Below are 72089 nucleotides of genomic sequence, written 5' to 3' on the forward strand. Positions count from 1 at the left end.
ACCTATTTATACCAAGGTGGAAGCCTCTCCTTTCCTTTCCTCCACCAATGTAGGATGGAATTTTTCTTCTTTCATTTCCTTACTTTTTCCTTTTATTTATTTTGTAGTTTGTTATACTTAGTCGGTGGTAGTCTGATTTAGGGGTAATAAGCCGTTGAAATTGAATTTGGGGGTTTGGGTTTTAAATGAGTGTCGTACACTGCTTTTTTTCAATTGGATGTGCAAATATGTAAAGGCAAATAGATCATATCATTTGTTGTTGTGATACACTCAGATTAGAGCATCCATTGTGTTTGAATTGTTGAATTGGATATTTATTTAGGGTTTCGCATGGAAGCCCCTTTCGTGTATAATCTAATGCTGCATAAAATCGGAAGATAAAGGATGACGCTGGTGTTGGTTGAGAGCCGACAATGGTGATTAGTGGTGGTGGGGAGTTGGTGCCAGGCGGTCGTGGCTTAAAGGGGACAAAGAGTTTCAGATTGTGTGTTTAGAGAGAGAGAGAGAGAGAGAAAGTGTGTGTGTGTGTTAAAATGTTTTAATTGTTAAAATGTTTTTAAATAAATAGATAAAAGGACCAAATTACCCTCATGTGCAAGGCACATGACCATATATAACAAGAAAAATTAACTCAGTTAGTGCCAAAGGACGTAAGTTGAAAGGGATTTGATACATGAACTATGTCTTCTGCTATTAGTTTCGATAAAGGACGTCTACTGAAAATCCGATCAAACATAAATGACGTCTTTTTCCATTTTGTCTATTGTAAATATATTTTTTTGGATTTTAGTTTATTTATTGTAAGAAGTTAATAATATACTTGAACCTATTTTGATTAGACAAAATGGCAAAACATGTCCTTTATGTTTGCACGTTTTTTCATTAGACGTCCTTTGGCAAACTTAATGACACAAGACGTATTTCATGTTTCAAATTATGGTCACGTTACGTCCTTTGGTACTAACCCAGTTAAATTTTCTTGTTAAAATTAGTCATGTGCAAAGCATATGAGGGTAAATTCGTCTTTTACTCTTTCAGGGACTATTAGTGTGAAATCACAACATAACTGGTCAGATGGTGGGATATTAATAGTAAGACCTGAACCGAACAAAATCTTTCTATTAATAATGTCAATAGGATTTTCTTGAATCAAAGCAAGAGCAATTCCATTTCTTGATTTGGGTTCAGATTCATATTCATATTCAAATTTCTCAAATGGGTTGTTGATTTCTTCAAAGATCTTTTTGGGTTTGACGGGGCTTTGTCTAAATCCAAATGGGTTGTTAAGAACTGATGTTGGTGATGATTCTACATCAAGATTTTTTGAACCATTCAAGAATCTTGGAGAACCAAAAAAAGATGAAATATTATAACCTGCAAATATTTCTCTCTCTGTACGCATCACCATCACCAACCACCGTCACCATTTCCGACCTCCATTTTATCTGAATACCGCCGCCGTCGTCGTCTAATCACTCTCTCTTTTTTACTCTGAGCAAACAAATATCCAGATCCCACAATTTCTTGTTCTAATACCTTGTTTCAGGGTTTGGAAACCCTAATTTGGGAATTGGTTATTGAAATTTGGGGTTTTTAGCATTTGTTATGGAGTGAGTCGGAGAGAAAGGTGTCGGCAGTTTCAGTGATTGATGGAGAGATTGAGGGGGCGGTGATGTGCGCCGGCGGCGACGTGGTGGCGGCAGGTGGTGGGTGAAGTTGGGTTTGAAGAAATACGAAGGGGATGGTAATCGTGGTAGATGTGGAGTGGTGGGTGGCGGCGGTTTGCAACAGGTGGTGGTGGTTTTGGATTTTGGAGAAGAAAGAAGATGGTGGCGTGGTCAGCCAGCGGTGATGGTGGTGGTCAGGTGACTGAATTTAATGGTTGTCAGAGATGAAGTTTTCTAGCGGGGCCGAATTTGGTGGTGATAAGCGGTGGTGGTGGTGTTGTGGTAGGTGGTGGTCGGGGGAGTGGTGGTTAACATGAAGAAGAAATGGAGATGATGATGAAGATTGGTGGGATGAGAGAGGGAGAGAGAGATGAGTATTTTTTTAAAAGGCCAAATCTTTAGTCTAGTTACACAAACTGTCCTTAAAGGGGGTAAAATAACCACACTGTCCTCATGTGCAAAATACATGACCATATTTAACGGAAAAATTTAACTTGGTTAGTACCAAAGGACATAACGTGAACAAAATTTGAAACATGAAATACGTCTTTTGTCTTTAAGTTTGCCAAAGGACGTCTAATGAAAAAGCGTGCAAACATAAAGGACCTGTTTTGCCATTTTGTCTTTTGATTATTTATGTTGGGCTATGTTCATTTTTTAATGAAACGTTGAATTAATTATCTACTTAATTTTTATATTTATTTGTTTATGTTCATTTGTTATAATTTTGATATTATTTTGTTAAAATTTTCATTTTAGTTAAACTTAAAAGAAAAAATAATCGTGTAACTAAATTCATATTGGGAAGTTAAATTAGATTTGATTACAGGGTTTGTTTTACATTTTATGTTTCTAGTATCTATATATTTTTTTTGTATTTTAATTTAATTTATTATACGAAAATTAATAATATACTTAGGGTTTGCTGATGAAAGGGTTTAACAAATAAATAAGATGTTATAACATGTTTAAAAGTTATATGGGTTTGATGAGACCCATGATCCGTTTATTTTTTTTACTATAAAATTGTTTCATAATTATAAATAATATATTTTTATAAAAAAATCGGATATTAATTTTTATTGTATCCCTATTTTACAGAATTTTCATATCAAATATTTGGTGGGATTAATTTTTAATATAATGAGATGTTATAACCCGTTTAATGACTATCTAGGTTTGGTGAGACTCATCCCCTTGAATTCGGATTAAATGCATGTTAGCGAACACTGACGATGTGTTAACATAACATAGGGTTGACAATGCGTTATGTTGTTAACATATTGTAGCAACGATGCGTTAATGTTTAAAGCAGGGGTTCCACGATGCGTTAGTTGATAACGCATCGCTGCTACCCTATGTTAGCAACATAAACGCATCGTCAACCCTATGTTATGTCAGCAAGTCCCCGATGATGCGTTTATGTTGCTAACATAACATAGGGTCGACGATGCGTTTATGTTGCTAACATAGGGTAGCAGCGATGCGTTATCAACTAACGCATCGTGGAACCCCTGCTTTAAACATTAACGCATTGCTGTTACCCTATGTTAGCAACATAAAGTATTGTCAACCTTATGTTATGTTAACACATCGTCGGTGTTCGCTAACATGTCGCTGGCAACGAGATATCAAAGAGACAAAGTTGGAAACTTGAATTTGAGTGGACAAACTTAGAACCACATTCTATAAACGGACTATTTTAAGAAATTTCCCCATATTATATATTACTCTTAGTGCGATAAGAGTACGATTTGTGATTTGAACTTTTGCTACAAGGCTGTCATGTCATCATCTAAAAGTTATACGTCATCTAGAAGCCAGGCATATGCGACAAGAATATGCTCCCTAGAACTTTCATGATATAAGAATATTATTATATTAATAATATATTATTTAATACAATTTATTTTATTTTTTTAACGACACTGGATATACCCTAATACCCGAGTTAGTTTTCTTTGTACAGGATCTTAACCCATACTGGTTTTGAGTGACATTTCAGACGTGACTCGTCCAGAAACACCATCAAGAAAGAAAACCACTATTATGGAAAAACCCGAAGTTAATATCTAAAGCCTTAACCATCATACATATGTTATTGTATTAGAAAACCAACTACGATACAGCTATTCTATATTTATTATACTTTTGAACCCTGGCGAAACTCCCATATATGATTTTTCTAGTGGATACATGTTATAAATTAAAAGTGCTGATGAAAGCTAAAACAATCATATACTTGGCAAGGCTATGTGTAGTGGGAGACAAATGGCGATGAGGGTGACCACATCATTCCACCCTTAAAATAAAAAACACTCTTTGCTGATTGGGCGACACATGTCACAAAACGCCCTATTTTGTAACCCCCTACTACACATAGCCTAACTATTTATATAAAAGTTAACTACATCTTGTCTTATCTTACTATACTAATAAACAAAAATAATGATGCTTAGTTATCCTAACCACATTCAATCCTATCATAAATCTTCTAGTCTCATTTCTCCTTAACTCATGATATCCATGGGCCATGGGTGAAAATAGTTTGACCCATGAGTTACCACATTTTCAATATATTTGAAGATATCATGCACACATAAATAACAATTTAAAACAATTTAGAATCTAAAATATAATTATGCTTAATGTGTACCTTAGTTTTTATTAAAGAAGTTAACATTTTTAAACATTAAGAATTCGTGAATTCAGTTTGAATTATACAAAGCTTCTCACTTCATATATATATGTATAAAGTTTTAGTTATGCTATTTAATTTAAATTTTCAACCATGTGATTATTTAATTTTAAATCTTTAATTTAATATTCTAAACATATTCATTTAAAAAGAAAAGTTTTAAACATTAAAACCATGAGTAAAAAAACTGGAGTTCTACAATTTATGTTTTTTGATGAAAAGTTATACATCCGAGTTGGAAAACGTCAATTCTTTTTTTTTTTTACTTCATAAACACATATCACATAATCAATTTCAACAAAAGAAATATAATCACATACAGAAACAACTTTTCATAGTAGCTACTTTCGTATGACATGTATCAATCATTCTATATGTACTTATAATATTTTGATTTTATTATTGTTGTGAATCCGTTTGGATATGATTTTACTGTTTCTTCGAACTCATAGTGGTATTGAAACTCATAGTATTATTTAATTTGTGTTTATGTTTTCCATATGAATGTAAAATTGAGATTCTAGCATTTTTATTATTTGTAATACATATTTTATTTTTTTTACCTTTAATTTTGCGTCTATATTTAAAATAATAAACTTTATTACTTTTTTCATTTGACAAATCTCATGCAATACACGGGTTCAAAAGTTATTATTTAATAAAAAAAAAGTTAACATTTGGTTTAATAGACGGGTTAATTAGTATACATAAATATTTGATTTTTTCTCTCATTTTCATTTATGCATATTATATAAAAATGAGAAATGAAACAAAAGAATACATAATTTCATATAGTTAAAATATTCATTCATTATATATTTATATATATATTTCTTCATTATTTAGTTATAGTTACAACTTAAAAAAAATACATTACTTGTAAGTTGTAATTTATTATTTTATATAGTTATCACTTAGTTTTGTTTTGTATTCTTTAGCATAATAGTAATAAAATTAAGTTGTTATTTTAAATTAAAACTAGAATCATTTACGAGTGAAACCGAGACAAGACAATGCCAAACTAGAGCTAGGAAAGCTTACAAACCGAACAAGCCGAATCAAAATTCGTTTTCAAGGAGCCAACATCAAGCAAGATATAGGGCAGACGGATTGGGCCCTAGACGAGACTGATACCACTCGTTACCATCCTGCAATGGCTGATACCGAGGCAAAAATCAACTCGATCACTTTGTCTATGCTAAGCAGTTAATGCGGAAAAATATCGGATATCGGTCAAGTACCGATATATGAGATATCGTTTTTCACGGTGATATATCGGTTATATATATATATAACACATTAAAACATTCATAATATTAATACTTAATAGTAACATCAAAACTTCAAAAGTGAATATACACGTATCAATACTGAATACTAATTAATATGCTTAGAAAGTTATATATGTTATGTTTTAGATTAAAAGGCGTGGTGACTAGGCTTATTGTGCACGAGAATCATACATACACCATATTTAGGATTTTAGGTGAGCAGGGTTGGGTGTTCATATTTAAGATTTTAGGGATTAATAACTAATATAATATATATGGGCTTTAAAAGCACGCATAACAGGCCCAACCGATATATCGGTGAGATGGCCGAGGCACATAAAGTAAAATATCGCCGATATATCGGTACTTATCGGCCATAATATCGGCTCCGATATTAAAAGCGATATTTTGGACCGATATGCTGTTGGTGGGCCGAGAACCGATATATCATTGATATAGCATCGATATATCGTTGATATTGATAGCTTAGTGTCTATGTCACCATCCCAACCTTGATAGATGGAGAAATATGTGGAAAGAAGAACATTTTGGGATTAAGTTTGAAAACAATAAGTATCACAAAAATCATTTTTATTTTAACTTTTTAAAATGATAAAAAATTAGTCTTTTAAAAGCCTTAAATCTGACTTTTTGTAAAAGCTAATAAGTCAATAAGTTGTTTTCAAACTCAATCCCAAACATGCTCGACAAATAATGGCGCGGTAGAAAGCTGGCTTGTCGCTCACGTGAAGGAGTATAATAATAATAATAATAATAATAATAGATAACGGTGGTGCAAATAGAATTGGTTTAGAGTCATGTACTGCAAGCACACGACTCAATATCTTCCAAAATTCATGTTCCACATAACCTGAATATTTCAGTACAATTGCGTATACAAAACCACAATCAAATTAGGTTAATACTTCAGACTCTTTCATTTTCTTTATTATTATTATTATCCATGGAGCAAAGATGGTGGATAATATTGCTTATTACAGTTTCTCTATTTGTTGTTGGTTCAACTGCTAGAGGTAACAACAACAATTCTAAGACTTAATTTTACCCTAAAGTTTATTACTTTATATCAAATTCAAGCTTTTTATGGACACAGGGTTTAAAATCAAGCATAAGGTTGACTCACCTCTGTACAATCACACACTCACCACAATTATGGTGGAATATGCTTCTGCAGTAAGCTCTGTTTATTAATTGCACTCGATATATATATCGGTTATCAGTCCCTTGGTAAAATATTGGTCCCGATATTATCGGCGATATTGACCAATATTACCAATTTTCCCGATATAAGTTTTTTAAGTCTTGTCAGTTTTTAGTGTTTAATGTTAATGTTTTAAGTCTTATCAGTTCCTACTTGCTACAATTGTTCGTGTTTTGTAAGTTGCAAAAGGTTAATTTGTTAATGATGGGAGAATATACTGAATTGTTACTGTTAAATTTTAAAATTACCGATATCTCAAATATCGGACCTTGACCGATATTTAATATTTTTCCGCGTTAACTGCATAGTTAATTATATACTATAAAAGGAATTAGTGTACATAATAAGTTGATAAGATATTACTGTGGGATATTGCAGGTTTACATTTCGGATTTAACGGATCTTTTTACATGGACCTGTTCAAGATGTGATGGTCTAACCAAGGTATTTGTTGGTGTATAATTTATTTCGCATAGCAATCTTTCGGCCCATAAGTCTCAAAGCTTCGTGTTTAATAGGATCGGTTTTGCTATTCAAAAGGGGGTTGCCTGTTTACATGTCACTTTATTGTAAATGTTTGAAGTTTATGGTAAAAGCACGTTGAACTTATGTAACAGCTGCACAATGTGTTCGATTTTTAAGAATATAAAATGAAATTACAAGTACAAAACAATTTTAAAAATAATGCTAATGTTTGGTGTTTTATTGAATCAGGGATTTGAAGTTATAGAGCTCATTGTTGATGTTCAGAACTGCTTGCAGGTGCATCTGGTTTGTACTGCTTTAGTGGCATTAACTTGATAACTTGATGTTGATTGTATACTATATTGCAGGCATTTGTTGGGGTTGCAGATGATCTTGATGCTATTGTTATTGCATTCAGAGGCACTCAAGAAACCAGGTATTGGTTTTGAATATCGATAATGATTAACTGTTGCTCATTTATATGTCGGTTTATGTTTGAGTAACTTATTTATGATCATAGTATAATGAACTGGATTGCGGATCTGTTCTGGAAGCAGCTTGACTTTGACTATCCCGGTTGCACAGACGGCAAGGTGCTTGTTGCAACGATTTTGCTTATTGTGTTTGCACATGCGATATTATTATTATAATTTCATCTTTGGTTTCGTTGTTTCAGGTCCATCATGGGTTTTTTAGTGCTTACAGTAATACAGCCATGCGTTCGGGAATTCTTGATGGTGTTAAAAGAGCAAAAGACGCATATGGAAACCTTAAAATTATGGTGACTGGACATTCAATGGGTGGGGCAATGGCGGTTTTTTGTGGATTGGATCTTGCGGTAACTATCATTATTATTCCGCCCCTTAATTTATTCTGTATCTTTTGAATCTATATTAACGGATTGTTTATGCTTCTACAGTTTATGTATGGATCAAATAACGTTCAAGTTACAACCTTTGGACAGCCTAGAATCGGGAATGCTGCTTTTGCATCATATTATAGTAAAGTTGTACCAAATACGTTTAGAGTGACACATGCGAACGATCTAGTCCCGCATTTGCCTCCTTATTATCATTATTTCCCACATAAGACATATCATCACTTTCCAAGAGAAGTAATCGTGTTTGACTTTCTACACTTTTAGCCTTTTCTATACATACATTTCAAATATGTTATTTTCTTTCCATTTGCAGGTATGGGTTTATAACATTGGATTAGGGTTTCTTACGTATCCCGTTGAGATCATCTGTGATGGTTCTGGTGAAGACCCTGAATGTAGCAGGTAGGTCAAACAACTTAATTATATATATATGTAATGATGAAATTTTAACTGCCCGTTGAATATTTTCAGATCGGTGTCGGGAAACAGTATTTCAGATCATTTGACTTACTTTGGTGTTGAAATGGGGTGTGATGTACCAAGCAAATGCAGCATTATTATGACCCCTGATCTTGCTTCTTATGGAGAAGTAGATAATAATGGTAATTTTGCCTTGAAGAAGGAACCAAAAGTGAGCGCTCAGTGAATCAACTTGTCTCACGATTGTGTATGTATGCGTTTAAGGTTTAGGGTTTAGCGTAAAATTGTATAATGTATAATGTATAGTTCTTGTGTCGCTTATTATTTCCACATGTTCGAAATTTTTTTGTTGTATCATAATCGAAGGCATGCAAAATGCATGACTGGGCTCCAAATTTCTTTATTAACAATCACTTTATAATCAATGGTTGCAAGCTTGAGACTTGTTATTCACAGGGTGTGTTTTTCATTGTTTACATCAACATTATGTTGATGTCAAATTTACTTCAACATCAAGTCATCAACACTAGGAATAAATCAATAGCTTACAAAAGAGTCTGTTCGAAAGCAATCATCTGTGGTGTCTATTAGTAAAAAAATAAAATACAATTGTCTACGTAACATGAAAGAAACTCAAAATTGTGTACAAATTAATTACCTTTTGTATTCAACCGACTCGTTAAATATTCATGTTCCCATGCGTAAAATGAATATTTAAATCAAAATAAAATCAGGAGAAATTCCTAAAATACATATTCTCCTTATTGGACTGTATGAAAGGTGTTCTTCCATATCTTCTTTGAATTTACCAACTTTTATAAGATACAGGCTCCTTCTTACCTGCACATAAAGAAAACAATCAGTTAAAAAAAACCATGGATTATCCGCATAACCTACAACGTCTAGTGGAAAACAACCGGCACCTGGAAGCAAGTGCAGCACGAATCCATGAATCATAAACTCCATATTCTCTCACTCTGCACATAAGCAACAACATTTCAGTTAATCATTAAAAAAATCTATCAAGATCATGAACATAAACATGATGATGACTTACGAGTATGGATCATTAGGATCAATGTCTTGAAATATGTTGACATAGAAACGAAAACCATCCGGGCTCACATCTCTACATAGAAAACCTTGAGAAAAAACAATATAAAAAAAAATACTGTTAGATATTGTATATTATATGTCACTAAAGTTTAATCAAAATATATACCTTTACTCTCAGCAGCAAGCAGATGCTCTTTGGCCATAGCTGGAGCAATTCCAAGTGTTCTTGCAGCATCAGTGGCACTAACCCCGGCTTTTAATGCATCAGGCTTTTGTACTAATGATCTTATCCTAGATAACACCTACATTTGCAGCATATAATTCTAGTAAATCCTATGTTTATGTCACGTCACACATAAAAAGGTTTTGAAATTTCAGTACCTCTTCGTCACTGTGAGACTTATTTTGTATGACCATAACACCACTTTCAAACTTCTTAAGCATTACAGGACTGCAATTAAGCCGACAAACGAACATATATTAGTAATCTAATTCAAGAAAATGAAGAAATGCAAGACCGTATGCATACACGTTAAATTTCTCCCATAGTGAACATGCGCGCAACAAATCATCAGGTGAAATTAGTTCTGTTCCTCGAGCCCGATTAAACAGACAGTATACATCTATCAGATTCATTATCCCACCAGCTCTCTCTAATGGAACTTTCACAAAATCGGCCAACTAAATTTATAACAAAAAAGGATTAAAACTTTCTCAAATTTGAATTCATTAATACAAAACTAGCAGCTGGGAGTAAAACCTGACGGGACAACTCTTGGTGATATAACGCGCCGGCTGATTCTTTAGTGACAGGGGAGACAATACCGACACTTAACAACCAATCCTGCATTTCTTCTTTAGAACCCATTTCTTCATCATTTGCAGCATTAGCTTGAGAAGATGATCCAGACAGAAGCTTTTGCCTCATTTTCTCGGCTAATGCCACCATATCTTTAGCTTTATTCTAAACAACAAATACTATTATTAAATAATTTACATTTCAATGAACCCTAAACATATAATTGTACACATACCATTAAAGCATTTAAATCTTGAAATGCGTCCTGCAAGCTCTTATCAGTACTCTCCCACATCTCCTGCTCCTTTCTCAAAATTCCCGAAACCCCAACAACCGGCATTTTGATTGCCAGTCCGGTATCAACATTACTCGACCCACCGCCATCACCCAACTCAACCCGACCCGATCCACCTTCCCCAGAACCCGAAACCGAACCCTCCCACGCTCTCCCCCTCCACGCCTCCCAAAACTTCCCCACAAACGAATCCGGATCCGATTTCCCACGAAAAACCAATGTAATTACCGTTGATTTAGAACCCCTCTCTTGCACTTTTCCATCAGGCGTAATTGATACCTGGATTCAATTACAATCACGTAATTTTTAGGGTCGGTTAGAAATTCTGTCTCGTCTTGTACTGTAAACGAACCAAATGTTCAGCCAACAGTTCAAGAAGTTTAATTTTGTTCGTTTAGTTAAATAAACGAACATGAACATAGGCTGCGTTCGTTCATTTGTGCTCGTAAATGTTGGTAATGTGTTCATTTACGTTCGTTTGCTTATGTCTCGTCAGTTAAAGGTTTGTTTTATGTTTTCATAATCTTTTATTTGTAATAACTAATAACCAACCTAACAATTAAATTTTATAATTTTATTACTTAATGTTCAGTTTGTTTCGTAAATGGTTTTGTTTTATAAAGTCTTGCTTTAACTAACAGCAAATCTTACTAGCCGGGCTTGTTTAAATAATAAAAATGTAAGCTTTATAAAAAAAATAATAATAATCTTGATACCTGAAACCTAACCCTAGGGCTGGCGAACATGCCCTTAATTGACTTCTTGGAGTGAAAGATATGGGTCACGGCGGCGAGTGGGACAGCCGCCGGAGATGACGTGGCATAAGGGGTGGCTGATTCTGGGTTAGGGAGCCAGATGAGACGGTGGGTGGTGAGAACGATGAGACCGGATTTGAGAATTGGGAGATTTGGGTTATCTTCGTTGACCAGGTCAACGGAGGGTTGTAAGGAGGATTCGACTTCGCCGGGGCGGAGGACTGGACGGCCGCTGGTGGTGGTTTCCGCCGTTAGTAGCCACGCTCCGGCCATTGTTCGGATCACTGGTGTTTGTTTGTTTGAGTGGGAGATTTATATTAATGTTGACTGATAAAAGTTTGGATGAATGTACAAAATAGGTTTTTACTATGTAGTGACATGTTTTAGATATTAGATAAACTCATTCTTTTTCCTTAATAGGTTTTTATGCTCTTAATGGATTGTTTAAAGGGAATTAAGATGCAGGTATAAATGGTTTATAGAAGTATTTTTAGTTTGTCGAGCAAAAAAAGTTTTGGAATGCCTTTTTGGTTGATTACGGAAAGTATTTTTCATTTGTTTATCACAAATCACTTTCCGTGTATTTGAACTGCTTTTATTTTAAAATGTCAGCTATAAGTAATAGTATGACTAGAAATTAGGGATGTGCGCGGTTCGGTTCGATTAATTTCGGTTAATAACCGATATCAAACATTGGATAAAATTTTGCTTAAAAACACATGAAATGAATGCTTAAATACATGACATGAAGGTATAACTACATGAAATGAATGAATACATATATATTGAGATATTAGTACATAAAATAGAGATATACATAGATGAAAAATGATAGTACTAAACTATTAATACGTATAATACATGAAATTGAGGAAAAAATGCATAAAATGAAGAGTTCGGTTATTTTCGGTCATTTCAGTTTTCTGTTCGGTTGATTAACAATTCGGCTATCGCTCACCCCTACTGGAAACTGGATCATGTGATTGAATCGAAAATCAATGTATATATTTTCAAAAGATTATATAACAACATTATCAGTTTGATACTTTAAACCCTATATACAACTATTTAAGGTTTTATACTTAAATTATAAAAAAAAAAAAAGGTATTGTTGCATATTATTTTGAGCTTGTCATGTGTTTATATAGTTAAATATAAATTAGTTATCTATGACTGATCCAGTTATGAACATGTTAGCAAGTCGTTTTATAGTCATCAAGTATTGCTTTTATTTATGTCTTGGAAATTACTTATGCTGTTTAGTAAAATTGGTTAATAGTTGAGTTGAGCAATAACATGTTATGTATATTTGGAGACTATATGAGAAAACTCCGACCATAGTTGAGACATAAAGAGCAACAAAAGCCAAAATATATTTTAACTATGGTATTACACGCGTTTGTGTTGTACACTTGTATCTTACCATGATTCGGATGATACATGAATGAATTGGTGATACACAAGCAGAGGTAAACTGTCACATATAACACATATTTACGTATGCATTAATTGTTGTTACACGGGCAAAAGTAGATGCGCAACTTTGGATCCGCATATTGCCATTGCTATAGACAAGATTTTTGGGAATTCCGTTGGGATTGTTGAAACATAAATCCGCTATGGAGCTGTTGAATGTCATTACGCCTCAAAGAGATGTTACCAATAATCTCCACAGGAACAAACTCCGTTCTTGAAATGATGAAACCGATGCAAGTCACGTACAATAATCTCTCGGTTTTCAACAAGTGATATAAACTTAGTCGCTGTATGACAATCACCACACACTCGAAGGTTCTTTCTAATATGTATAGTTGTTCCTGGACGCGAATTCAAAAGCCCATAAGCAATAGCGAGTTTCTCACTATGAGTACTCACCATTTGTTCTTGCAGATCATCTTCTGCATCATGCATCAAATCACTAGCAGGCACGTAACCGACACCTTTAATCTTATCAACCAATTTTTCAAGAAAATCATAAATCTTGCTAGAATCATAATGCCATGAGCTTCCAGAATAAAAGGTATGAACTTTATTTTCTAACTCAACTGAACTATAACCAGGTGTTTTCTTTATCCCTCTTTCTTCCATTTTACCCCTGATTTCACTCACTTTATCCCACATCGAAGCCGTCGCGTATATACTAGCTAAAAGTACATAATACCCACCATCATTCAGGTTCAACTCAAACAATCTACCTGCAGCCATTTCTGCAAGTTCAACATTTTTATGAATCTTGCAAGCACCCAACATTGCACCATAAACATTGACCCCGGGTTCAACGGGCATGTTCTGAATGAAATCCCAAGCCCTGGTTAGCTTACCTGACCTACCTAACAAGTCAACCATGGCCCCATAGTGATCCATTGTCGGCTCGTTCTCATACTCGTTTTTCATTTTGGAAAAATAATCAAACCCCTCTTCCACAAAACCCGAGTGGCTACAGGCTGAGATGATGCATAAAAATGTTATCTTGTTTGGTTTTATGTCTCCAGCTTCCATTTCTTTAAACAGTTTTATAGCTTCCGTTCCATACCCGTGGGTCCCGTACCCGTCAATCATAGCATTCCATGTTGTTACGTGTCGGTCATCCATTAAATCAAATAGCTTTCGAGCGGTAGTAATCGCTCCACATTTGGCATACATGTCTACAAGCGCGGTTTTCACAAATACGTTTTTATCCAAATAAGTTCTTGCGACGACCCCGTGGACCCACTTTGCTTGGCGTAATACTGAGAACTCAGTTACGCCTGCAATGATGCTTACCATGGTGAATGAATCAGGCTCGATGTGTTTTATTTTCATGAGACGGAAATGATTCAAAGCGTTGACTATTTGACCATTTTGCGCGTATCCAAGTATCATCGCGTTCCATGAGACGAGTGTTTTCTCTCTCATGTTTTTAAATATTTCAGCAGCAATGTCAACACACTTACACTTACAGTACATGGAGATTAAAGAGTTCATGACCGAAACATCACGATTTAGACCTAATTCATTGACCAATGAATGAATGAATTGCCCGCGTGTAAGATCACCCGAATCAGCACACGCGTGTAGAGCTGCCATAATGGTCACACCGGTTGGCTTAACTCCACCGTCCAACATTTTCTCAAAAAGAGATATGGCTTCAGCATAATTACCATTTTCTGTATAACCACCGATCATTATATTCCACGGGACCACGTTTTTACTACTCATCTTGTCAAATATCACACGCCCCATGCTTAAACACCCGCATTTCGTATACATGTCAACTAACGCAGTGGCAACATTTGCGTGACGGTCATACCCTGACTTCAAAACATATCCATGAACCGACTTCCCAACTTTAAAATAACCAAGATTACCGATAGCAGGCAAAATGGAGATAACTGTGACGGGATCCGGTCTTAATCCTTCACTTACCATCTGTGAAACTAACTCCATCGATCTCCCCGCAAAGCCATTCTGAGCACGTCTCTCTCAGGCAATTTAACAAACACCTTATATGCATCATCAATTAATCGACATTTCGCATACATATTAACCACACATGTCATAGCATACACATCCCCTTGATGCCCATTAACAATCATCATCGCGTGCACCTCTTTCCCTTTGCTAACAAGCGAACTCTCACCACAAGCCTTCAAAAGATAAGTAAAGTTATACACCACCGGCTGCACACCGTCGTCCATCATACGACAAAAGAACGAAAACCCATCAAAAATATAAGAATTCTGAGCATACCCTTTAAGCATTGTGTGATAAAGAGCATCGTTTTTATGTTCAATTGGTTCGAATACACGGGCGGCTTCGGTTAAGCTGTTGTACTTGCAGAACAAGCTAACGAGCTTGGTTTGAAAGAGGTGTTCTTGATAAAGACCGTTTTTGATTATTTGTGGGATGATTTGGTGAAGCTTTTGGATTGAATTGCAGAGTTCTAAGAGGATTGCTGCTGGGTGTTTGTAAATGTGAGCTGGGATGTGGGTTCTTTGAGCTAGTGTGTGTTGGATGCGAGAAGATGGCATTGGTTTGTTGTTGGTTTCTTGCCTGATTTGAAACGAAGCAGACACTGAAGTAGTCATTTTTATTGTTGTGCGAGAGTGGATGATATTATGGCCAATCTCAAAAGGATCATGTTTTCAAGATGGATGATTTTTAAAGGGGCTTGTGCTTTTGAAAAAAGAACTCGAAACAAGTCTACAGCTTAACTTATAAGTTGTTTTTTCAAGCTCAGCTCACAAGTGGTGGCGCTCCTGGCACCCTAGCACCATTTCATTAGCTAAACCATTATGAGGATTTTGTTGAGGGGCGTTAAGGGGGATAGAGCCCCTTTGGGTGCTAATGTATTAACATGCGTGAGGGCTTAAAGAGTGGGAATTCATCAATTTTTCAATAATAACATTCACATATACAATATTGTTATCTCTAAATTTTATTTTATATAGTTGCTCAGTTTAATCATTACACAAAAAGTTGGAAAAAAAACGACAGTGCATATGTTGCGGTAACGTGTCAGTTATTTATCCATATTTAGTCAAATTATTACTTTAGTTTAAAATTTTGGGGGTATCAGGTTCAAATCAAACAAGAGTATTTTATTAAAAGGGGGAGAACACCTATTCTATAATCGAACTAGATACAAAGAAGTTGGTAAGTGACTAACTATCATAGCCTTTTGAAAAAGCTACCGTTGCCACGAAGCTAATATCGTTCACCAAAAAGATTTAAAATATACAAATAGTTATAAAATGAATTCACCAAAGGTATAACATGTGAACAATCAAATTAAAAATCATTACAAAAAACTAAGAAAATAAACATTTGTTAACAAGGATCCATTCATTAATTTATAGATAATCAAAGTAACTATTTACTACTAATATTTAAGGGGTGTTTGGGATTCCTTATTTTACTTCCTTATAACTTTTCATTAAGTTAATAAGTTACAAAAGTGTAACTTATGAAACTTTTCCTCTCACAATATAAGTAATCCCAAACACCTTATTACTTTTCAAAAAGTTAATAAGTTATAAGTTAATAGAAATAAGCAATCCCAAACACCCCTTTAGTTTTTACATAAATAACATTAAACCATAGTTTATTTATTTCGTGAAACGTGGAGGAAATAATTCTCCAGAAGATTTTCGAAGTTTAAACAATACATCCCGCCTCTCTATACATACATATACATAAACATATACATACAGTCTCTATATATACACACAAACGTACGTACTATGTATCTCTCACTCACACACCACTACACCAGCACACATTGCTAGCTACTACCAGCAAGTCTATATGGTTCTCGCAAGATGTATCTCTAGGGCTCCATTATTCTTTCCAGACTAGTCCATTCTTCACCAAATGCAGTGTCAGTGACCTCATACATTGATTCCAATTTTATTATTCGATTTGTTTAGATGAATGAATAACAAACAAACAAACCCTAAGTTGCTGCCTTGGAGATAATAAAACCTCTGTTTTCGGTAGACACTATTTGTATTCTCACGCTCCTTCGTTATTATTATTATTAACGACAATCTGTCTGTTTTGTTTTGTACTTAATTCATTATTTAATTAAGTGCTATATCAACATTCAACAGTAGAATTATTTTGTTTTATTTTATATGTGGCCCTAAGGTTGGTTTGTTTGTTCTATTCAGATTCTGGTTTTAGCAAGTTTCTATTATAAATGGATTTATTATGCTAGTGAAACTGTTGTTCTTTTATCTGTTAATTCTGTTTGATAATTTGACCTAATTTTATTTTATTTAGGTTTCTGAGATCTACCTTATGTGGATCCGAAACGGTTTTAAGTTTATAATTATAATTATAATTATAATCCACCGAGGTTACTCAATTGACCCTTTTAAGGATCATAAAATCGAACATTTCGTTTTGATTTCGCCTTTGATTCTAAACAAAATGTGTTAGTGGAAGTGCCACTGCCAATACACTTTTATACACAGAAAGAAGAGTTCTGTGTTGATATATAAAATGGTTCATTACTTTGTTTGATCTGTTTATATAATTGGCTTTTAACTTTTGGTTTCAAGAGTTCGATGCAACAAATAGAAAATTGAAGCAATTAGACATCAACTGGTAAATAAAGTTGTGAATTTGAGATAGGAACAGTAATGATGGATTTTTCATATTTGATTATTGGTTGATGATTTTTGCTGTATTACAATAATAATGTCTTAGCTATATTGTGGAATGAGTTTATAGTTTATATGCGTTGTACGTACTTAGGGGAATTATAGACCGGTAACCATTTTATGCATTACCTTACACATTTTGGATTTTTTTACCAGTTTTAACTTTTATGCCATATACTTACACCGAACATGACGGAAACTTACTGTCACTGCTCATTTTGACATTAGTTTGTTCAAATGTTTTACATTTTCGATCACATAACAAGTGGACCATAATCGTGTGCCACAATAAGTATGATTATAGTTGCTTAGTAACATAAATGTGAATGTTTTAGGTGCAGATTTCATGGAAAACAATTCAATCTGAAATCAGGTACCACCGATCTTCTTCAAGGCAAAGGGACATGGATAGTGAAAATGTACTTGCATCTAACCACCAAGTGCCAACTGGACGAGTTACTAGAGCTTGTGCAAAAGCATTAAGGGCATCGGGGGGTCTGCCACCACTACCTCATGCGGTGAAACCAGATCATAAGCAGACCCTTCAACCAAAAGCCAAAAGAACATCATCAGATAACAAGTCTTCTACTGATGCTGCCCCCATTGTCCGAACCAAGAGAAGGGCCGTTCTTAAGGATGTCACCAACAATCCCTTTGATTCTAGCAAAAAGGATGCCATTGCAAAAAAAGTAAAGGTACATATTTGTATAAGTTAGTTTATTAAAAATAGAACATGTTATTTGTCTATGCAATATCAAACAATGACAATTGGTCACAATGTACACCACGCCGTTTAAGTTTTTTCTTTTGATTTCTTGATAATGTTGTTTGTTGTCAGGCTAGCAAGCAGGTCGAAAGATGTACTGCCAAGAAGAATGACAGCGTGGCACTATCTATTTGGATCGACCCTCAGATTCATAAGCAAAAGGAAAAAGCTGCAGAAAATGATAAAGCAATTCAACCACATATACACAATTTGTTGTTTCATAATGCAGGAGAAAGCAATATTACCAGCAAAGTGGAAGCTTCAAATGATCAGTCCATTATTGACATAGATCTGAAGCACAAGGGTCCTCAGATGTGTAACTTATATGTTGCAGAAATATATGACAATTTACGCACTGCAGAGGTCTGAATTGCTGTTGACTTCCCTTCACCGGTTAATACCTTCGTTGTCTATGAGTTTTTATATATTTCTAAAAACTAACCAAACTTCACTAGTTGCAAGGTTTTACTTTTAATAATATATATATATATATATATATATATATATATATATATATATTTTGGGGTGAAAATATCAGTTTCTGTTACACTTTCTTTACTTAAATGTGACATTATGTTTATTATATTTTTATAGTTATATGCCTATGTGTGTGTCTGGGTGTGTATTTAGAAGACCTAGACACCAAGAGAAACTCCATGAATCTTATTAGCCAGTCCAACTACTTGAAATGATACAATATATGTTCACTTATGCACATTATGTTCTTTTTTTGTTTTCTGTAAAGGAAATCTTGTCTTCTCTCTAACTTATTTTAAGGTACTTGGTTTTTTCACAGCTTAAGTGGAGGCATTTGGTTGATTATATGAAAACAGTGCAGCTGGAGATCACACAAGAAATGCGGGGCATTCTTATTGATTGGCTTGTGGAGGTTAGCTCTGCTTTTATATAATTAGTTCCTGGAGGTTGCACATGAATGTATGATCAAATTGTTTTTTTATATTGAATACAGGTCTGTGAGGAATATGGGCTAGCTTCAGAAACATTCTATCTTACAGTTGCTCTCATTGATCTATATCTCTCTAAGAAATGTATCTCAAAACGAAGACTCCAATTGCTTGGTATAACATGCATGCTCCTTGCCTCGTGAGTTCTCTTCTTTTTCCTTTATCAAGACACATAAACCTTCTAGAGGTTACTTAAACAGTCCATATTTTTTTTACTTGCTTGTGAAAAATTGTCCACTGATAATTAAACTATGTCTAATCAAATTTATTTTGTTTTAGGAAGTACGAAGAAATCTGCGCTCCACATGTTGAAGATTTTTGTCTCATCACTGACAGCACCTACACAAGAGCAGATGTATGTTTAGTTCATAAAATCCACATAATAATTTGAATTTTAGTGACTGAGATTTTACTTAACAGGTACTGGAGATGGAGCATCAAATACTTGATGCATTGAGCTTTCAGCTTTCTGTTCCAACTGCCAAAAAGTTCTTGAGGTTGTAATCCGTATCGATAACATATCAACACCTTTTTTTAAATGCTAAATGTTTCTATTTCATTTTTCAGGAGATTCCTTTTGGCAGCACAAAGTTCTTATAAGGTAAATTAACATAATGTTAAAAACTTTCATTGAACAGACTTATGAAACTGAAACAATTGATTGAACCCATCAAGTTTTAATATGCAGGCTCCAATCATAGAACTTGAATTTCTGGCCAACTATTTAACTGAGTTAACTCAAACTGAGTACGGTTTCTTAAAGTTCCTACCGTCCCTCATAGCAGCCTCAGCAGTATACCTGGCCAAATGGACACTAGATCAGGATGAAGATCCATGGGTCAGTGTTTATTTGCAATATATATATATATACAAGTTATTATATTCATAAAATGATCCGAAGGAATGCTAATAATACAGTAGTCAAAAAAGTCAACTTGATCATTCAATCTTCTTGCAGAATGCTACATTGGAACATTATACTAGTTACAAGGCAGCAGAACTAAAAGTTGCAGTTGAGGCCCTTCAAGATCTGCAACTTAACAATGCAAGCCCACTTCATGCTATACGCCAAAAGTACAAGCAACAGAAGGTAAATGCCTTGTCACATAACTTGATTCATTTAATTGGATTGGATGTGATTGGGTTATGTTCTGATGAATCTTACTTGTGACAGTACAAGAGTGTTGCAACATTAACCTCCAAGAAGCCTGTGACACCGCTGTCCTAGTGTTCGTGTTGCTGATGCTTTGAGTTTTGACATACAATGAGATAATTATCCGCTGGGGTCATTCATTTTTCGGAGCTTCTGTATTTTCTGTTTTTGTTGATTTATTTTTTTCTCCTTGTTCTTTATTCCATGTTGTAAGTGGTAAGTAACCACATGTTGTTACAAGTTTTGATACTTGTAGTTGTTTCCATAATGTCACAACTGTTATGAAAAGCAAGATTTTCTGAAATGGTTTAAGTACACACATTTGATGCAAATATTGCTTCTTTAATACTATTAATCTTTGTACTATATGTATTGAAATTCCATTGTACCATATGAACCATCTGTGTAATATATTTTAAAATATATTATTTTGTTTTTTTAACCATACAAACTGAAGCATTTGATGCTAAAGGTCAATGTCCAAAACTCTGTTGCGGATACTGAAAGGTGCCGTGAACGAGACTGAAGAAACCTGCTAGAATGGTGACAGGCGCAGGCGAACTCGTGCCAGAAGTAAATGGGGCTTGGGGAGTGGGCAATGGTAAAAATTTACACTGTAATTGTAAAACTTAAAACACATTGTATAATTTTATCTTTGTGTTCACTAATCACTAGTATCAAATAATAATTTTACTTATTAGTTAAAATAACATACTAAAACTAACTGTTTTAAAAATTGCAAATACTTACAACTAAGTAATCCCGGCGCGTCGCGCTGGGCAGATGGTGTGGTCAGTAAAAAAACAAATTCGTCAACGCTTAAATACAACAAATTAGTATATTTAAAAAAAGCCGCGCGTTGCGGTGACGAACTTAAACAAATTTGGTTGGTACTATGTTACAGCACCGAAGCTAAACCAAAAAATAATAAACTTGTTACAAGTTAAATTTATAATAAACTTGTTTTATTAATGCTTTAAATTTATGTTTATCAAAACATTGTCTGATGTCCCAATAATAACACAAATGGAAAAAAAACTGGAAAAAATATTTTTTGCCCCTTGTTGAGAACTGGTGGCACAATAATGACTAATGGTAATTTTTTTTGAAGAAGCACTATTTTGCCTCTTGCTAAGAATTGAATCCGGGCAAATCATGGAAACACCAACTTTAAAACAACATCAAGCCAACGGACCAAAGCTGAATTATATGTTTTAGTTGCACAAGTATCTTATATATATGAAAGTTTTGGAACTTATATCAACTTTGTGACACCAACTTTCTCTTTTACTCTATATAGATAATTATAAACCTTCTAATTCCTCCATGTCGACAAGGTAAACATCTTCATTTAAAATAATTAACTTATAACAGGCCGCACATTTTAAAGATCACAAGAGTGTTTTCGTTCTATATTCATAAGTTAATTAAGGTAATATTTATCTCTTCTTTAGAGTTACTCTGGTATCAAAATAACACTCATATGATCTACAAAGTTCCAAGCTTGTAGGAATCTCTAAATTATAAGACTACCAGTCGTAAAGTTTAGGGGATGTTTGGGGTTCCTTATTTGACCTCCTTATAACTTTTTAATAAGTTATGAAAGTGTAACTTATTAATTTTTTCCTCTCACATCAAAAACAATCCCAAACAACTTATTCTTCTTCACAAAAAGTTAATAAATTATAAGTTAGTGAAAATAAGTAATCCCAAACCCCCCCTTAATCTGTTGGAAAAATGGACCGGTCCGATTAATTAATGCAGTCGATCGAGCTATGACTCGTAAGAGTTACACCATGGGCAACAAACTAAAACCCACTTAACGAGTTTAACTGGTAATTACAAACGATATGTGAAACGAATCATGGATATATAATTATACAGTATAATTATATATATGATCGTTAACGGGTTTATATTATTATTAATACATGTTATTAATAATATACTAGGATTAGGATCCCATGCTTCGCGCGGGGATCGTTAAATTGACCAAAAAACATAAGTAAAACATTAAACCATAAACTCGTTACAGGTCGACGTGAAGTCAGTACGTATCAAGTTACGACTTCGAAACTAAACAAAAGAAATAAACTGTCAATGCCAAAATACAATAAATTATCATATGTAGAACCAAAAAAACCGGCACGTTACAGCTGCGAACCAACACAAATTCGGTTAGTATCAGCGGCGCCAACACAAATTCGTAAACATGAATTAGTAAGCCAAAATAGATATTTCAAAGGTATGGTGTTAAAAGTTGAAACACGGATATAAAACCATGCGACGATAGAATATTTTTAAATCATGAAAAAAGTTACGGTTATTGTGAAGACGAACTATAATATAAAACAAAGTATAAGAAAATCGTTTAATCGACAAATAAAACATGTAAAGCCGACCCTTGTTCAAATTTAGTGCTTAAAAATATAGTTTGTTAAATATTTTAATTAGTTGAAAAGAAAAAGTTAAATGAAAGAAATAAAAACCATTATTGTACTTATGGAATTATGGCTAGTGGGCATTATAATTAATTAATAAAATACTTAAAAATTGAATAGTGAAAGGAATAGTAAGTTTGTGAGGAAGATTTAATCTTCCTTTTAATATATATAATAATATATTGTTTATTTTAAATAATAAAGTTATTGCGGGTACTAAACAAGAGACCGGTGCATGACCCGGTTGATAACCAACATGCATGCCTTATTTGCCATTTGCCGCGCATGCATAACTCAATCGCCACTTGTAGCACATGCATTCTTCTTTGCCACTTGTCACGCATGTATGATTCAATCGCCACTTGTTGCACATGCATTCTTCTTCGTCACTTGTCACACATGCATTCTTCATCGCCACTTGTCGTGCATGCATGCTTCACCGTCACTTGGCAAACAAGCATTCATATCCATACTTTATAAATAGAGCATGTTCATGTGAAGTTAGGGGTGATTTGCGTAACTCTTGCACAAAATAAATACCCCTCAACACCCGCAACCATTGCCGCCATCGGACACCGCAGTTTCCGCTCTAGTCGGCCATCGCCGGCCACTGTAAAACCGTTGCCACCTCGCATCGCCGCCACTGCAACCCCGTAATCGTGTTCGGCTCGTCACCTAGCATAAGTTCGTTGAACACGAAGTCTCGATCGGTTAGTCATTAACCAAGCTATATCTTTCTCATCAGTAGTTAGATTAAATAATTATTGTGCTCGCATCGTATGTAACCGTGATCTTGTTAGGCTTCATTTTGTGTTGATTATTCGTATATTTTCGACTGCATATATTAATTAATATAATTAATTACTATCTAACTTATTGTCAAACCAGTTTTAATAATACATAAATATTGACTGATTATCACTAAAACCTAACATAATTTGGTTCGTTTGTTGAATATTGTAGCCTTTTAGGGTCATTTTATTCATACACCCCTTCTAGAAACTCACACACCCTTTATACGATCGTATAGGACCTATACGATCGTATGGAATAAAAAAACAAAAAAAGTATACCTGCAGGCGCAGTGTACGGAGTTTGACCGGGAGTCATGCGATAGTATGAACTCCCATACGATCGTATGGAAACAAAAAAACAAAACAAAAATTGAATGACTTAACCGTGCATGTTAAAACTTAAAACCAAACGTGATATACATGGATAAGACTTGTATTATTTTTGGGATATTTCTTTCTAATGTATTAGAGATGCTTGTTTGAAGTTTAGTTATGATGTTATTTGATATTTCTTTTGCTTCTTTGTATCTTGTTATTCTATTTATTTATCATATCAAGAAAGTTACACCAAGAATGTTGTGTATGAATTGGTATAGTATTCATCTAGCAAATTGGGTTTATGCTACATATTTTTTCCTCTAAATATACGTGTCTCGCACCGAACGAACAAGACAAACAACTTGTTATACATTATAAAACTTTATATTGATATGCCATATTGAATTTGCAAATATAATATATATGTTCGTAACAAATATATAAAACTTCTTTAAAAAGTTGCAAATTGTTAAAAAAAATTAAAAAAACAAGTCATACGATCGTATAGTATCCATACTATCGTATGGAATGTTCCTGCACATCAGACAAAGCCTGCGAGAATCTGACAAAAGCTGAAGTCCTATACGATCATATAGGACCCATACGATCGTATGTGTTCCAAGGGTGTGTGAATAAGTTAAAGGGTGTGTGAATAACCAAAGCATTTTATAATCCATTTTTATATGTTTCTAAACATTTGCATATTTGAGAAGTTGACAGAATGACATTCGGTCAATGATTTTCGCGTAAATTGTCATATTATAATAACCTCAGTTAGATTACCGACCATTACTACTTATATATAACGTTCAAATACAAGCAACCAAACGCTATATATAGGTGTTAATCAATTATAATAAGTACGCAAATTGAAACATCTTAAACACAAGCAATCAAGCAAACTAATCTCTAAGAAACTTATCATTAGGTATAGTTAAAAAACTTATCATTTGGTGCAGTCAAAACTAATGTTACCAAGTTTGAATACACGCTTTTAAGGTACTGATATTGTGTGGTGGATATGGATCTCTTTGTCATGATGAATTACTTGAGCTAATTATATTCAAACTGAAAAAGACACGTTACAAAAATTTTCAACTTTGAAATATTCAAGTTTATATACGTGTTATATGTCACTATCCGAACTTGAAATAGTTGTTCACATACAGCAGTATTCTTGCCATGGCACTCGTCACATGATCCACGCGCGTTCAAGATATGCTTATGTATGACAATTAAACGGAAAGTACTTGGCATTGTATGTTTATATATATATATGTATAAAATACGTACCTACCTAAGGGTACCAATTTTGGCGGTATGATGTGATCACGACATCTTATGACGCTTATAATTTCAATAAGCAACTTAGTAATTTAGTGAATTATGTGACTAATTAATGTAGGATTTGATAATATTGAATTTAATATGAAGTCATTTAGATCATTTATTCATTTATTTGAAATGTTGTAAATGAAGATGGAAACTGATTTATGTTCAATGGGATCTCATGGGATCTCCGGGACTTACAACGAATTGAAGCTCCAACTAACAAACCCGCAAACATACTGACCTACCGATGAATCCATATAATTAGCACCCTTAATCACATAAATGAAACTTCAATGAATAATAGAATAAACACTATCTAGGATTATACTTCAGAAGGTTTCTACTTCCAGAATCTTTGATGAAATGGCAGCTGCAAGCTTTGAAGTGAAATTAGGGTCTTGACTTAGATAAGTAGCCATTTGTTCCACTAAACCTTCATCAAGTTTTAGGGAGTTGAACATTCTTTCACTTGTACCTGAAATATCAAATTCATGGGCTAAAGCATATGTTGCCTCTTGCATAGTGCTTCTATGGTTGTGTTCTCCTTCATAGGTTACAACTACAACACCATCATCATCCATACTTCTTTGCACCTGAGAACAATGTTGTGTGTAGAGTGAGTCTCTGATAAAGAGCTTATCAAACCGACTCCTACCATGACTAGTTAGACATGGAAAACGGGACAGAAAGGGACCCAAATATAAAATGACGTAATGTGGCAAAACATTGTTTTGGCTCAACCGTCGTCCAAATTCCATAAAATAGGCCTGCGATTTCGCATTTAAAATTTTCCCTGATTAGTGATTTTCGATTCTTTCATTTTTTTTAGTGTGAAACACATAAATCAACGATTCCCTTAATTGAAGCATTTCGGTATGTCTTTAATTTCATAATTTCTCTGATAGTTTGTAATTTCAGAAATTTGGTAATCTTTTCAAAGAAATTCCCTATGAAAAGAACTCTCATGTAAGTTTTCGTCATTTCGTAATATATCAATTCCTTCGCGACTTCTCTTTGTTTATCTTTTGTATGTGTTTCTACTCTCGTCATAGAGACGTTACCTTCTTCTTCACGGGGCAGGTCGGTGCCCAAGAGCACTTATAGTAAGCTCTAGGTGATGGGTTATCTCTTGTCACCTTTTGTCCATATTTTCTCCATTGATATCCATCCTTCACTACCTTCAAAATCAACAACACAACCCTTTGAACTCATGCTTCACATAAAAGAGTGTTTGTTTAATATTTGCGAGTGTTCAAGAAAAAGAGAAGATTGCGTACCAGGCTTTTATCGGACGGGTCTATGCGCACATAAACTATTTTAGTTTCCGACCTTGCTAGTTCCTCGTTCAGCCTCTTCCACGAGCTTTGTTGAACTGTGTCTTCGAATTTTCTTTTCCTAGGACTCCACTCTAACTCTTCTTTGTCTTGCATTAGTTTCTTGACTTGAGTTTTTAGAGAGTAGTACTTGCCATATGCACTAATAAGCTTCTCCTTTAGCTTTGTATTTTCATTACTCAAATCTCCAACTGAAGGATCGTCAGCCTGCAGCTCATACATACACCATACCTTAATATAATTACCAAACAAACACTCCTCATTCATGTAATTAACCACAAACCTCATTTTCGAACAACTGATCGTCGTCATCGTCATTGTCGTCATCATGGCTAAAACTAACTTCCTTGACCTTAATCACAAGAAGAAAAAAAAGTTAAACTTCAAATGCATATATATGTATGTATATGTATGAATGCATGCATTGATTAATTAGGTAATTAGTATAATGATGTACTTACTGGAGGGCCCTCAGTTGGGTAAAAAAGACTAAGATTAAGATCTATGGTGGTTGCCATTTGTGTTGGCTTGAAGGACATTCAAATGATTGAAGAAAAAACCCACAAGGGTTCTGAGTTCTTATAGAAAGTAAACTGGAGGATAAGTCCATAAGAGATAAGAGGTCAAAAGTCTTGGTCTTTTTGCACTTATTGGTACATGTGAGTGAAACTTCGAGGAAATGGGAAATTTGATTAGTAGTTGGAATTGTCAATTCATATGCATGACTAGTCAAGTTGGATTAAGAAATAGACTTGTATTTGGATTCTTAGAAGAAAAAAAAAAGTGATGTGTTTTGAAATATAAACTGACCATTAGGGGTTTTGTCTTGAAATATAGTGTGATTGGATTTTATTTGTGCTACTTCATAGTCGGAGAATACAAATTAAATTTCTTCAAGACTTGAACCCGTGAGATATTTAGACTATTAAGAGATTTTGTTTTGTTAATGGATCATCAACCCCGTAACCCATATAATCAAACTTAAGAAGTAGATTACACTAGAAATCATAAGATAAAAAAACGTCATATGAAAACTACGTTTAATTCGTCATGTGGGATGACATCATTGGTAATTGCAAGACAAACTTCCTCCGACTAACTTTCAAAGTATGAAAAGAAATATTTTAAAAGCGTGGAAATTATGAACAAATTTTATGGTCTATTATTTAAATATTTATATGTTACTAGGTCATTGTCCCGTGGGCGTCACGGGTGGAAATATAGAAATCATCTAATAAACACATTTAATTTCAAACGACAATATTTCCCGTCCTCGAAAGTAAGTTAATAGAACTTGTCTAAATTCGAAGGATAGACAAAGTCTATTAAATCAGATATTGGATATAATGAAATGTTAATTAGAAGATCATCAGAATTTGTACATTCATCTGTCGTCATTTGAAACCCCCCCCCCCCAAAATTCCCTTCACCTATATCCAATAGTCAATTCGCAAATTATTTTATCTCTTCAACATGTAAGAATTGACATCTAACTGTGAGCCTCGTGTTTTTTTGATAGTTTAAGTACCTTGTGCTTTTACAAGGTGTAGGAAGACCTACTTGAAGTGTAATTTAAAATAAACATGAAGAAAATTCTATACAATTTAACTATTTATTTAACAAAAGTATCATAAATTTAGTATCTACAACTCCCTAAATACTTCCTTGTATATAAGGTTTATACTTTAATTTGTAGCATTTAGCTGTTGATAAATATAAAAAGGAACAAATTGGTTTTTTTAATAGCTAATAACTAAACAGTTACAAATATCAATTGGCTTATATAACTTGTTTAGCGATTCATAGAGCCATAAATTGTATACACTCTAATATTGACTTGACTTGTTGTGACTTGAACTCAAGATGTTAATAACCCATATTAGCTCAAACATGTTCTAAATCATGACACGAACCTGCACAATTTGACATGCCTAACTACATATCCATATGGCTGCTAATAACAGTCCAGATGTGGCAACCGTTCGATATAGTGACGTATTTTATTTTTCATTAGTAAGATACTAATAATGTATTCATTTTTTAATACATATAAAAGATGAATAAAATAATTTTTAGTGGTTCTTAAATATTTAATAGTTCTCATTGAGCCCAACAGTATGTATAAATCTTAAAATATTGGTTTTATTTATTAATCTGTATTAATAATCTTTATATCCATGAAGACAAGTATCTACAACATATGATATATTGATAATAAAAAATCAAATTGTACAATGATCTTGGCTGGAAAGTAGTTTAATATATTAGGGAAACAGGACTTTCTTTTTTTATAGTACTATTTAGAAATGAGTTTAATAGACTTTACCTAAATCTTGTTCATATGCAACCAATCTATTTATTTTCCTCCCGAAAAGTCATGCACTTGGCCATTAACATCTTCTCCATCTTATTTTTGAGAAATGAAATCAACCACTACATTATTATCTTAGGAGGACTTACTAATTATTATAATATAAAAAAGGTTACAAATTTAATAATGAAAATATTAAATTGTATAGTAATGATAAGGTAAATAAGATATTTGGCCCTCAGTATAATATATATGCAATTTGGAAGCACCTTAATGTTGTTTTGGAATTCCAAAAAATGGGCAGTGTTGTATCTAAACCATCATGGAAGAAATATTAAATAACTAATTAGTAATTAATCAATTTAAAGGTCAAATAAATTAACTACGCAATTGATGAATATAAAGTAAGAAATTACCTTGTATTCAAATTCCACTGTCAAGCTCCTGATATGTAATTATAATAAAAAAATAGTTTATAAATCTTTCGATAAATAAAGTAAAAAACCTTATACAACAAACACCAAATAAATTGAGGTTTTTACCTAACACCCGATTAGAGACTGAGCATGAGATGATAGTTTATATAGCCTTTTGATATCTTATTTTCCATTAGTAAAATACTAATAATGTATTTATTTTTTAATACATACAAAAGGTGAATAAAATAATTTTTAGCGATTCTTAAATATTTAGTAGTAATTGAAGCTTACTATTGTATAATAGTATTATTCCTCCTAATCATTATACCTCCACATGGGGCGTCATCACCATAAAACTGCCTCAAAAAAGCTTTTAATAATTCCTACAAAAGTCAACGATATAAATTTAAGTAAACATAATAAATAAATTAAATATAAAAATATGTTATTAAGCTTGGTACCAAATATTGTGAAACTGAATATCTTAATTTCTTAAAAATAAAAAAAGTCAACACATTTTTCTCATTTATATAGAGAATAATTAAAGATTTTAATTACAATTAATTCATAAACTGATGATTTTGCATAATTATGGTAATTGAATGATATGTGGTTTTGGTAATTGAATGTGATTTTAATCCGGTTATTCAAATGATTTTGAATTTTGAGATATTTAATGATATTATAAAAGTTAGTCTCACCATTTTTATTACAAAAAGTAATTAATTTTGATAAATGACTATCATAAAGTAAATTAAGAAAACTGTTAAATGATTTATCATAAAGTAAATTATCCCTTCTTTAGTAAACATCATTTTAATAAAGAAATATAGTATATACATAGGCTTAATTAATTGTATCATATCCCGTATAATAAAAATCCTTTGAAGTTAGTTTATACATTTATTTTTAATTAGTTGACTCAATTAAAATTTTTAATTTCATATCCTGTCTCTAGTAAAAATTATTTTAATATATAGGCTTAATTAGTATACATTATTTTTTTATAAAGCTAAACAAAGTTATATTCTAGACTTAATTATTTATGTTATTGTTAACTAGGTATAATTTTATATGTATGGGAATTGACAATTCATACCAGTTACCATTATTCGTTTAATTGATATGATTAATTATATTAATGGTAATAAATATCAATTACTAACTTATTCTTGTACATTACTAATTTTATGCTCTAACTTGAAATATGGTGTAGATTTAAACATATCAATTTTAATTGTATTGTAATTAATCGTGTTTAAAACATTATATGACCTAACCTAACTAAAACACGTATTATAAGAATCTTTATAAAAACGTAAATACATTAATTAATTAACAACAATAATTTATTGGTTACCTTAATTAAAACACGGTAATTAAAAAATTATAATAAACACATATTAAATTGGTCAAATGTATTAAAGATTCTATAATGTACGTGAGCACCGGATTATTAACTATATAACCTATTTTTGTTAGTGGTCAAGAATTCGAATTTCAAAATGGTTCAAATAAATAATTTTTATTATTCACTTAAGGAATCTAGTCTGTAAGGCCCCGAACCCGGTAGCCCTACTTTAGCGTCGGATTTACTCATAAACACAGTCCTTCAAATCAGAGTTTATTAAAACTTTTCGCGGAATATAAAACATCAATCATTTGTTACAAAACATTAAATCCTTTCTATGATACCATAACACAAAACTTATATTCAAAACATCTTTACTTCTTTCTTCAGATGCCAGCCGTTCAATCCATGCCATGCATCATCCTCTTGCTAGCTCTGTAATGGACTCACCTGCGTGCATACTAAAAGTCAGCTACGCTGAGTGAGTTCTAGTTAATCAGGCAACATACAATCTATTCTCATATATTACTTCCCGTATCCGAAGACACATATTTCTACCTTAACCTCGTATAAATATCCATAGGAGGATCATCACGTAATATCTATTAAAAGAACCTTTACCATTACCATACTATATAGAATTTCCATAGGAGGAACACTCTGTATACTTTCCATAGAAGGAACACTTTACTATCCATAGAAGGAACCCTATACTTTCCATAGAAGGAACCCTATACTTTCCATAGAAGGAACACTATACTTTCCATAAAAGGAACATTTTACTTTCCATAAAAGGAACATTATACTATCCATGTAAGGAACTCTATATATATCCATATAAGGAACACTATCTATAAGTTATTATTTAATATCCATGTAAGGAGCTAATCACTTCCCTTGACGATACGTGCAATATCCGAAGATCGTTCACGTACCGACAAGTTTTCATTCATAATGTTTATACATCATCCTCACATTACATACAATATTAATATCTTTATTTACATCCTGACAGTACGTGCAATATCCGAAGATCGTTCACGTACCGTCATGCAATCAATCATATCTATCACATAAATCATACACGGCATACACTTACCATTTAAGGTAAGTGTATTAACTATCACATTGAGTATGCACACAGCCCCGAAAACGTAACACATAAATGGGGCTAGAAACTCACCTGAACACGGTTACGTTCACCGTTAATCGTAATCCCTTTATTCAGTTGTGCACGGCTGACTGTATAACAAGTATACGTATCAATTAACTATCACTTCTCATAATGTATTTCTATCTTTATATGACCCACAACGAACGGGGGTCCGGGGGCAGCGCCCCTGGCAGCGGGGTCTAGGGGCGGCAGCCCCTAGCAGGGTCCAAGGGGCAGAGCCCCTGGCTGGGGTCGAGCTGCCAGGTCAGCTTGGAAAAATTTTATTTACATTAATTGTCTTAACACATTTTCCATTAGGTTTTTAATTCATTTTCTAAACGAACTTCACTTCAGGCGAAGTTAAACCTCGGGCGAACTTGGCTTCAGGCGAAGTTAAACCTTAGGCGAACTTGGCTTCAGGCGAAGTTATCCTTAGGCGAACTTGGCTTCAGGCGAAGTTATCCTTAGGCGAACTTGGCCGTAGGCGAAGTTATCCTTAGGCGAAGTTACGCTTGAAGGCGAAGTTACGCTTGAAGGCGAAGTTCATCAGGCGAACTTAATCTTGCAGGCGAAGTTATCGCGCTGCAGATCTGTTTGCCCATAAATCCTTCGTTTCTTAGCCAAATAACTCGATTTTGGTACCCACGGAATCGTATGATCGGCGCCTACAAATCCCAACCATCAAATCGGCCTAAAATCAACGTTTTAGGGGTCCGATTTGGGCAGTTTGGGTTTCGGGTCCGGTTAACCCATCCAATCCTAACCATTTTCAGTAATATTAGCTTTGTTGGATTTGTTCTTACCTCACCAACTCAGATCTATCAACAAAATCTCGGGTCTCGGCTTCGAATCTTGATCGGTTAGAATGTGTGTGTTTTGAGTGTGTGAAGAAATAGATGTAAATGAAGATATTTTTGGGATTTTGGGGGTATTTATATCCCTGAAATCCCATTCTCATTTAACCCATCTCAATTAATCCAAGTCCATAACCCACGTCCATTACCCGACACTAGCCCGACCCATACCAACCTCTATTCTTTTATTTATTTCCTGATAACCCGAGTAACTTTCCGTCTATTATTAAATAATATAATTAATATTATTTTGGGATTTTCGGGATGTTACATAGTCGAAATTGACATTAAATTCACAATAACTTGAAATATTTAGAAGAAACTAATATTTTTTTTATTTTAATGCATGAATATTGAATAATTATGAAATGAGTTTATATTTATGGATGGTATTCAAAAAAATAAAAAGGGTTGAAAAAAATTAGTCAAATTATGAATGAGAATTATGTTTAAATATGTAAATTTTATTTAAACCTATTCAATAAAAATGGTCAAATTGAGTCAAATCGTTAATTTATTCAAATTGTTGTTATTTAAACCTATTCAATATAATCAAATATGTAAATGTTATTTAAACCTATTCAATATAATTGGACTTTGACCAACAACAATATAAGATTGATTATCTTACTATAGATAATTTAATGTATTATAGAATAATCAACTAAATTTCATTTCGGGATATAATAATCAATTAAATTACATAAATTGTGAAAAATAAATAAATACATGAATACTAACATAAATATAAATCTTTATTAAACAAAAATAAAAGACATCTTATCAAACAATTCTCAATCCATGAAATTAGCTATACCAAGTTGGGGACAATAACATGAAGTAATAAAATTAAATATTAATATTAATATCACATAATAAGTATATTACAAATTATGGAAGATTTGAATCATGTGAAAAAATGTAAAATTGATGTTATAACTTACAACCGGAAAATTTGAATCACGTTACCGGAAAAACGAAATAGTGAAGATCTCCATTGAATATTCGATTTTGATATATAACCTAAAAAAGATTATAAGAAAAAATCATATAAATATTAATATAAATACAAACAAAAACGAAAAATTATCAGTTTAATCTTGGATTTTGATATAGAATCTAAAGATATTATAACAAAGTAATATAAAAATTAAAATAAATATAAAACCTTACCGGAATCGTTACCGGAAAATCGTAATAACTTCAACATAGTAATTCAATATTGGATTTTGATTTACAACTTAAAGAGATTATAAAAAAAATTTATATAGCAATTAAAATATATATAAAACATTACCGGAAATCTTACTGGAAACAATAGAATCTTACCGTTAAAACGTATAACAAAATTGGCCATTACCAGAATATAGGAGACGGTTGAGGAATAAGCCGAGAGAAAGAGAGAGAGATTAAAATGGTTAGGGATTTGTTAGTGTAAGAATTACCATATGAATGTTAGGTATTTATACACGAATTTCCTATTGTAATTAGAAACAAAAAATTAGGGAAACTCAATTAACTTAAAATAAGGACAAAAATTAGAGAATTAGGATTAATTAATTTTTAAAATTTCAATTACTAAAATGTAATGTTCATAAATTAAATCTATACTATATTTAAATCTAGACTATATTTAAATACGGAATTAAACTTATTAATGTAGAAATATAAATTATTAATTCAAAAATTGAGATCTTCTTTCTAGAGGTGAAAAATTCAAAAAAAAACAAAAAATTTATTTAGGAACAATAACACTTTTAAACAAAAAAAAAAAAAGAATACAAAAATGGACGATATAAAAATAACACAAAATAAAAACCTTAGACACAAAGCTAATGGTGTTTGCCAAAGAGAGTTTGAAGGTGTAAGAATTACCGTATGAAACTTAACTATTTATACGGATTGAATTATGGTTGACTAAATTATAGAAGGAATGTATACATGGAATTCATTAGAAACAAATAATTAGGGAATTTCAAAAAATTTAAAAAAACTTAAAGTAAGAACAATAAGTAAGGAATTAGGATTAATGGATTTTCAAATTTTGAATTTACTAAAATGTAATGTTCCAAATTTAGATTATTATAAATATAATATTATCTAATTTAAATTTAAATGTTGACTATATTTAAACAAACGGAAATAAACTTATTAATGTAAAAATATAAATTAGTAATTTATTTATTTACAAAAATATAATTAATCATCAATTATAACACCGTATATGTAATTTATAAAATAACAATGTCTATAATATATATAATTACAATAAATTTTTATACAATGAATGAAAAAACTGAATCATATGAATGAAAGTTATAAAAATAATCAACATAATATAATTAATCAACATTTAATTATATATGTAATTCATATAAGGTGTGAAAAAAAAAATTACTAAAAAAGATTCAAATAAGGTGTGATAAAAGAAATTATCAATTATAATTATTAAGTAGAAACATAATTAAAAAAAGATTCAAAATTCAAATTCAAAATTAAACATTAAATGAAAGATGAAAGAGAATACTTTAAGAGAATTGATTAATCTTATTTTAATTTATTATTGATTTATTTAATTAAGATAAAAAATGGAGGAACTATTGATATACATGGAAACTCTAATGAACAACCAATAGGAAGGGGGATTTTGACATAATGCCTATTGCTTTAATAGTATAGTTAGATGTATTTTAATAATTTAATAAGTATAGATATAAATCAAACAAAAAATTATATATATTTTGTCAAATTTGTAATATTGTACACCATGATGTATATTTATATTTATTACTTGGTAGTTTAATAATAAAATATATATAGAAAAAGAAAAATTTTCAAATACGTGTATGCATAGGATGTGAATTTGAATATCAACATATACTGATTGATATAATCATAACTATTTGAATTTTTAATTGATATTATTATAGTGGTTTTGAGTTTTGAACCATATAAATTTTATGTTTTTTGATAAATTGATTTTATCAATAACAAAGAAACGAAAAAAAATTGTTCTGATACACGCATGAAAAAAACAATGATAATATTTTTTTAATGTTAATTAACAAATATAGAAACTAATAAAAGAAATAAAATGAAACTTTCTAAAACTTTAATACCTACCAAATATAAAAATTAAAATCCTTACCATTATAACCTTGGATATAATTAAATGGAAAACAAAAGAAAAAATTTGATTGGTTAGAATAACTTCTTACACTTCTTGTAATAAAATGGCTTCTCTTTTAAAATTAAACACACACATATATATAGTTAGGTTTGTGCGAGAAGTGGCTTTTTGTATGAGAAGCGTACATGAAAAGTCATTCTAAACAATTAATTTTCTTTTTATTTTTGGTTTAAGTATTTAGAAGGGTATATGTAGCATGTCCGGGTGAGTGAAAATGAGTCTGGTCAACAAATCAACATAAACTAGCGCGAAACGATTGAACATAGTATATCAAAATTAAACACTAAAATTACTTTAACACAACTAAATGATTCTTTTTTTCTGGCTGAAAATTTCCATGAGGTCACCTGTTTCAATACTACTCTCCACTTAAAAGAAGGATCGTCAAACAAAGGATCTTTGGTTTGGAGGTGTGTAAAGTGGTGCATCATCTTAAAGTTGAAGGTTTGTATCGCATTAATATTGGTATAATATTATTAGAGAATATTATATCAACGTTAATCATGTGATACAAACCTGGAAAATTGGATTATAATAAATCAAACTATGTACGGGTAGAGGGTAGTGACCGGAGACGACAGCTACCGGAGATGGTGGCGGTGGTCGAAAGATTAACTGAGGTGGTGGGTTGGGTCGTTAAGTGACTTAGGTATATATTATATATCTATATAAATATAATAAACTATATGTATAATAATGTATTATACATACTATATAAATATAATCATTGCCATGTAATCGTTATATCACACGCCACATAGAAAAAAAAACGAAGTTAACTCTTTGTTAGACTGGGATTGTATTAGTAACAAAACTGAAAGTTAGGTCATGAGAGATACTCTAACCCAACATAAGTTAAGATGACATGACACTACAAATATGTATTAAACTACTCCTTACTAGTGTTAAGTGTGTTAAAAAGGCCCGTGAATTATGATTTTTCACTAGTTAAAAGAACAATATGTACTAATTATGGAGTATGAATTACTAATTGATTTGTTATTTTAATTATGAGTTAAACAATTTCTTTTGAATGACATAGAGTGAAAGAGATAAAAAACGAGTGATGTGAAGCTTATGTGGAATTAAGATGGATTAAAGTTTATATACTTAAAAGTATATCTCATGACCTTAGGATTACCACTATTTAAATTGTTAGTAGGAATTATTTTTTGACCAATAGTCAATTGTTTAGATAATTGGAAACTAATTTTCTTTGATTAAATTGTGAGCATAAAAGAAAATTCTAAAATTAAGTTTGTTTCGGTGAAGGTGGTATCAAGATGCAAGATAAATGAATTGTAGAAAGTCTTCTACTTAAAAGAAAGGTCCAGCACTGTAACCATGTATTATGACGTCATTTTATATTAAATACATGATGTCATTAACATTGCCTTTCAAAGCGGTCTTTCAGTCTATATTTGTGGGAAAATTTGACACGACATATAAATTTTCTTTCTTAGACTTCAATAAATTATAAATTATACAGAGTAAATTACAAAATTTTCCATATGTTGAAATTAAAATTATATCATTCTCATCTAACTTTATCTTTAAACTAAAATTTACACTAAAACTCATTACATTTTCTCTTTTCATTTTAATTAATAATACATTTTTATACATTTATCATTATATTTTCTGTTTTCCTTAATCACAACCACAAAAATAAGTTATAAGCTTTGATTACAAACTTACTACTATAATTCCTTAATTTAGCATCCAAAAATTAACCTTACTCGCTGGTGTCATGTTCTTTATCCCAACACGTAAAATATATACTCTCTTTCTTACCTTCTCTCTTCTTGTTTTATCGCTTTTTATAGAACAAGTTTAAGTTAAGGTATCATTAACAAGTTCTTTATACCGTAACACTTACAAATACAAAATCCCGCATAAAGTTTAAATCTTTGGTCCGTTTGTTAAATATTCTAGACTTTTAGGTTTTAATCGTCCATTCTTCTATAGCTTTCTAAACATTGCATATTTTAGAAGGTGGCAGAATTTTAATTCAGGCATTTAATTAGGATATATATTAACCATATGAACTCCCACAGTCCCACATGCAGTCATCAAATTAACATATGCAAGTTACGTACGTTGTTAGTATGTTGATTATTCATAACTTCAGTTATATGATATATAGTCCCTTATATAACCTGTTATTTGTTTTTAGCGGCAAATTTCTTTTAATCCTTGTCGTCTGTGAGACTTGAACCCAATATCCCCCCCTCCCCTCTTCCCACTTTCCTAAACCTAGGTGTGTTAATAAAGCGCCACCCCATTGGCAACTTATAACCCATTAATACAAGAACCTAAACCACCATGGATGTTAAACACTAATCTCTAAGAAACTTATCATTGGGTATAGTCAAAACTGATGTTACCAAGTTTGAATTTATGCTTTTATGTGGGGTTATATGGACCTCTATCTTGAAGATTATATGAGCTAATTGTATTATTCAAAATGAAATATGACATATTCATGCTTTAACTTCTTAAACGTGTTTGAAATTAATATTCATTCTTTTCAGGCCATGATGTGTGGCTATCCTGATTAGTATTACTATTTTTATGGTTTGAACTTGAAATATTTGTTTACCTACGACATTATTCTTGCTATATATTGCACATGTTATCACATGATCCACGTTAAACATATGCTTATATATGATAAGTTAACGAAATTATTTGGCATTGTGTGTTTATATGTATGAAATATGTACCCAAGTCTACTACTTCTTAAGGGTACCAACTTTGGTGGTACAATGAGATAGGGACGTCTTATGAAACTTATAATCTCGATGAGACGTTATGTACAAACATAAAGCTAGTCACATAGACCAGTCTAAAGAAAAAAAAATAAATGTCGTTCAAAAGTAAATAAATAATACATGTATACATACGAATGTTTATATGAATTCCTATACTGCGTTACTTACAACCGATACATAGGCTAATTACCTATGCAACTATATATTACCCACGTTAATAAGTGAAATATAAGGCTTTTCGTTTTTATGAAATGGTATGATATGAATTTTGTTGAAAACTTGAGGGGTGAATAAGGTTTTTAAATTTTAGTTTGTATAAAGATGCTAATGGCTTTTCCTCCTTTTCCTTTTTAGCTTTTTTTCACAACTTAATAATAGTAAATACAATATATAGGGGACATAGATAACACGGACTGATTTATAGAGGTTCAAGTGGATACTAACTAATCTTCTATAGTCCTCTTCTTGATCCTCTGATCAAGAGTTTTTCCACTAGTCGTGATGTGTGAAAATGTATAATATAAATAAAGAACGAATCACAATTAAGCTTTAAATTTATAAAAACGAAAGTCCTATAGAAACCACACAAAACCGGCAAGTGTACCGATCATAAATAGTATAGCATCAAGGAAGTCCGGATGTCGAACTCAAAGACACGTGAAAACGTTTATGATTAAGAAAACTCTAACTAAGACTCACCAAAATAATATTTAAATTATTTATTTTTGAATTTATTAAACTACTTAACTTAATTACACGAAAACTTTTAACAAAACTCTTTGAAAACTTTGACTGCAGTGATAAAAACGTCTACCTAGGAATGAATCATGTTGACAGAAATAACAAGACAACGGATTGAAAATATTCAAGACACCGGTTATAAAAGATAACACAACTAAAACTTGTTTAAGAAAGTCAAATTACCTCTCAGTCTCTCTAACAAACTCTAACTTATTTTAGTTGATTTTAAAGAACAAACCGGACAAACAATTATTAACGTGTTCTACTGACGACTCACCTCTCGGTCTCCTCGACACACTATCCTAATGGAGACGAATACTACGCAACCAAGGATAGAGGAACAATTCAACTTAACCCAAATTAAACCAACTAATTGCAAATAAACACTCAAACTTGACAAGACAAAAACCCGCTCTCGCGCGGTCTTAATTTTAACAAGTAAAAGCAACGAGACAATGTTACTTCTTATCACCTCTCGGTCTCAAAGAAGGTGTATTTTAACTGATTTTAGATGATATATTACCCACTTATCCCTACGGTTGCGCATCCCGCAAATAAACCCAAAACACCAAGTAAAGAGCTTAACAATCAATCAATTAATCAAAACCGATTCAATTAACTAATGCAAGAGGATTATGAGTAATAACAAATAAAACACAGCCATCATACACAATCTAATTCATGGTTTAGTTAAACTTTACATCAACAATTTAAGTCTTGAACATTAACAATCCATTAAACAAGTTAAAACTATGCAACAATCATCTATCCTAGGTAGAACACACAAGTTTAGCCACTCATCACTTTTGGACAGCCACAAACAATCAAAGTAAACATCATAAACATCAATATAAACATGATAAAACTCATTCAAGATCCAAACTCAATCAATAATAAGTCAATCTATCAAACAATTGCAAAACAATGTAAAACAAAAGACCAAATCAATCAAAGTTAGGGTTTTGAACAAATAATTAAAGTTTAAAGATGTATACTCAAGGTTTATGGCTGAGATTTGTGATGTATTGAAGCCCCTAGCTGCTGCCCAAGGGTTCCTCTTCTTTCTCCAGCCGCCAAACACCTCAGCCGCCGCTAGCTTCTCTTTTTTCCTTTCTTTTTCCGGCCGGCAACAACCCTTGCGATCGGAACTAGGGTTTTTGTTAAGGTTCTTTTCAATTTCGGGTTTAAGGCTTCAAGAATGGCTGATTAATCATTATTTTAACTTAATATAATATTATATTAGGCTCCTAACTTGTGGGCTTGGACCGGGCCTTGATTAAACTTTGAAACTTTGACACTTAAACCCTCCAAGTTCTCTTTTTCTTGCCTTTTTTCCCACATCTTTCCATAACCTACACAAAACATTTCAACTTTGTAAAACTTTGCACTTAACCCCCTAAACTTACATAAATTTGATATTAAATCATTAAAACATTATAAAATTGTAAGGAAATGTAAGTGTGTTATTCAACACATCAAACATCCCCACACTTAAACCTTTTTCATTCCTGAAAAAGTCTAATGCAGTTGGATCAGAATCGGAAAATCAAAGTTAAATCAAACATATAAGTTATATTTTAAAGCTCAGAAAAACGCAAAAACCGCGATCATCGATATTGTTGTCCACCTAAACCCATGCCTTAATCTTTACCGAGACAAATAAGATCCGACAATAATATTACTTAGTGGTTTACACAATTAAGACCCGCTTATTTTCTGCTTTTACCGGACAGACCACCCCAACTTGACTTAAACCTCAAAGTTAGCAGAATTAAAACTTTGTTGCTCAATATTTATGAATAGTTAAGACGATCAAGAGTATTGTTTATCCACCTAAGCTTAAGCATCAAAGTCTACCAAGCAGTCATTAGATATGATTAAGGTTCAATTATTTATAGCTAGTGCTCCCCACAACATGACATACCCCCGTTATCAAGCAATACCCCAAATCCATAACCATAGGTGAGTATGCAAAATTTTATCTGTAGGGCTTACATGTAGCGTGTCCCTTGTGGTCCGTTTCTTAATGGTAATGAGACGCGAGCAAGGGGACCCCACATGACTAACAGCGTGGATGATCAAGTCTGTAGTGTATTTGTACTTTCGTACTGTTTGTGATCATGTTTATAGACTTAAAAGGGTTTGCTCTTTGGCTTTATTTTTAAATATCCACAACCCCACTTAGGAATTGTGAATACCCAGCTAAATAGATTGCATACAGACCCATGGTCTCCGGACCCGAAGCATCCCATCAATACATGATTTAAGGTTATAAAACCATACGCCGATGAGGTGTAAAACACTACTGTCATTTTAAGATTTATATCACAGGCTACACGGCATACTCTAACGTTAAACATACCCAAGCATCATATGATAACGTATTCAGATTTTTAAAAACTCATGATATTTCCAATTTTTTCATACCAAAATTTGAGGCTTGAGTATGGCCCGACCTTTCATTGCTTATTTTCCACGGACAAAACGCTTTACCCACAAAAGATTTCCGTTTAACCGTTTTATCAAATTTGCCCTTTCATTTTCGAGGCTGAGCCTACCGACACATCCCAAGTTAAGTGCGTTTTCTTTAATTTATCTCATATTATTAGTAGTTTGAAAAACCGATTTCCGAATAAAATCATCATCTCCGACTTTAACGCAAAAGAAACTAAAAACAATGGACATTTTTTTTATTTTTTTTATATTTTTTTTATTTTTTATTTTTTTTTAATTTTTTTTAACTTAAATAACGTACGAAAACGAAAAACAAGTGAAAACTTTTTATTATTTTTTTTAATTTAAAAAAAAAATCATTTATTTTTTTTTTCTACAACTAAGTAAAATAAATTCTCATCCCCACACTTAGAACGAAATCGTCCTCGATGAGAACAAGGAAAAGAAATAAAATAAAAATAAAACGTAAAGCATAAAATTAAAACTTTAAAGAACAGAAATTAAAATAGAGAACGGGTTACTCCCCTGGTTTAGATGCAGATTCTTCATCAGCTGTGTATGACTCAAACTAACGACCGTATAGCATTTCATTCGCGGCCGCAACCTCGGGTGAACCAGTTCCAAAACGCCATCAGAGCTACCATGCGCATAATAATACCTGTAACAACTCAAACTCGCTCGCATGTAGCGGCGTACAAAACAGAAAACAAAAACATAAGAAATAAACATATTTTTGTGTTTTTGAATTTTTTTTATTTTTTTGATTTTTTTGAAATATTTAATTTTTTTGTATTTTTATTTTTTTATTTTTTTTTATAAATAGAAATAAAACAAATAAAACAGATAGTAAAGAGAATCATAATACAAACTCTACAACTCGGGCTGTCTCCCGAGTGATGCATCCATCACGACTAACCCTCGGTGAATGAGTCAAGGTAGAACACCTCGACTGTCTGATCAGTATTCGGCTCTCCAATGTAGTGCTTCAGTCTATGGCCGTTCACCTTAAACTTCCCGCTTCGATCTTGTATCTCAATGGTGCCATACGGGAAAACCTCAGTGACCGTGAACGATCCCGACCATCGGGATTTCAACTTTCCCGGGAATAACCTCAACCGGGAGTTATACAATAAAACCTTATCCCCACACTTGAACTGCTTATTACCCTTTAGGTTTCTATCATGCAGTTCTTTCGTCCGCTCCTTATACCGAAATGATTGTGCATATGCGTGATCCCGGAGCTCCTCCAACTCGTGCAACTGATGGAAACGTGTACTCTCAGCGACGGATAAATCAAGATTAACCCTCTGAAGGGCCCATGAAGCGCGGTGTTCCAATTCAACAAGAAGATGACATGTCTTCCCATAAATCATCCGAAATGGTGTGGAACCAGTCGGAGTCTTGTAGGCTGTACGGAAGGCCCACAGAGAGTCATCTAATTTGTCGGACCAATCCCGACGACTTGAACCAACCGTTTTCTCGAGAATACGTTTGATTCCTCGATTACTCACTTCTACTTGCCCACTGGTCTGTGGGTAGTAGGCGGTCGCAAGCCGGTGGGTGACCCCATAGCGCTGCAACGCCTTCTCCATCTGCACATTGCAGAAGTGAGTACCTCGATCACTGATCAAGGCCTTCGGGACTCCAAAACGGGAAAACAAACCTTTTAAAAATCTCACTACAACTCGGGCGTCATTAGTGGGCAATGCTTTGGCCTCGACCCACTTGGAAACGTAATCAACAGCCACAAGAATGTACTTGTTCTCTCTAGACGACGGGAACGGGCCCATAAAATCGATACCCCAAATGTCAAAAACCTCGCATACCTGAATCGCATTTTGGGGCATCTCATTCCGGGATGAGATATTACCAACACGTTGACATCGGTCACAATTTTTAACAAACTCATGTGCGTCTTTGAAAATAGAAGGCCAATAGAATCCAGAATCAAATACCTTCTTCGCTGTCGAACTCGCACCGTGGTGACCTCCTGTCGGTCCCACATGACAATGGCTCAAAATCTGTCATCCCTCCTTTGCATCTACACATCTCCTAATTAACTGATCAGCACCAACACGGAAAAGATACGGGTCGTCCCATAGGTAGAACTTAACATCAGCAAAGAATTTCTTCTTTTGCTGGTAAGACATCTTCGGGAGGTATCCATCAGCAAGATAGTTTGCGAAGTCAGCGAACCATTGAAAACCCTCCTCCTGTGCCTTAACGAACATGAGACTTTCCGTCGGAAAACGGTCGTTGATCCTGCCCCCCGAATCTCCTAACTCAGCACCTTTTAGACGTGAAAGATGATCGGCCGCAACATTCTCGGCCCCCTTTTTATCACGGATCTCAATATCAAACTCTTGAAGCAACAGGATCCAACGGATAAGACGAGGTTTGGCATCCTGCTTGCTGAAGAGATAACGAATAGCAGCATGATCCGTATAAACAATCGTTTTGGACAAAACCAGATAGGACCTAAATTTGTCGAAAGCGAACACCACAGCTAAAAGCTCTTTTTCGGTGGTGGTATAGCTTTACTGTGCGCCATTTAAGGTCCGGCTCGCATAATAGATCGGATGGAAATGTTTATCCTTCCGTTGTCCAAGAACCGCTCTGACTGCGAAGTCGCTCGCGTCATACATTAACTTGAATGGTGACGACCAGTCGGGAGCAACCATGATCGGGGCGTTAACTAGTTTGTCTTTTAAAAGATCAAACGCCTCGATACACTGTTCAGAAAAAATAAATGGAGCATCCTTCTCCAAAAGTTTGGTCATGGGTCTCGCGATTTTTGAGAAATCTTTAATGAACAGGCGGTAGAACCTGGCATGACCTAGAAAACTACGAATGGATCTCACAGAGGTGGGTGGGGGAAGGTTAGAAATGGTCTCGACCTTCGATTTGTCAACCTCTATCCCCGCACTCGAGATCCGATGTCCCAGAACAATGCCCTCACGCACCATAAAATGACACTTCTCCCAGTTGAGGACTAGGTTGGTATCAACGCAACGGGACATCATCCTCTCAAGATTAGATAAACAATGATCGAAGGAACTCCCAAATACGGAAAACTCGTCCATGAACACCTCCATGGAGTCCTCGATCATATCATGGAAAATAGCCACCATACACCTCTGGAATGTGGCCGGAGCGTTACACAGTCCGAACGGCATACGTTTGTAGGCAAACGTACCGTAAGGGCAGGTAAAAGTGGTTTTCTCCTGGTCATCGAGAGCTATGGGGATCTGGAAATACCCGGAGAAACCATCCAAGAAGCAGTAGTACTGCTGACCCGCTAAACGCTCCAACATTTGATCAATGAAGGGTAAAGGAAAGTGGTCTTTCCTGGTGGCATCATTCAGTCTGCGATAGTCGATGCAGACTCGCCATCCCGTCACAGTCCTAGTGGGGATAAGCTCGTTCCTCTCGTTGGTGACGACAGTCATGCCACCCTTTTTAGGAACCACTTGGACTGGACTCACCCAAGCACTATCAGAAATGGGGAAAATGATCCCCGCATCAAGGAGTTTAATGATCTCCTTCTTTACGACCTCTTGCATTTTCGGATTGAGCCGCCGTTGCGGCTGGACGAGAGTTTTGAAATTTCCTCCATGAGGATTTTATGAGTGCAAAATGAAGGGTTGATACCCTTGGTGTCGATAATCTTCCATGCAATTGCCTCTGTGTGTTCTCGTAGCACCCTCAACAACTTCTCCTTCTCGACCTCCGTCAAAGCAGATGCAATGATAACTGGAAGCTTCCTCTCTTCATCTAAAAATGCGTACTCAAGATGGGCAGGCAGATCCCTAAGCTCTAAGGAGGAAGGAGGGCTCTCGACCGAAGGTCGGTCCATCGGATCGTCTCGTACGATCTCGGCAGACACGCCAGATTCAGGGGTATGCGACTCGGTGTCGTCATCTAAGGATTGATTGGTCATGGCAACCATCTCAATCTCAGGAATCTCCCTATCGAGAATCTGGGTGTCGGAGGCAGATCCTCCACAAATTTCGCTGAAAAACTCTCCAACATGTGCCATGATGGTATCGATGAAGTATAAGGAGTCATCAGCAGACTTGGGGTGTTTCAGTGACTGTCGAACGTCAAAGGTGACGTTCTCATCCCCAACTCTCAGAATCAACTTACCCTCGCAGACGTCGATCAACGCCTGTGCAGTGGCAAGGAATGGTCGGCCTAAGATAAGTGGGACACTATCATCATCGTTCATGTCCAGGATGACAAAGTCCACCGGGAATATGAACTTGTCGACACGAACTAGCATGTTCTCGACCACCCCTCGGGGGTATTTTACAGAACGATCAGCAAGCTGGATACTCATACGGGTAGGCCTCGGTTCGCCTAGTCCCAACTTGCGATACACGGAATACGACATGAGATTAATACTGGCACCAAGATCTGCCAGTGCATGAACAACCGTATTATCGCTCAAGATGCAGCGAATCGTGAAACTCCCAGGATCGGACATCTTTTCCGGTAACTTTCTCTGCAAAACCGCAGAGCAACCAGCACTCAGCGGGATGGAAGACACCTCAGCTAACTTCTCCTTATTAGAAAGAATATCCTTAAGGAACTTTGCATATTTCGGCATTTGAGTTAGTGCCTCAAGGAATGGAATGTTAAGGTGAAGTTGTTTCAGAGATCAAGAAATTTAGTGTTCTGCTCCTCGTCTCTATCCCTGCGGACTCTCCCGAGAAATGGGAGTCTAGGTTTGTAGACTCTCGGTGGTGTGCTGGGTACTGGCTGGTCCTCGGCCTGTGCTGTACTTCCTGGGCTTCGCCTCTGATGCACCTTGTCCGGTGGAGACTCCATCTGAATCTCCTCGTCTACCTGCTCCTCTACATCTACCGCAGGCCCCTGATTCACTGGCTTACTACATGCCCCTGCACCGCTCCTCGTCGTTACCGCCTTCGCGAAGGCCTTCGGATTCTGCTCAGTGTTACTCGGAAGTGTACCTGGCGGCCTCTCATTTAGACGATTCGCTATCTCTCCCATCTGCCTCTCAAGATTTTGAATTGACGCCCCCTGATTTCTCATGAATGACTTGTGTTCCCGAAATTTCTCTTGAGTCTCTTTGTGACGGGAATCCTCTCGAGTCATAAGCTGCGACAGCATCTGAGTCTGCTGTGCCATCATCTCCTCCAGCGTGGGCTTCTTCTCCCCACCACTCGCTCCTTCACCGGAATCCTGGAATAGACTCTGACGCGGCTGGAAGCCGGAATGATTTCCGTTCCTCCAGTTAGGATTTTGGTTACCTCTCCAACCCGAATTATAAGAATTAAAAGAATTAGGGTTTCGGTTCGGATTGTTAACATAGTCTACTGCCTCCTCCTGGAAACCTACGGGACACTGAACGGTATCGTGTCCCCCTCTGCAGATCTCGCATAACTTACTTTTCACATGCAGGTCCTTCACGATCTTTGCTAACGCTTCAACTTGTGCCGCCAGTGCGGTGCTCGTGTCGACCGAATGCATGCCGCGTGATAGGGAATCAACGGTTTTGGTACTCTTAGAAGGTGGTCGCTGGTATCCACTCATGGCTAAACCGTTAAATAAGGCAATGCACTCATCGGTATCCTTTGTCGTCAATAAGTTGCCTCCTGCAGCAGTGTCAAGCATATTCTGAGTCGCGTACGTCACTCCGTTATAGAACTTTTCAACAACCGCCCAGTCCTGCAAGCCGTGGTTCAGACATAAAGCAAGTAGGTTTTTGAATCTCTCCCACGCCTCGTAGAAACTCTCAGTGTCCTCCATCTGGAAAGAATGAATCTGGTTACGCAAACGAGCGGCCTTAGCCGGAGGATCGTATTTTTACAGGAACTGGGTCTGCATGGCGGCCCGAGTAGAAATGGATCCCTGTGGGAGGGACTCAAGCCACAGACTCGCCTGATCAACGAGTGAGAACGGAAAGATGCGGAGTTTGATGGCGTCTTCGGATACGTTGGCAAGATGAAACGTGTCGCAAATACGTGCGATGCGAGTGAGATGTGAATGCGGGTTTTCGTGGAGCAACCCGTGAAATTGAGCAGAATGGGAAATGGTGTTCAGAACGTTCGATGGAATCTGCCAGGTCGTTTGAACTCCTATAGCTGGTGGAGCAATGCTGGATCTCGCGCCAGCATCGACCGGACGGGCCCGGTCTGCGACTGTCCTCCTCGGTGGTGCTTCGGCCATAATCCTATCCCTAACAATGGGTTCAGATAAAGTAGGAGAAGAGAATGTATTACCGACGGATGTAGATGAACTAGAAGACGGTTTTGTACGACGTCTCTCAAGAAGCTCTCTCTTTGGTTCGGGAAATCCTTCAACTTCTGGTGGTCCTAGAGATCGAGTACGTCGCATACAACTATTAAAATAAATAAAAGAAATATTAATTAACTAAACTATTTTAAACTAACAAACAAAATAATCAAGAAAGACAAGTAGTAACAAAGCAAGTCCTAACTCGAGTCGTTCTTAAAACGCTTCAAACCGTGTCCCCGGCAACGGCGCCAAAAACTTGATGTGTGAAAATGTATAATATAAATAAAGAACGAATCACAATTAAGCTTTAAATTTATAAAAACGAAAGTCCTATAGAAACCACACAAAACCGGCAAGTGTACCGATCATAAATAGTATAGCATCAAGGAAGTCCGGATGTCGAACTCAAAGACACGTGAAAACGTTTATGATTAAGAAAACTCTAACTAAGACTCACCAAAATAATATTTAAATTATTTATTTTTGAATTTATTAAACTACTTAACTTAATTAAACGAAAACTTTTAACAAAACTCTTTGAAAACTTTGACTGCAGTGATAAAAACGTCTACCTAGGAATGAATCATGTTGACAGAAATAACAAGACAACGGATTGAAAATATTCAAGACACCGGTTATAAAAGATAACACAACTAAAACTTGTTTAAGAAAGTCAAATTACCTCTCAGTCTCTCTAACAAACTCTAACTTATTTTAGTTGATTTTAAAGAACAAACCGGACAAACAATTATTAACGTGTTCTACTGACGACTCACCTCTCGGTCTCCTCGACACACTATCCTAATGGAGACGAATACTACGCAACCAAGGATAGAGGAACAATTCAACTTAACCCAAATTAAACCAACTAATTGCAAATAAACACTCAAACTTGACAAGACAAAAACCCGCTCTCGCGCGGTCTTAATTCTAACAAGTAAAAGCAACGAGACAATGTTACTTCTTATCACCTCTCGGTCTCAAAGAAGGTGTATTTTAACTGATTTTAGATGATATATTACCCACTTATCCCTACGGTTGCGCATCCCGCAAATAAACCCAAAACACCAAGTAAAGAGCTTAACAATCAATCAATTAATCAAAACCGATTCAATTAACTAATGCAAGAGGATTATGAGTAATAACAAATAAAACACAGCCATCATACACAATCTAATTCATGGTTTAGTTAAACTTTACATCAACAATTTAAGTCTTGAACATTAACAATCCATTAAACAAGTTAAAACTATGCAACAATCATCTATCCTAGGTAGAACACACAAGTTTAGCCACTCATCACTTTTGGACAGCCACAAACAATCAAAGTAAACATCATAAACATCAATATAAACATGATAAAACTCATTCAAGATCCAAACTCAATCAATAATAAGTCAATCTATCAAACAATTGCAAAACAATGTAAAACAAAAGACCAAATCAATCAAAGTTAGGGTTTTGAACAAATAATTAAAGTTTAAAGATGTATACTCAAGGTTTATGGCTGAGATTTGTGATGTATTGAAGCCCCTAGCTGCTGCCCAAGGGTTCCTCTTCTTTCTCCAGCCGCCAAACACCTCAGCCGCCGCTAGCTTCTCTTTTTTCCTTTCTTTTTCCGGCCGGCAGCAACCCTTGCGATCGGAACTAGGGTTTTTGTTAAGGTTCTTTTCAATTTCGGGTTTAAGGCTTCAAGAATGGCTGATTAATCATTATTTTAACTTAATATAATATTATATTAGGCTCCTAACTTGTGGGCTTGGACCGGGCCTTGATTAAACTTTGAAACTTTGACACTTAAACCCTCCAAGTTCTCTTTTTCTTGCCTTTTTTCCCACATCTTTCCATAACCTACACAAAACATTTCAACTTTGTAAAACTTTGCACTTAACCCCCTAAACTTACATAAATTTGATATTAAATCATTAAAACATTATAAAATTGTAAGGAAATGTAAGTGTGTTATTCAACACATCAAGTCGTTTTCTTAAACGGTGTGGATCACGATCACCAAGTATAACGTCTTACTAAGAATTGGTAGTGATCACATTCTTTAACACACTATTACAAGATAATATGTATTTACAAGTGTCCAAACATTTAATATGTTAAGATATTATATTCTCTTAAACACTATATCAAGATAGTGTATCCTCACAACAATTACGATACTTTGTCAACATAGTGTTACCAGCAGAAATCCAATTATAATACTATATCAAGATAGTGTCCCCCTCTCAAATCATTAAAACCATGATGAATAACCTCTTAACATATTACTAGAACAAGCTCCATCGATATCCCCTTAATAATACGAGATTGAGTGAATGATGATTTAACAATTGCTCTTCTTTTTGCTCTTTTATGATCTTGATCTCTTCTTCAATTTGATGCTTGTATGATGTTAGAATATAATTAAGTTAGAGCAAAAAAGGTGAAGACAAGGGTTGCACAAGCCATCTATTTAATTGTAGTCCAAATCACAAGCACAGGATTGTGCAAACTGTGACCCGACGGTCGACGGCCATCATTGTTAAATTTATAAGTTCTTCAAGAAATTTATAATACAAATCCATTATGTCTAAGTTGTATTTTTGTTGTTTAATTTCAATTCGTTTGTTTGATCGATCCTATTAAGAAGGGGCCATCAAATTTTACTCCAAAATAGGTTAATGATAATGGAAACTGATTTATGTTCAATGGAATCCCTAGACTATACAATGAAATGAAGCTCCAACGAACAAGAACAAACGCGTAGACAAACACACTACCAATTTAACTTCAATGAAGAATAGAATAAATACTTCTAGTCCATTTAGCATACTTTAAAAGGTGTTAACTTCCAAAATCTTGGAGGAAATGGCAGCAGCAAGCTCTGAAGTGAAATTTGGGTCTCTACTTAGATAAGGAGCCATTTGTTCGACCAAACCTTCATCAAGTTTTAGGGAGTTGAACATTCTTTCACTAGTACTAAAAATCTCACTTTCATGGGCTAAAGCATATGTTGCCTCTTGCATAGTGCTTCTATGTTTGTATTCTCCTTCATAGGTTACAACTACAACACCATCATCATCCATACTTCTTTGCACCTGAGAACAATAATGTGTTTAGATAAAGTAGGTTATAACATAGATATATACGAGTGGAATTTCGGGGAATCAGGGCCATAACAACAGACGAACATGTCTCCATGAAACGTTTTCTGGCAGCGAGACACGGGTCCCGCCACGTGTCACCACGTGGCACGGCGTCCGTCACGTGGCACTGCTGCGTCAGCCACGTGGCAAGGCTACATGATAAGTCAACAAGTTACGTCGCAATACATGACGGCTTGCATCTCAGACCATCACGTATCGCGATGGCCTACCGAGATAGCCTATAAATAGAGGGCTCCAGCCCTCATTCTCACTCACACAAATTCACTCTTGCTCTAATTAAGTTACTTTATCACTCTAGAATTTACCTCGATAAGCGTGTCATGACATTTCTCGTAATCCGTGCCATAAACCGTCAATAAATTGAAGCACGTGCAATACACCGATGACATTATCTTGAAGAATGTGCACACCGAGACAAGACGACGCCCCACCTCTAAGTGTGTGTCGACGAGTTTTGAAGACCGGCGTGCCTCGATTTGCCTGCCAAGGAGTTGTTGATCAAGATTCTCGATATACGTGCAAGCGTCGAAGTGTTCCCCGAGAGTCTAGAAGATAATAAGCCGAACAAGGTAGGGATAATGCCCGAATAAAATATTAATACAATAATAAAGGCTTAGATCCTAGTCGAGGGTATACTCAATACCTCAAAAATAAACAAAAGAAAATAAAACAAAGAAAATATAAAGATAAAGATAGGAATATAATTTTTTTGTTATAAATAAAGTATGATTTATTATTTAAATAGATTTTAAATAATAATAAAAGAAAATGAATAAAGAAAAATAAATGAAATAATCTTTATTTGTAAATAAAGATAAAAGTATTATTTAAAAGTATTTTAAATAAGTAAATGAATATATATACTGTTTATATTATTAATATATACTAAATGATGTATATATATATATATATAAGTATACGTTTTGGGAAAACGTAGATTTTAGAAAAGAAAACATGTTAGACTAAATGTCTGAACATAAGAATAAAATATACATGATTTGAACTATAGGTTCAAACATGTTAGAAAAATAAAAGTATTTTTGAACTAAAGGTTTAATAAGAAAAGAACGAGGTAAATAATATGCAAACAAGACTAAAGGTCTTAAGCCAGATAATTGATCTGGTAATAACAAATAGTTATACTCGTACTATAGGTCTGAGATAACAAAGAAAGAAACGTCGATCAGTGAAGTGAAGCTGAATCGTCAACACGGTGAATACGTCCAAACTCTGTACAGGCGTGAATACACCCAACTTATTAAATTTGTTTAATCGAGTCAAATAAATTGCTTATATGAGATTATGTATCTCTAAAACATTATAAACAAAAGTAATCGTTGGCCCTCAGGCTGTCGTGTACGTTTGTTTAGATCCTTACATATGTGGTAAGTCGGTGGGCACACCGCACCACACCTGGTTATATGCCTCCGCCACGATAGGCTGGACCTAAGTTACGTCCGAGTGAGGGTAATAATGTGTATACTATGGTAGCTAAGTAATCCCGAACGTTGCGGTGTTTGCTGAGTGGTTTCGAGTTGAGTTTAAGTTTGTAATTTGATTTATGTTTTCAACTTAATTATTATTAAGCCACGATGGGCTGAGACCTAAGTTACGTCTTGAGGGGTAATTGAGTAAATAATAATATTTCCGCATCAGCATATTCGCCAGCATATAGCTGACGTATTTTTCTAACATTTCAGGATAATATAGTATCAAGGATTAGAGCCATTCATGAAGTGGATGTTCGCAAGGTATAGATGGCTCAGTGTTTAAATTATTGAAATAACACGCAAAAATTAATCAGGATTTATAAAACAAATACTCGGGTATTTATTACCCGAGAAGCTTTCCAAATAAAAGAATTAATATTTTATTAATAATGGTTTCAAAATATATAAATATTTTATTTTTAATAATAAAAAGTCTTCTGATAAAATAAACTCTGATATATTTACAAAACCAATACCAACCATTGATCACATACCTAGGCTCTAAGTTAGGGTGTGACATTTACTATTACGCAAAGTTATACTTGCGTGACCTCAAATAGTCAAATTGTTGTTGGTTGAGAAAACAAAATCAGTTGAGAAAAAAAATGTACTTTTCAATGGAGGGGACACAGTATGAAAACATGTGTTTTACGTTGCATGTTTTTTATTGTTTTTTTTGGAACAAAAACAAGATTTTTCTTACTAAGTGTAATAGAATATTCTACATCGACCCTCTGACTCTGAGTTTCTGCTAAGGGTGTGATTTTAACGACAAAACTTAAACCTAATGTAGGAATTGGGTTCACTTTTTAATAATAAAATACAAATAAAGATATTCTCTTTGTTTATATAGGAAAATAATAGTATCATATTGTATATATAAACGAATAAATGTAAGTAAACAAAACTTACTAGAATGTAGATTGATTTAAAACGTTGCCTTCAATGAGCGGTGTCTTAGTGTTTGTCCCTGATTGCAACACTTGAACAAACTAAATCCGTTAGCGTTGGTGAGGATTCGTGTTCAACTCGGGTCAATTAAAGCAGATTTTGCACCTTGAAGAGGTATGTACCCGCCTCAACACCGAGCGAGGCGGGTCAACCCACAAGATATAGACAAGAGGCTTGAAATCAAGACATTAAGAAGTCACAAAGCCAAAACCTATGCGCATGGCGCATATCACATATGCTCAGGCATCATATGCCCAGGCACCACACATGCTCAGGCATCATATGCCCAGGCACACATATGCTCGCGCATCACATATGCTCACGCATATCACATATGCGCGCGGCGCATCAGCGCGCGGCGCATATCACATGCTCGTGCATATCACATCTGCGCATGAAACATCTGCGCGTCAGAATAAAGAGAAGACCTCGCGCATCCTCAGGATTGGCGCATATCACACATGCACATAATCAACCTCGTCCTTATCCAAATCAGGATTATGGCAACCTTGATTGTGCACGTCAGACAACCTTCCAGAAGGTATCTTTTTAAGGAGTAAGAATATGCTGATGTTGACAGCTGTCAAATGAAAGGTGGACAACTCAGCATAACCCATGTGCTACCACGTGATTATAACCAATGAGAAAGCACCAGGTGTCCCAGAGGACACGTGGCGCAGAGTAATTGGAGGAGGCCAACAAGGCTGAGCCCAATCAGTGGAAACCCTAGCACTATAAATACAGCATCAACTCCACAAGGAGGGACACTGAATCATTCACAGTTACAGCCAGTAACATCATCATATCACATTCAATCATATTCAATTACATTCAATCACAGACAGTTACATCCAGTAACACAATCACACAGAGTATTCAGCTATTAAGCAATACTCTTCAAATTTCCTTACTCTGATATTATTATCTTCTCCACAAATACTTATTCTCACACCGGAGGGTTACCCCAAAGAGGACCCCTCTGTCCCTTTCTGAGGGGTAAGTTGACGGTGCTGTTCATTTTGTAGGTGGAAGAACCCAGATCCAAGAGAAACCATCGGTGAGATAGCATAATCATACCCGAGGAAAGTAGATCGTCTACCAGTGAGTCGATCCACGTTTCTTCACACCTCTTATTAGACGAGCGCATGTGTCTCCTAGGGTAAAACAACCGAAACGGTAGGTACACTGCCGGTGATGGCTCTTGCACCCGAAAAAGCATCGGGTTTGATGGTGTTCTTGAGTTTGCGAAAAAAGGTTGAAAAATTTGGTGAGAAAGATTTAGAGACGGCTCCTCTATAAATATTTTTGAAACAAAAATGTGAGAGTTTTCCCTTCTAAATAAAATGAACCTTAAAGTTCATGCTTATTTCGCATACAAAGAAATCAATCCATATATTAACCATAAATGAATTTATGAGACAAACTAAAACCTCTAATTGAATTATGTCATAAATTATAATCAAAGGGTCCATATTTATTCATGACAAAGATAGATTAAGAAAATTGGAATTTCTACTACAAACACTAAAGTTTCATATTGTTCATTCCGACCACTCAACTTAAAGTATTGATATTTCATTCATCTTTCGTTTTGGACATGACTTGGTTTGTTGTGATGCTCTCATTAAGTAGAACCCAAAACCATAAATAATTCATTTATATAACTTATATATAAGTATAATTATTAGTGTCCAAAAATAGTGAAAACTCTTTTTCACTATATTACTTTCCAACACGTAACATGTAATTCAAAGATTTTGTTTTTCTTTTGTATCTATTTTGGGTCAACCCCACAAACATCTTTAGCTAAACGCATCTTTCAACATGATGAATCACAGGTCGAGCTAGCTATTTTTCTTGCAATTCTTTTAATAATGTGATACGTTAAACGTAATTGTTTTACATAATTTTTGGAAAGATGGCATTTCATAACATAAAAAAACATACTAGCAAGATGCTAGGACTTTTGAAGAGGTAGGTCCCAGCAGAGCCCAGTTGGACCCGCAAGACTCACCTTAAACAGGGACGTCTGCGCAGAGACCAACTGGATCCGCAGGACCAACCATGCTCAGAGACGTAACGTCCTTACGCGCAGTACGCAAGCTGGTCCCGCAGGAAATGCCTCCCAATGGTGAAGGACTCCGCCTGTCCCCGCAGCCTCGGATACAAGCCATTAGGGAAGGCCACCCGCGCAGCATGGCTACACGCACAAGGCACTTAACTCTCCCCAGTGTCACCTGAAGGAATGAGCAAAGGCGGGAGGGGGAAAACTCCCGCCTAAATGAGCCAGTCCGTATGATGGAGGATCTTTTGTGTGATACCTGACGAGGTACAGACAAAAGATCTGACCAAGAATGCGACAGCTCACTGACAGCAGCATGGCAGACAGCACGCCACAGCACTGTGACCAATAGCCGCCGCCTACCCACCAACTCCTGCCATACCACGTGCCTAGCCTGTAGCCAGAAGAGGAAGAGTGCACGACACGCCTGCTCTGTGTCAGCCGCTACCTATCCACCACTCACAGGCAGGGCACGTGCATAGGTTACAGTTGGTAGCGTGTTGGGCCGGCTAAACCCCTTGGAAACCTACCTTCGGCTATAAATACCCCAATGGTATGATCATCTTACGACATCTTATCTTATCATATATACCTGATATCTGCTCTAGCAATCTCTTAATATACTTTTATATTTAAAGAGCAATCTAGTCTGATTCTCACGCCGGAGGGTGGTCACAAGGAGGAACCCCCCCCTTCTCAGTGACGAGCTCACGGTGTCTGTTTTGCAGGTTATCAGAAGAACCATCTTCCAAGGGTCTAACCCCTCGTGGGAAACAGCTCTCCAACCCCCAGGTTACCAGTAATCTGCTCGGGGTCTGGTTAGTGTTTCTTCATTGGCGCCATCCGTGCATAAAGCTAGAACTTCATTTTTCTCCAGTTTTTTCAAACTTCTAGAAAGATGGTTAAAGAAACTCCGGTAACCACAACCCCAGCTACTGGAGGGAATACCGGCAACACAGTTTTTACAAACACTACCCCGGTTACCCAAGCCGGGGCAAGTGAAGTAAATTTTACGAACACTACCCCAGTTACCCAAGCTGGGGCAAGTGCAGTAAATAATCGCCCACTAGGATTCACCGATACCCAGTTTGAAAAACGAACAAGACTCCCCCGCCAAACTCTCGATGAAGTTAAGGCATGGGCGGAGGCACGACAAAAGGAATTCCAAGCTGAGTTGGACGAACGCTTGCGTTCCGTCCAACAGGCCGACGAATTCGAAGAATACTTGGACAATGACTCGGAGGAATCCGACTCCGACGCGAACCCTCGCCATAGGGCAAAAGGGAAGCGTAAGGAAACGGACTCCCAACCGAGAAGGCATTTTGGACAAGCCTTCAAACCAAAAAGCACAGGTGGAAGTTCACGAGACTTCTCCAAAACGTTCAGACCGAACGTTGCAAATGCGGGAACGTCCAAATTTGCAAGGGACATTGCGGAAGCAATTGCCCCAAAAAGTGCCAAACAAATGCCCAACATAGGCACTTATGATGGTATGTCCGACCCAGACGACCATTTGAACAGGTTCATAGCAGGGGCAACCGTCAGCAACTGGACGGAACCCACGTGGTGTTACATGTTTCAAATGACGCTGGTGGGGGCTGCTAGGGTTTGGTTTGATCGTTTACCGGTTAACCACATTTACGACTGGGCAGACTTCCAGCAGAAGTTTAGCCAACACTTCAGCCAGCAGCGAAAGTATACCGAGGAGCAATGGACAATCCTCAAATGCATACGGGAAGAAGATGAATCTCTGCCAAACTTCATCACTCACTTCAACTCAAAGAAGTTAAGTTTGGGCAATATCAGCGAGGATCTTGTTCGCGCAGCCTTCATCCAGGGCGCGCAGGACCCAGAGCTTATCCGCACCCTAACGGGTAAAGATGGAATGCCATCCACATGGGATGGCATCATGACAGCAGCCAAACGCTATGCGGAAACGGAGAAGCAACTGGGTAGAGACCTTCCGCAGAGCACAAACCTTTACACCCAGAGGACGAGAGAGGACAACGTCCTCACCGCCCGATTGAACAAAAAACGGAAGCAAGGCATTTGGCAGTCAAGGGTAAACTTTGACACCTCATCCGGCTTACAGCACCGATTGGGTGAAAGGGATAATGTAAAGCTGCACCGGAACTCCAGATGGACGCCACTTACCAAAAGCGTCACTGACATATTTGCTACTGAAGAGCTCCCATGGCCAAAGCCTCCAGTAATCCGACATCGTCACGATGCTGATCGGAGCAAGTACTGTGACTATCACAGAACAAAAGGCCACAACACTGAAGAATGCATAGACGTAAAAGACATGGTCGAAACATTCGTCAGAGATGGGACGCTCGCACACCTCGTGGCGAAATAAAAGCTAAGCAGGCAGGCAGGTGCGTGTGGAACCATGGCTGGGGTAAACACGAATAAAAAATCAGCTTCAATATGGAGACTACATGCTGCGTAAAGAACGAGATCCCGAAACAGGTGCGTGTCGGCTCGATGGCACTCCTGTCCCAACATGGAAGGGAGTTCAATTACACAGTTTGCATGTAATCAATTCCAATTTGTACAGAAAAGGCCAAGAGCCACTTCTAATGGAAATGATTCTCTTTCAAACGTCGAAGCTGATGATTTACATTTATACTTTTGTACACACTAATATGCCGGTTTTCACCGCATAATTACAAAAAACGTCATTGCATGAGAAAGCGGTCCTACCCGCACGAACCCAAAAAGCATGATAAACCTTCACGCAGGTCAGTTGAAGGGGAAAAAAGTTACCATATGAAAGTGCTGGTCTATCCGCATGAATCATTCGAGGGAACTGCACCAACCTATCAACAACCGCGCGTGGGACGGTTCAAAATTCTTAAGAGGAAAAGGTAAACCTATACGCAGGTCAGATATGGGTAAAGTTATGCCATCCTACTAAGTGCAAGTGACGGGTCTACCCGCACAATCACGAAAGAGGAAGCAAAACTTCACACCTATTATCAGCCACGTTCAAAGGTTAACTTATCCTCAACAGGCAAACCTTCACGCAGGTCAGTTGAAGGAGAAGAGTTCAATTATTCCATTAAATGAAAGTGCCGGTCTATCCGCATGAATCATGAAAGGAAAATGAACACTAACCTATCGACAACCGCGCGTCGAACGATTCAAAACAAAATTCTTAAAAAGGTAAGAAAAACCTACACGCAGGTCAGGTATGGGTAAAGTTTTGCCATCCTACTAAGTGCAAGTGACGGTTCTACCCGCGCAATCACGAAAGAGGAAGCAAAACTTCACACCTATTATCAACCACGTTCAAAGGTTAACTTATCCTCAAAAAGTAAGAAAAACCTACACGCAGGTTAGATAAAAGTTAAAGTTTAGCCATCCTACCAAGTGCAAGTGACGGTTCTACCCGCACAATCACGAAGGAGGAAGCGAAACTTTAACCCACTATCAACCACGTTCAAAGGTTCTTATTCTAAACGCTTGGAAAATTGCTATTTTAAACTAAGTATGCAAGTCATAAGTTTATAAAGCAAAGAATCCAATGAAAGGAATAACAATCGTATATTTCAATGATATATTACAACAGTGGCCGGGTAACTACCCGCCTAAAAGAAATCTATACAAAGCTAAGTCTATCCTAGCAGTGGGAAGGGATCTTCAGGATCAGGCTTCAGGGCCACCTCCGCTTGGACCAGCACCGTCAGAGAGCGGCTGCCCAAGGAAAGCCTTAAGGATGTTTAGCCCATCATCAGCAGCAGCAGCTTCATTCACCTTCTCCACCACTGGATGCGGGAAGGCAGCGTACTGGTTCACAGCTTGGTCATAAGCAGCTTCAGTATTAACATTGAATAAAGGGAAGTTGGAGGGCGGAAAGCCTCTCTCAGCAAACCCTAGACCAAGCAGGAAGCCAGTCTTCTCCCCATCCTCATGAGAAGCGTTGAGGGCTGCGCTCATCGCATCGTCATAAGAGGTCTCTGAAAGGACCCGACGCACAACCTACAAAAGAATACAAGTTAGAACATTTTCTAATTACGAGCGGAAAGCGTAAAGAAAAAGATAAAGATACCTGAGGCAACGCTTCTCGAAGCAGCCATTGGAGGGTAGCTTGACTTTCTTTGTAAGCACGTTCGGCTCCGCTTTTATCAAGGTTGGCAAGTTGAACTTCCTTGGCGGCAGCCTCTTCGACGCTTTTGAGTTTCCTTTCAGTGCGGTCAAGCACCCCCCTCTGGTCAAGGATCTCCTGCAGCTTCTTGGCATCTTCCATTGCCAAGGCGTCATGAGCATGCTGAAGAGCCTTTAATTTGCATTTAAGCTGCTCATTCTCTTCGCGAAGCGGCTCAGCAACAGCTTCAGCCTTGGCAGCCCTCTCAGTTGAGTTTCGCGCAGTCTCCTTAGCCAGCCGAAGCTGTTCATTCACAGCTTGGGCAGCCTTGGAGCGGGCCTCGAGTCGCGCCTGGACTTCAACCTCGAGGGCCTTGAATGCTCTCTCCTTCTCGGCGGCGGCAGCGGCCAACTGCCGGTTCTCCTCCCGCAGAGCCCGCGTCTCAGATATTTCTTTGGCGCGAGCTGCTTTTAACTTGTCGTTTTCACGACAAAGCAGCTCGACGCGGGGCTGCATCCGGGCTTGGAGAACCCGAAGCTCATTGGTTAGCCTACCCTCCTGGTAGCTAGCCATGGCTTCCCCCAACGCACCATGAGGAGCAGCGTGGCGAGCCCAATCCACGCACTCCACAGGGGTGCGAAGGGTTGTTCCTCGGCGTATGTTCCATCTTGGAACATACACTTCATTGGAATCCGACACTGCAAAAGAAACAAAGGCAGTTAGGAAAAGATGACAAAAATATACAAAGGAAAAAGAACCCTACGTACCTGTAGGGTCAATAACAGGCCGATAGCCGCCAAACCCATCACCTGAACCTAAAGGAAATCCATCCAACAGGTCAGGCAGATGGGAAGGTGGCATAGATCGGCGGGAAGCCCGGCGCGTACCTGATGGTCCGGCCGTCGGTGCCGGTGGCGCAGGTATAGTGGCAGCCGCTGTGGTAGCCATTGTTGGCGTCGCCTCCTCAGCAACAGTAACCGCCGGCTCCGTGAAAGATGCTGTAAAAATTGCACTCACGGCCGGCGGAGACACCTTCTCAGCTGGAACAGCCTCAGGAAGGCTGGAACCAACGGAAGCAGGCGCAGACGCCTGGGTCGACGCCTCGGGAAGGCTGACCGAGCCTTCCCTCATTGGCGGGGGAATACTTGCTCCAACTCCACCCTGGAATGCGTCAACATCCACACCTGCACAAGCAAAAGTGTTAGAAAAATTTATTTGAAACAACAAATCTAGACAAGAATTATGGGGGTACTTACGGGGTTTCTTGAGCTTGAACGTACGGACGAGCGGGGGCGAACCCGATGGAGCCGGCCTCTTGACACCGGTAACCGTCGTCGTCGCTGCCTCCCCGGAGGTAACAGCTACATCCTCCGGAGCGGTGGTCTCCTCACCACCGGGCTTCCCCGCCACCTCTGCACTATCTGACTCCGAGTCAGATAGGACTACCGGGTCGGCCGTAGAGGCCACCTTCTCCTTGCCTTTCCCGACGGCAGCCTTTTTCTTCCGCACCAGTGGAGGACCTTCTGCGGATTCCTCAGAAGAAGAAATGTCAACTCCAGCAGCAGGCACAGCATTGAGAGGTTCAGGGTAGAAGATAGGCTTACCTGGCCGTCGGTGGCTCAGGATCTCTTGGCCTGGCGGGTAAACCTCCACGAACCGACCCGCGGTCTGCTCTAAGATGGGCAACTCGTTCTCGTCCAGAGCACGAGTACCCATCCGCGCGGGACCATCTTCCTCCCGCGGGTTCAGGAGCGACTGAAGATCGTTCCCCTCTGAAATCAACAAGAAAGTTAGAAAAAATCGAAGTCAGCAAAATGAAACAAGACGTACCATAAGGGACAGAGTTCGAACCATATTCAAGGACGATCGGAACCTTATCCGCATTCGCCGCCTTCCACACCCGGCTCATCCCCAGCATCACCATCGCCGACTCCGGAAAACGGAAAACCGGGGACTGGACCCGGGATATCTTCGAGAACCATTCCGCCTCCTCGTAGTTGAGGGCGGGAAGGTTCGGAAGCGCCTGGCCATTCTTGAACTTCATGGCGATGGGGATGGCGCGAGCGGATATGAAGAAGAACTCTCTTCTCCATGAGCGAAGACTCCGCTCGGTGGTACAAATCTTTAAACCCTTGATACGGGTTGTAAGAGTGTACCACCCCTGGATGCACCTCCAAGTGTAGAAGGTCATCAGACGGTCAACGAGGGGCTCAAGGCCCAGTATCCGGCACACCCACTCAAAGTGCCGGACCTTGGCAATGGCCATGGGGTGCACCTCTGTCAGGTGCACACCGTGCCTCTCCAGGACACGGTACACAAACTTTGTCAACGGAAACCTAAGGTTTCCGTAGACAAAGAATGCAGCATAAACCCCGATCTTGCCACTAGGGGCATCGTACACAGTATGGTGGGGTTCAGGAAACTCAGGCTCGAGAGACTCGAGCATGAACTTCCTGACGATATACTGGTACAGATCGACAGGAAGAGAGCACTGGCATTCGCCAGCAGTCTTCTGGCCATCAGCATCATGAGAAGACATGGTGGAAGAAAGATGAAAAGAGATTTCAGGGTAATGCTTTACTGAACAGAAAAATTCGCCGGAAATTACTTGAGAAGAAGAGATGAAAGTGAAAAGTGTGAATTGCAAATAACCCTCTCCCCCTTTATATAGTAATCGCAATTAATGCGATGAATTTAATACGGAAGAGAGAGAAATCAAAGGTGCAATGAAACTATGACGCGTGGCAAAAGCAAGCTGGCAACATCTGTCACAAGGACGTATGCCAGAGATTTCGCGGCTACGCGCCCGAAATCCCGTGCCCACGCGCCTGAAAAAGCAACTGGAATGACCATGTTCTGTCACGTCACCATAACTCCCTGCACGTCCTGACACAGTCAGAAGAAACCGTCGCACGACGTTTCAGAGGTTTGGACTTATCTTTTCACCAACTCTTCGAATTTCAAAATTCAAAATTCGAAAATATTAAAAAGTAAGCGGGAAAATACCCCTTACCCCTTGGCAAGCAAGTAACCGTAAGACGGATGCGGGTACAGTGTAAAGGCAAAACCCTTCACATACCTAGCACCCGCAGGGAATTGAAGCCAAATAAACCTTGGCAAACAAATAACCGTAAGACAGCTGTGGGTACAGTGTTAAGGCAAAACCCTTCACATACCTAACACCCGCAGGGAATTGAAGCCAAGAAAACCTTGGTGAACGAGTAACCGTAAGACGGATGCGGGTACAGTGTTAAGGCAAAACCCTTCACATACCTAGCACCCGCAGGGAATTGAAGCCAAGTACCTCGGCAACCAAGTAACTATAAGACGGGTGCGGGTACAGTGTAAAGGCAAAACCCTTCACATACCTAGCACCCGCAGGGAATTGACGCCAGGAATACCTTGGAAGTAAAGTAACCGTAAGACGAGCACAGGTACAGTGTTAAGGCAAAACCCTTCACATACCTAGCGCTCCGCTGGGAATTGAAACCAAGAAGGATCTTCTGGGCAATGCTTGCGGAAACGGAAATAACATCCCCGCATAGCGGGAACGTCGAGAACTACGTTGTTTGAAGCTCCAAGATGGAATTGGTGGTCTTAACATAATTGATCACTATGTTCAAAACTACCAAAACCTCATGGAAAATACATACAACTGGGACTCAATGCTCCTGACTTGCGAGGAGGTTACAGACCTACCCGCATCATACCCAAAGACCAAGCAGGAAACTCGGGCATTTCTGCAAGTGACAAGGACTTCCGCGGAAAGAATCCCCATGGAAAACCTTACAAAACCCTTTTCAAAACCCTTTGCTCAAGTCCAAAAGTTCACCTCATTTTATTAAACACTCATGAGAAGAACATTGGACTGGGGGGACTTGAAGAGGTAGGTCCCAGCAGAGCCCAGTTGGACCCGCAAGACTCACCTTAAACAGGGACGTCTGCGCAGAGACCAACTGGATCCGCAGGACCAACCATGCTCAGAGACGTAACGTCCTTACGCGCAGTACGCAAGCTGGTCCCGCAGGAAATGCCTCCCAATGGTGAAGGACTCCGCCTGTCCCCGCAGCCTCGGATACAAGCCATTAGGGAAGGCCACCCGCGCAGCATGGCTACACGCACAAGGCACTTAACTCTCCCCAGTGTCACCTGAAGGAATGAGCAAAGGCGGGAGGGGGAAAACTCCCGCCTAAATGAGCCAGTCCGTATGATGGAGGATCTTTTGTGTGATACCTGACGAGGTACAGACAAAAGATCTGACCAAGAATGCGACAGCTCACTGACAGCAGCATGGCAGACAGCACGCCACAGCACTGTGACCAATAGCCGCCGCCTACCCACTAACTCCTGCCATACCACGTGCCTAGCCTGTAGCCAGAAGAGGAAGAGTGCACGACACGCCTGCTCTGTGTCAGCCGCTACCTATCCACCACTCACAGGCAGGGCACGTGCATAGGTTACAGTTGGTAGCGTGTTGGGCCGACTAAACCCCTTGGAAACCTACCTTCGGCTATAAATACCCCAATGGTATGATCATCTTACGACATCTTATCTTATCATATATACCTGATATCTGCTCTAGCAATCTCTTAATATACTTTTATATTTAAAGAGCAATCTAGTCTGATTCTCACGCCGGAGGGTGGTCACAAGGAGGAACCCCCCCCCTTCTCAGTGACGAGCTCACGGTGTCTGTTTTGCAGGTTATCAGAAGAACCATCTTCCAAGGGTCTAACCCCTCGTGGGAAACAGCTCTCCAACCCCCAGGTTACCAGTAATCTGCTCGGGGTCTGGTTAGTGTTTCTTCAACTTTATAAATCAACATTACATATGCAATTGTTTTATACATATTGATTTTTTTGCTATAAAATTTGTGATTTTAGATAATTAATATTGATATTCAAAAATATAAAATAGTTCTTTTTGAGGTATCAGTGTGTCAGAATAGTCTCCGTTATAATTTTCAACTTCGTGTAAAATTTCATATTCCCGTTTGGTTTCACTTCTAAATCCGTTTACACCTAAAGCATGTTTGGGATTAAGTTTGAAAATACTTTGTTGGTTTATTGACTTTTTCAAAAAGCCAATAAGTTAAAAGATGTTTGGTCATTATAAAAATCCTTTTTATTTTAACTTTTTAAATGATAAAAAAATTATTTTTTTAAAATCTTTAAATCCTGACTTTTAAAATAGCTTTTTAAAAAAACCAAAAAACCAATAAAGTGTTCAAACTCAATCCTAATTTCTATCGTCACGTGTAAGAAATAAAATAAAATATATACTTGTTTTCACAAGTACTAAGTCATAACTAAGTAAGTTTTCTAACACACTTTTTGCATTTTGTGATGTGGGACCTTGAAAGTTTGATTAGTAGAATATTTAGACCAAAATGTATTGTTTAGCATTGAAACCGTGTGTTTGTTTATCACGTCATTTATATGATGTAATATGACCGGGACCAATCAGACCCGTTAAGATTACTTTCATTCACAACCCAGCAAACCCAACTTAACGCAATAAAACTAATTACTCTCTTACACATATATAATCCAATCAAATTTAAAATTCCACTCTCATTTACAACTCAACTAAACTAACTTTTTATTAGAATATATATTATGATTATTTTTCACCGCATTTTTTTGATTGAAAATTGTAATTAACGGCTTATTATAACGACTATATTTTATATTTTTCAATAGCTATATTCTAACAAATCTTAAAAGAATACTATGAATTCTAATTAAGTAATTCTTATCTTTACTACATATTGTATAGAACTCAAATATAGAGTTTCACTTTAGCTTTCCCTAAAATCTACGAGATCACCATGCTACATATACAAACTAACGTTACAATAGTTGTAGTTTAAATCTAGCGGTGGCAATCGTGTTGAATTTATATGTTACACATTTGAATACAGACCGTGTGACCCATCTATCTAAACAAGCAAATTAATGGTTGACGGGTTATAAAGATATTACAACATATAGGTTAAACCATTTGATAGGTTAGCATATTAAGTTATATATTATTGTGTTTTATTCTAATATGATTTAATTTAGCATGTTAAAATGTAATTTAACATATGATATCTGAATTAAAATACATGTGTATAATGTATACCAACTACCAAACTAATAAGTTTCTAACGAACGGAAGACAAGCAACTCATGATTTTGGAGCTCGGTATGACCTTCATACATTGTTTTCATGATGGAAATAAAAAACAAATAAAATTTATTATTTCTGTAACCATATTAAGCCACGTGTAATGGTTTAACTAGAAGGTAAAAAGTTGCTGCCACATTGGCAGGAGGCTCTCACTCACTGTTTTTGAGTGTTTTTTCACTTTAATGATTTAACTTGTAATAATTAAATATATTTTTTTTTTATAATTTGGGTTACTTCTTTCATTATATAGAAACATGGATATTACATCAACATAGCAGGTAGGCGGGCAACAAGCTGCGCCGCCACCCCTTTCTGAATTGCAAACCCTAACCTACTAAAGACATACCCCTGCCCCTTTGGAGTCGACACATTGATATGCACAACCCGTTAGACCCTGGTTAGGAAACGGATAGCTTCCGGTGCCAAGTAGCCAAAGGTATCAAAAGTCAAGGGGACAAAAACATGTTGGTTCTCTTCGCAGGCTTTAACATGTTTCTCCACCTTCTTCGTTTCAGCCCTTTTCATTGCTTGCTCAGCTACAAACCTATTATCCCTCAAACCAGCTAAGGGAGATACCCCTGTGAGGTCAACACAAGCGTGTTTCCCTCGGTCCAACCAAAGACGAGCAAATCTGCCGGTCGTAGAGTGGATCTCCCTTTCGTGGGGTCTGTAAGGAAGTTTACGGGGGCTTCCTTTTTAGCTGATATCCCAGCTCGCCTTAAGATGTCTCAAAGAACGTCCTGCACCCAATCATGTCGGTATTTGAACCCAGGAATCTCCTTGCAATGAACCGCATGCTCTCCGAATTTATCCAGGCAAGCCTTACGGCAGATCGGACATGTTTCGTCTTCTGGGTACATTGGGACCATCAAACGGTACTTAAGAATGGCCCTATACTCGACCGCAGACATGCTTTGGCCCAAGCCATCAATCGGGATAACGGTCAGAAAATCTTGGGCATGAGGACCTTGTAAGCATTCAATAACCGCCTTCTGTCGGGGGGACAATCCAAAAACTTCTCCCAGGCTCTGAGCGATTTTGCCAAAAAGGGCATTCGTCAAAGTTTTTTGAGGCTTTGGTGGGGCGGTGTCCATATTAGAGAAACCGCCAATGTCAAAGTCTGGGAGAGTGCCATTTAGGCGTTCCAGGGCCTGCACGTAGTCTGAGTTCAGGTCGACAACTCCGCTATTCCTTAAGATGTGATTCTGTAGCTTCCAAGACTGAGCCCTCAACGCTACAAAAGCGTAAACCCCAACATCATGAGCCGAAAGAAGGCCTAAACCCCCTAAGCGCATCGGTAAAGATGCAAGTCGCCACTGAAGAAGTGTTTGTCCAAATGATTGGTGAATTGTTGGTGAACCCCATTCTCCAAAGCCCATGCGTCCGTTAACATAGTAATGCCCAGAGGGGCTCAAGAGTCAAGCCCTTGGCGCACTACAAGAAATGGTGTTTAATGCTCATGCATGATGATATAACCAGGGCCGTTATTTCACTATGCATATTGTTACGACCCACAAACAACACTATTCATGTTGAGTTGTTGACCGTCATATGCAATGTGAATTGGTTTCATTACATAAGAAAAGACTTGTCAAAACACATACGTTACGTTTGTATCACTAGACTATCAAATACATTAATAGCACACCAAAAAGGAGTATTAGAGATTTTATAACCCAAAGAAAGTTATACCGTTGTCACTTTTTACCATCCGGGTCAACCCACAGATCCATAAACTCAAATAAATAATCATTTCATTAATTCAAAAAAAAATATAGTATATGTACAAATCTAAATGTCACGGCTGTTTAAAGGGATATAAGGTCAGTCATCTACTATAATACTCTTAATATAAATTTAACTTGTGGGTTAAGTATAAGCCCTAGAGGTAAATCCAAAATTTCTTAGCAATGTGTGTGTTTTGAACGGATCGGATTAATTTGATCTAGATAAAACGTATTCGATTACATTTTTATTACTAAAATATGGAAACGAATCATACAAACCACCTTCAAATCTTAATTAAACCAACCGAATTTAAGGCGGTCGGATAAGTGTTTACAATTTGATATTAAGTTAAATTATTTATCTTCTATATATAAAAATAAAACAAACAGGGGAAAACACATGTGAGCTTTCTAGATCGTCAGAGTTGGTTTTCTCGTATCTCTCTACTATTAAATAATAATGGTTTTCTTTAAATTGACAACTAGTATAACTACACCATAAGTCATATTATTTAATTATTTGTAAACATCGTTGAGAAATATATTATGTGTTATTCAAAATAAATATTTCTAACACGTTTTAATTAGGGTAATACACAAGTTTCTATTCTACTAGAAGAAATGTGAATAACAGAGTTAGTTACAAACTAAGACCTTCCGCATCAAGGTCATCCATGGCTTATGTGGAAGAGATTTGTTAGAAGGATGAAAAAGATATGTATTGTGGAGTGTCATCCATCATTGAAGATCCTTCCTCAAGGATGGTGAAGGATGGTGGTTGATGGGTCCCCGATGTTGGTGATGTGAAAATTATGAGGTTGTTTGTGAGAAGAATGAATATATTATTGTTGTAGGTAAAAAGTGTGTGTGAAAAGAATAAATGGAAAGATGATGTGGCATGCTGACTAGGCTGTTTGTAATAAGAATTGCCCTGAATTGATGGAGGCACTCTAAAAGTTTCAAAAGCATTCGTATGTAACCAATCAGAACTAGGAAGAAAAATATTAAGTTGTTACAGAATTTAAACACGTGAAGCAATTGTTTAACATGTGTTCCCAAACATCTAAATGTTAAAAGAAGAAAAGTACAAAGAGAAAAAACTCAAAACGTATCTAGTATTTGATCATATTTCACATTTGAACACCAGAAATAGGAAGAATAAAACAGAATAAACCTTTCAGATGTATGCACATGGATGGCACACAAAGTTTGCTCACACCCTTAACTAAAAATATTAATTTAATGGGCGTAAATGAGCTGAGTACCTCGCGAGCTGCTCGGCTCGTTTGCACCCTATGATGAGATCTAAATTGATCTAGAAAAATAAAGAAAACCGAATCATATTGCACAATCCAAATTATACATGAAGTTCTGTTTTTATCCACTTGATACAAAATAATTTGAGAAAAAAACAGAAAACAATCTTTTTTTAACATTTTGTATATTTTACTTTACATAAAAAGAATCTTCTAACTATGCATAACTACAAAAAAAACACACAAAGTCTAAAAGATTCCTTTTAAGGGTGTTCAAATTTGATTATTAATGAGAATATGAGATAAGCATAAAAATTGTTGTATATTTCAGAACAGCCCAAAGAGTTGCAACATATCCTTATGGGCCAAACGGATTATAAGCCTACAAGGACTAAGATGTATTGACACAAAAGTTGCAAATACCAGTTAACCGGTTTCTGAACCGAACCAAATTTTGGTCAAACGGTCAAAACCGGTTAATCTCAATAACAGGTTTCAGTTCCTAACCAGTTTTTAATGAATTTTTTTCACCTGTTTAGCCTGTTCAGTTCGGTTCTTAATAACCTATTAAAAACATCCTTTACCTGTTGGAATTAACCTTATTAATGACAGCCTTATTAACACGTATTCGATTAACCGGTTAGGACTTGCAGCTTTCAATTGCTCAGCACCCACCAGTTTGTAGGTTCAGTTTATGAGCCCATGTTTATAAATTGACTGGTTTTGATTCTCATTACCAGAAATCTGATCTTAAACTAATATCGAGTCACTAGAAAGCAAAATAAGTTTAATCACTTTCGCATTGCTAACACGCAAAGTAGCATTCACATCATGATAACACATACTCTAATAAAACTAGATTTGACTTAAGAGATGCAAATAAATAAACTTGGTACTTTAGTTTTCAAATGCAGGTAAAAATTGAAAACAAGTCTTAACACACATAACAAATTCTAAAATTCTTGAAAAGTTTATCTCCATAATGATCAGCTCCTGCTACGACGCCTGTCCCTAATCCCGTTTCTGAAAACATAAAGCAACAAGATATTTTACCAAAATGACATTACCATAACAGACGCATTATTTTGCAAATGGCAAAAACGGTATTTATATTATTATCATTTCATAATCATAATCTACTTTAAGCTATAGTTGTCAAAGCCCAAAGGCTCAAGGCGCTTAAAAAGTGAGGGCCCAAGATAAACAAGGCGCATAGCATAAACATACCATTTATTAATGGTTTAAACATGTTTTAGGCTTGTTTACGCTGGTTCCAGCCATTTTTTAATGCCTCATACCAGTTGCCCGAAATTTGCAAAATTTGGCTGAAATTCTCAGGATTTTGTGGGAACCTGACCGGAATCTTGTCCGATAGACCGATTGTCACTGGATTGTTTGGATGACAGCGAGGCGCTTTGCCTGCGTCCCACCTCAATTAAGGGCCTAGGCGTGCACCCGAAGGGCTTTTGACAACATAGCTTAAAACTAAGCTTCCAACTTTTAGTCATTGTATGTAAGAAGACAACTTACCCGTTTGTATATGGCAACTCGTCACGTCCACGAGGCGGAGGTGACCTGCTGTAGTTACTCCTGCGAGGCAGAGAGACGCTACGACGTGGTGGTGATCGTCCACGAGGACTGTAGCTCCTACCTCCCACAAAAAAAAAATTCATATCTTTAAGTCAATTAACATTAATTTGCAATTGAAGTAACAAAACAAAAGAATATCATGAATCTCACCTCCGACCATAGCTGGGGCTCCGCCGGTACCTGGCGGGGCTACGGCTCCGGCTGCGACGTCTACCGCCGCCGCCACCACGGCATTCACGAGCAAAGTGTCCGACTTCACCACACTGGTAGCATTTCAAATCAGAACCACCAGAATGACCACGACCTCCGCCACCGCCACGTCCACCGCCGCCACCGCCACCACCACCTCCTCTAGAGTTGTGAGACATTTCCACTCTCCATCCGTTCTTACCTGGTTCATTTATTAATAGATGAGAACTCAAAAAATAAACATAATAAGAATCGTAATTTTAACGATTTTATTAATAATAATAACAACAATACCATCAAGTTCACGGATGGCATCCTGAGCATCTCGTTTGTCATCAAAATCAACAAAACCATAGCCAGGTGGACGCCTTGCAACCCACACACTACACATCACAAAAACCGAAGAATTAAGAGAGAATTTATAGTTTAGAACAGACAGAAACTACATAGAACTGTATCAGTTTGAATAACCTTAAAAAACTAAAATAGTAACCTCACAAGTAGGGCTGTAAATGAACCGAACATACAGAAAACTGTTCATGACTGATTGGCAAGAAGTTCGTTTATTTAATAAATGAACGAACATAAACAAGGAATTTCATTCGAATAACTAAAAGAAACGAACATAAACATAGACCATGTTCATTCAATTGTGTTGGTGAACATTCCATAATGTGTCTACTTACATCCATTAATGTTTGTTCATTAAAGATTTTAATGTGTTAACGCCTTTTATAATCTTGTAAATTTGTAATACATATTTAAGTAAAACTATAACTATAAAAATAATAAAACAAAAATATCAATCAATCAATCATACCCAGTAAAGTCCCACCAACAGCAAAGCTATAAGTAGGGTCTGGGGAGGATGGGATGTAGGCACACCGTACCTCTATCCAAAGGGATAAAGAGGTGGCTTCCAGAGAGACCCTCGGCTCTAAAGTACATATGTATAAAGCAATACAAAGGAAAACAAAGTTCAACAGTAATATAAAATACTAATAATACTAATATTAATAATAATAGTAATAATAATAATACTATATATATGTAAAGAAAATACCATTCTGGTGTGTGACCAAAATAAGAAAAATAGAAGCCCTAAGGTATTTCTTTC

At 36.5% G+C, this 72089-nt stretch overlaps 5 protein-coding genes and 1 pseudogene across 7 annotated transcripts in view; 2 read left to right on the forward strand and 4 right to left on the reverse strand.

Annotated features, from left to right (window-relative positions):
- The first annotated feature begins 6499 nt into the window (after positions 1-6499).
- LOC143540594 (putative feruloyl esterase A) lies at positions 6500-8979 on the forward strand. Its single transcript, XM_077033613.1, has 10 exons — positions 6500-6670; positions 6751-6830; positions 7237-7302; positions 7573-7620; positions 7692-7759; positions 7844-7916; positions 8000-8161; positions 8243-8437; positions 8517-8605; positions 8675-8979. Exons 1-10 carry the CDS (start codon positions 6601-6603, stop codon positions 8847-8849), a joined length of 1026 nt encoding a protein of 341 aa, XP_076889728.1. The 5' UTR covers positions 6500-6600; the 3' UTR covers positions 8850-8979.
- A 265-nt stretch (positions 8980-9244) lies between these two features.
- Positions 9245-11856, reverse strand: LOC143542855 (vacuolar protein sorting-associated protein 36-like). Of its 2 annotated transcripts, none has more exons than XM_077035340.1 (9): positions 11490-11856; positions 10714-11052; positions 10440-10643; positions 10209-10360; positions 10061-10130; positions 9852-9981; positions 9681-9765; positions 9547-9600; positions 9245-9463 (listed from the first exon to the last, which is right to left on the reverse strand). In XM_077035340.1, the coding sequence occupies exons 1-9, from the start codon at positions 11799-11801 to the stop codon at positions 9460-9462; spliced, it is 1350 nt and encodes a 449-aa protein (XP_076891455.1). In that variant the 5' UTR covers positions 11802-11856; the 3' UTR covers positions 9245-9459. The 2 variants fall into 2 exon arrangements, with proteins under 2 accessions (XP_076891455.1, XP_076891450.1); XM_077035335.1 differs by having other exon boundaries at positions 9246-9463; positions 9846-9981.
- A 1180-nt stretch (positions 11857-13036) lies between these two features.
- Positions 13037-15671, reverse strand: LOC143540604 (pentatricopeptide repeat-containing protein At1g11290, chloroplastic pseudogene; annotated as a pseudogene).
- Positions 15672-16261: 590 nt separating this feature from the next.
- Positions 16262-20862, forward strand: LOC143540874 (cyclin-A2-2-like). The gene is made up of 11 exons (XM_077033840.1): positions 16262-16276; positions 18010-18369; positions 18513-18803; positions 19237-19329; positions 19411-19544; positions 19685-19760; positions 19826-19902; positions 19973-20006; positions 20094-20243; positions 20364-20495; positions 20580-20862. Exons 1-11 carry the CDS (start codon positions 16262-16264, stop codon positions 20631-20633), a joined length of 1416 nt encoding a protein of 471 aa, XP_076889955.1. The 3' UTR covers positions 20634-20862.
- A 4910-nt stretch (positions 20863-25772) lies between these two features.
- LOC143540615 (putative WRKY transcription factor 60) lies at positions 25773-27308 on the reverse strand. The gene is made up of 5 exons (XM_077033629.1): positions 27239-27308; positions 27061-27129; positions 26721-26984; positions 26505-26621; positions 25773-26036 (listed from the first exon to the last, which is right to left on the reverse strand). The coding sequence occupies exons 1-5, from the start codon at positions 27293-27295 to the stop codon at positions 25773-25775; spliced, it is 771 nt and encodes a 256-aa protein (XP_076889744.1). The 5' UTR covers positions 27296-27308.
- Positions 27309-69998: 42690 nt separating this feature from the next.
- The window catches only part of LOC143540626 (serine/arginine-rich splicing factor RSZ22A-like), a 3103-nt gene continuing 1012 nt past the window's right edge, over positions 69999-72089 (reverse strand). For both annotated transcript variants that reach the window (XM_077033638.1, XM_077033634.1), the window contains exons 3-6: positions 71267-71355; positions 70934-71174; positions 70724-70840; positions 69999-70216 (exon numbers count right to left, since the gene is read on the reverse strand). In XM_077033638.1, the coding sequence (XP_076889753.1) occupies positions 70180-70216; positions 70724-70840; positions 70934-71174; positions 71267-71355 (484 nt within the window). In that variant the 3' untranslated portion in view covers positions 69999-70179. The remainder of the gene's footprint in view (positions 70217-70723; positions 70841-70933; positions 71175-71266; positions 71356-72089) is intronic.

The sequence above is a fragment of the Bidens hawaiensis genome, unplaced genomic scaffold (genome assembly GCF_021521415.1).
Source record: "Bidens hawaiensis isolate Kalapana, Puna unplaced genomic scaffold, B.hawaiensis_p1.1 tig00000820_1, whole genome shotgun sequence".
Classification (NCBI taxonomy): domain Eukaryota; kingdom Viridiplantae; phylum Streptophyta; class Magnoliopsida; order Asterales; family Asteraceae; genus Bidens; species Bidens hawaiensis.

Coding starts and splice junctions, on each gene's coding strand:
- LOC143540594 (XM_077033613.1), top strand. CDS start 6,601: ATGGAGCAAAGATGGTGGATAATATTGCTTATTACAGTTTCTCTATTT. Junction 7,760..7,843: donor AGAGGCACTCAAGAAACCAG/GTATTGGTTTTG, acceptor TTATGATCATAG/TATAATGAACTGGATTGCGG. Junction 8,606..8,674: donor GAAGACCCTGAATGTAGCAG/GTAGGTCAAACA, acceptor GAATATTTTCAG/ATCGGTGTCGGGAAACAGTA.
- LOC143542855 (XM_077035335.1), bottom strand. CDS start 11,801: ATGGCCGGAGCGTGGCTACTAACGGCGGAAACCACCACCAGCGGCCGT. Junction 11,053..11,489: donor GCCCTAGGGTTAGGTTTCAG/GTATCAAGATTA, acceptor AATTGAATCCAG/GTATCAATTACGCCTGATGG. Junction 9,982..10,060: donor AGTCTCACAGTGACGAAGAG/GTACTGAAATTT, acceptor CTGCAAATGTAG/GTGTTATCTAGGATAAGATC.
- LOC143540874 (XM_077033840.1), top strand. Junction 18,370..18,512: donor CCATTGCAAAAAAAGTAAAG/GTACATATTTGT, acceptor GTTTGTTGTCAG/GCTAGCAAGCAGGTCGAAAG. Junction 19,330..19,410: donor TTATTGATTGGCTTGTGGAG/GTTAGCTCTGCT, acceptor TATTGAATACAG/GTCTGTGAGGAATATGGGCT.
- LOC143540615 (XM_077033629.1), bottom strand. CDS start 27,295: ATGGCAACCACCATAGATCTTAATCTTAGTCTTTTTTACCCAACTGAG. Junction 27,130..27,238: donor ACCCAACTGAGGGCCCTCCA/GTAAGTACATCA, acceptor CTTGTGATTAAG/GTCAAGGAAGTTAGTTTTAG. Junction 26,037..26,504: donor CCTGCCCCGTGAAGAAGAAG/GTAACGTCTCTA, acceptor CATTGTTCTCAG/GTGCAAAGAAGTATGGATGA.